The sequence below is a fragment of the Talpa europaea genome (genome assembly GCF_964194135.1).
Source record: "Talpa europaea genome assembly, chromosome: X".
NCBI classification, from domain to species: Eukaryota; Metazoa; Chordata; class Mammalia; order Eulipotyphla; family Talpidae; genus Talpa; species Talpa europaea.
This window is the reverse complement of record NC_140081.1, coordinates 73,744,396-73,816,484: the sequence shown is the minus strand read 5'-3', so window position 1 is coordinate 73,816,484 and position 72,089 is coordinate 73,744,396.

Genomic DNA, 72,089 nt, shown 5'->3' with positions numbered 1-72,089 from the left:
GAATGGTTGTTGGAGACCAAGCTGAAGCTGAGATTTGCTGGGATGGCTGTAAAACTAGGGAGACTGGGATATAGGAATGGTGTAGTGAAAAGGTCTGGTCTCTGAGTTTTGGTTCAAGCACAAAGGTCTTTTGCCTTGATATAATTACAAGAGCGGTGGTTACCAGGAGGAAGTGGAGAGGATGTGCTTTTCTAAAAGGTAGTCTAACTTATTTTAGATCTGTGCTGGTCTCACAAAACATGTGCTAAATTAAGTCCACCTGCTATCATGAGAGGCACTGGCCTAGATTCTAGCGCTGACCTTTCATTATTTGGTAGTACTTTAAAAACTCAAACTGAAAGGAGGACAACTGGGTGTGCGGCCAGACAGCATCTAGAAAGAATCGCTGAAGAGGAACCAAGGACGGGGTAGGTATCCACTTTCACACATCGGGTTTTCCTGCCCTCCTGCCTAGCCCCTAAGGTCTTTCATGACTTTTGTTTAAACCAAATACTTAACCAAGGTAGCCTTAAATCCAAATTACAGCCCCATCTTTCAGAGTGATTGTTCAGGGCCTCCCTGGTGGCGCAGCGGTTGAGCGCTGGGCTGCGAAGCTGCCCGCAGCCTCTGTGGAGCCAGCTCTATCCCCGGCCACTGGGTGAGGGTCCCACATGGCCCGCAGACCTCTCCTGCTGCACCCGCTGCTCCCCTCAGCAGTGCATTTCATCAGTCTGCCTGTTCTGCTCCCCGCTCTGTCTCTGGTGAATCCTCTCAACACCCCCCCCCCCCAATCTCTGGCCAGTACCACAGCTCTTGTATGCATAAATAAATAAATTAAAAAAAAAAAAGAGTGATTGTTCACGTTCTGGTCAATACTTTCCCCTCATCTGCTGACAAGCTGGGACTTGTTAGACTGGATTTGGATTTGTTGACAATCCCTGATTTGACTTCTGAAGAGTTGAAGAGTAACCTTGCATGGGGATGGGCTGTGAGGAGAGGTAAGTCAGCCTTGTGTCCTGGACTTTGAGTTCTTACTCATATCTGTGGAAAAGTTGACTATGGAGCAAGGTCCATTGGTGTAATGGCTACTTATCCACTCCCTTTTAGTCCTTACGTGTTGGTGGTGTTGATTATTTCAGAATATGTATGTGCCCTGAGTCACTTGGCTACAGACATAGTTTTACAGACTCATAGAATGCCAGCTAGCATGAACATTGGGGGAGATCTCATCCTCATTTTACAGATGAGGAAATTGAGGGCTAAAGAGGGGAAGTTACATGGTAATTTAGTGGCAAAACTAATAGAAGAACTTGGGGTTTCTGTTACCTTTTTCAATCTAGAGCTCTTCATCTTTACTATTTCCCAATGTGTAATAGCTGCATAGATCAACTGTGCACATTTCCTCTTTCATCACTCTGGTACTTTCTTTCCTAAGAAGCCAATGCATACTACAAAATTGACATGAATTGATTGCTACTATGGAAAATATTAGTAGTGAAAATTATGCTTCCTGGCTGCAGGCTTATCGCATCCAATAGAGGTTCTCAGACTTCCTAATCAATGAGAGCACTTAAGCTATACATCCATTTTGTAAGCATCACATCTGATCACTTATTAGTGCCATTTTTAGTCGGTTGGATAACTATAATTACAGTATGTTAAAAAAATTCTCAGGCTTAAAAACAATGTCCTTTTTTTTAAATCTTAACAACTGAGTAGGTACTCAGCAAATATGTGTAAAAAAAATAAATACTCCACTGCAGTTTTGGGATTTGTGTTCTGTCTATTATCCTGGGCCTCCCAGGGGAGCATATTCTGTCCACATGCCCTGAGTTTTGGGAAATCTGATTCTGTTTCCTCATGCAGCAGCAAAAACAAAAGGCTCTGACTATGACATGTTTTCTAATGGTATCTGTAGAGTATACAGAGAGGGCTTAGAAAATTCTATCGATCAGCAAAATGTTCTGGGCCAATGTTAAAATTAAAGCATTTCTTTCAGGCCATTTTGATGACATGTTTTTATTTCTTATCTCTTCTGCATTTCCCACAGTATAGAAGGTCACCTGGACAAATGCTTCTCAAATAACTTTGAATTCCTTAATGCTGGTGACAAGTATGTGCAGATCATCTGGCAAGTCAAGGGGAAAGAGGCATTTGAAGTGACTTCACCCTGGTACACAATTACTGCTGAAGCTTGTGTTTTACTTTTATATTCCTGATGAATTTTTATGCTCCTCCATAGAAAACTGATGTAAAAAATATGCAAAATTAAAAAACCAAAAATTAAAAAAAAAGAGTAGCTGAGGCCTAAGGGCACACTGAAAGTATTTGGAAATTCATGAAACCGTTCTTTATCCAGATTTGGTATCTTTCATTCAGTCAAGATCCATTCACTTAACATTTGTTGAGTGACTACTACATGCCAAACACTGTTCTGATACTGTTACAGGGCAAGGAGAGGGGCACCCCAGACCCCGCAGACCTGCCTGCTCTTAATAGTTTCTGCCATCTGCTGCATCAACACAAAGCATATGAGACTTTAATGAAAAGGAACTTTAATACAATTGAACAAGTAACAATACAAGTAAACAATACAGGAAAGGCAAAGAATATAGTTTCTAAATCAAGCACCCAAAGTTACCCGTCCCCTCGTGGGTAAAAGTCCACCCAAACGGGATTGGCCCAGAGCAAAGCCCAAAAGCCTGCCACAAGTCTAAAGCACCTTCTAGTGGGGACCCACGAGTCTCACCCACATCTGTGTCACCCAGTCCACGACCAAAAGGCAAGCGCAGTTTCTTCAGGTGTCTCTCAGCTCCATGTACCTCCTCCAGGTCTCCTACTGGCTCACCATCCGGCTTCCTTCCTTCCTCAGCCTCCTCTGCAGCTGCTTCTCTCCCTGCTCAGCTCCACCCTTCCTTGGGTGGGGCAGGAAACCAGGAACCTCCCCCATTCCTGGGGACCACCCTGTTACAATATTGCTGATAAAGCAGTGAATAAAACAGATAAAATTTTCTGCTATCGTAGAACTATTATGCCAGGGGAATAGTCAACCAACTAACATGATAAATAAGTGAAATGCACAATTTGTTAGCAACGGATAGTCCTAAGAACAGCAAAACAGGGAAAGGAGATGGAGGTTTCAGGATATTTGTTTGGGGATTTTAGTAAGTGTGGTCAGGGGAGGCCTCAATGTGAAAGTAAGTTTTGAGTAAAAACCTGGAGGAAATGATCACCAGATCTACCTATCCCAGTAGATCTGGTGAAAAAGCGCTCCAGGTAGAGGGAAGCACAAGTACAAAATCTTGAAGTGGAAATTTGCGTGGTGGCGTGTTCAAGTACAGCAAGGCTTTCTTGGTGAGTGAAATGAGAAGTCACTGGAAGGTTTTAAGTGGCTTCTGTTAAGTTCAAACAGTATCACCCCGGATGCGGGGTGAGTAATAGACTGAAAATGGGTGAGGATAGTGTAGGTAAATCTGGTGTAGGTAAATCATTCGGGAGGCTACTGCTGTGATCTAGAAGAGAAATGGGACTGAATGGTATAAATGGAATAGTGGACAAGGATCTGGAAATAGGGCCAGTGCAGTTTTCTCTGGACCAGATGTGGGGTATGAAAGAATGAGGAGTCATGAATGACACTGAGGTTTCCCTTCTGAGCAAGTCCAAGAATGGGGCTGCCACGGCCAAGATGGGAAGTCTGAGGGAAAAGCAGGGTTTGTGCCTGGGGGTAGATTGGGTGGGGTGGGAGAAATGAACTCATTTAGACAAACTAAATTTGAGAAGTCTCTCACCCAAGTTAAGATGTTTGGTAGGCAATGAGACGTGTGGATTTTGAATTTGGGGCAAAGTTCATGCTGGAGATTCAGATTTCCCCACATTCCTCTAGGAAGGATGTAGTGCAACAGAAATACATTAGCAAATTGTCTTTCTACAAATGGCACACATCCAGGCTGGACTTCCAATCCAGTCACTTGAGGCCACATTCCTGTTGGCAGATCCTTTGCTCTTGTCCTTAACCAAGTGGGTTTTGATAAGCATGTCCACACTTTCTTTCAAGGACTCCTAGGGATGACTTGTTAACTTCAGAATCACAGATCCATGGAACTAAGTCTTATAATCTAGGATCCAGAATATTGCTTTTTGATTGCAATGACCTCCTTAGTGGGCCACAGAAACTTTGGAATAAAGCAAAGAAAACTTGTTTAGCTACTAAGGCTACATTTGTAGAACCCAGGGCAGATCACAAAGCTGGCATTATCCCATGTTGTGAATGACTTTATCAAGAGGAAATCCTCTTCAAAGGAATGTCAAGGTCAGCCTTGAGGGGAAAAGTAGTTTAAAAATTCAGCAGGCAGCCCTGGGAGGAAGGGGTGCAGATTGACCGCCTCAGTCACAGATAGAATGAATTTTGGGGGGTGGGGCTTGTGGACACAGGAACCTCCTTTTCACTAAGTATCAGAGCACAAAGTCATCTCCCCCTTGCTTGGTAGCTGCACCCTGGAGTAACTGCTTAACCTCAAACTGTGACTAGAAGTATAATTAGATGTAGTGTTATTTTTGCCAATTAGTCTTCATATTAAAGGGGATCATGATGCCAACTGAAGAAAAATTGTTTCATTTTGTGATATTGTAATTTATAAGAAATAGTTTGGTGTTTTTCCATGGTTCCTGACTAACAGCTTTAGAATTTCCTTACAGTAAATCCTCAGTAGATTCTTGGAAACTGTGGCTTTGAGGAAAATAAAGTGTAAGGAAATCAGCTCCTCAAATAACATTTTGCTCAATCCTCAGCTGAGTTATAACAGAACAATCACTTTATTCCGGGATGAGCTGTACACATCTTTTGTTATGTTAATGGAAAGCACGTAGGATGGGGCTGGTTGCCAGGATAGCCAACTTAGGGATTGGAGGGTTGGAACTTTCGATCCCACTTTCACCATCTTGAGTTCAATGACTAATGGGGATCGATTCAGTCAGTCATGTCTACATAGTGAAGCCTCCTTAAAATCCCAAAAAGATGGGGTTCAGAGAGATTCTGGGTTGGTGAACACATGGCAATATGTGGAGAGTGTGTTGCTAGGAGAGAGCATGGAAGCTCCTTGCCCTGTCCCACACTTACCCTATACACCTCTTCTATCTTGCTGTCCCTTAGTTATCTTTTTTTCATAAACTGGTCATCTAGTAAGTAAAATGTTTCTTGGAGTTTTGTGAGCCATTCTAGCAAGAAGTGGCTCCTTGGAATCTCCAATCTATAGCTATTAGAGGAACGAACAGTAGGGAGCAAACTCTGAATGATGACATCCTGAATAAATTCCACCATTTGTCATTTCTATGGACTCCACCCCACCTCCATACTACAGAGATCTCAGTGGCCTAGGACTATAACTCCCAGTATGCATTTAATCTGACTTCTTGAACAGTGGTCCCCAGGGACTAGGGTAGCGTTAAACAGCCATGCTTGATATATAACGGAACACTTGCAGGCTTGGGGTCTCTTGCTTCTTAGGCTTCGACTTGCACCCAGGACTGGAGGACTTGGAAGGAGATGCATAGAGGAGAGACATGTAGAGATGTAACAGGGTATTCCCCAGAGGAAGGGGAGGTTCCAGCTTCCCTGCAACAGTTTAAGGAAGGGTGGAGCTGGTAGGGAGGTGAAACTAGAAAAGACTGGGAGGACTGAGGAGAAGAGGCAGAGAGAAAAGAGGAGAGAGATGGGAGGAGTACAGATTGACAGCTCTACAATGTGTGTTATCACACCACGTTTACCACCAAAGTACGAATAACCCTCATAATCCATCAGGTCCCCTCCTCCAATGTCTCAGCCTTCCCCCTGCTCTCCTTGGTACTTCTGTAATCAGATTTTAAGGGTTCTGGTTTGTTTTTATCTGTTCCTTTGCTTGGTTTCCTTATATTGCACACAAGTGAAATTATCAAGTATTTGTTGGTCTCCTTCTAATTTATTTTGCTTAGTATAATCCCTGTAGTTCCATCCATGTTGTCAAAAGTGGCAAGATTTCGTGTTCTTTTACAGTTGGGTAGTATTTCATTGTGTATCTATCCCGCATCTTTATCTACTCATCTGTCCTTGGACACTTCAGTTGTTTCCATAGCTTTATTATTTTAAATAGTGCTGCAATGAACAGAGGAGAGTGTGTGTATCCCTTCAAATTAGTGTTTTTGTATTCTTTGGGTAGATACTTAGGAATAGAATTGCTGGTTCACATGACAGATGTATTTTTAATGGCTTGAGAAATTTCCATATTGTTTTCTATAGGAGCTGGACAATTCTACATTCCCATCAACAGTGTAAGAGGGTTCCATTTTCTCTTTGATCTTTTCATTTATTCTTTTCCAATTTGAATTCTTTTTGACTTTACTTGCCTACTTGCTCTAGTTAATACTTCCAATACTATGTTGAAAAACAGTGGTGAACCTGGACATCCTTGTCTTGTACCTGATCTTAAAAGAAAATTTCAGTTTCTCATCACTTAATACGATGTTAGCTGTTGGTTTGTCACATATGACCTTTATTATGTTGAAGTATGTTCCTTCTACCCCCAATTTTTTTATAATAAATGAATGTTGAATCTTATCAAATCCTTTCTCTGCATCTATTGATATGATCATATGATTTTTAGCTTTCCTTTTGTTAATATGGTGAATTACATTGATCAATTTGCAGATGTTGAAACATCCTTGCATCCCTGGAATAAATCATCCTTAGTCAAAGTGTATAATTTTATTTTGTTTATTTATTTATATAAAAGAGCTGGGGTATAGGCCAGAGGCCCAGGAGGGTGAGAGGATTCACCAGAAACAGTGAGGAGCAGAACAGGCAGATGACTGAAATGCACTGCTGAGGGGAGCAGCGGGCGCAACAGGAAAGGTCTGCCACGCCATGTTGGAATCTCCCTGGCCGGGTGGGAATTGAACCTGCGCTGCAGAGGCTGATGGACAGCTTCACAGTGCTGCGCTCAACCCCCTGCGCCACTGGGGAGGCCCTTAGTCAAAGTGTATAATCCGCTTAATGTATTGTTGAATTCCATTTGCTCAGATTTTGTTGAGGATTTTTGCATCTATGTTCATCAGGGATATTTGTCTATAGTTTTCTGTTTTTGTGATATCCTTGTCTGTCTTTTTTTGTGATTATCCTCACAAATGTGTTTGGAAGCATTCCCTCTTTCTCAATTTTTTTGGAAGACTTTAAGAAAGGTAGGTATTAGTTTGTCTGTTAAACCTTGTTAAAACTCAAACATGAAGCTATTTGGTCCTGGAATTCTGTTTTTTGGGAGACTTGATACTGTTTCAATGTCTTTGCTTATAATTGCTCTGTTCAAATTTTCTTTCTCCCTGATTCAGTTTTAGGAGGCTATATAATTCTATGAATTTATCCATTTCTTCTAAATTTTCAAATTTGGTGGCATAAAGATGTGTAGTAGTAGGAATTTTTATGCAATTCCAAAATGTGAACTGTAGGTATTGTGCTAAAGTCCCAGTGCTGCTTAAGAAAACTAATTTAATAAATAGAGTTCTGTTATTTGACACATTGTGCTATGCTTAAAATTTGAAATCTGATAAATGGAATTTTAGAACTCAAATGGCTTATAGAATACCTCCAGCTCAACTTTCTTATTTAACAGTTAATATCAAGGGGGCCTCCCTGGTGGCATAAGGGGTTAAGACGCAACCTATGAAGCTCACCTCAGCCACTACAGTACAAGTTTGATCCCTGGCCAGGGAGGTGACCCACGTGGTGCAGCAAACCTCTCCTGACTTGCCTGCTGCTTCCCTCAGCAGTGTATTTCTGTTGATCTGCCTGTTCTGTTCCCCACTCTGTCTCTGGTGAATCCTCTCACCTCCCAGAAAAACTTTGGCCTGTACCCTGGTTCTTGTATGTATAAATAAACAAATCTTTAAAAAAAAAAAAAACAGTTAACATCAAGGCCATACTTGGTAGTAGAGCTCAAAACACAGGTCAGTATGTCTGCCTCCCGTGATATCACCTTTCATCTAATTTCATTCCTTTTTTTAAAGATTTATTTATTTATGCGTATAAGAACTGGGGTGTAAGCCAGAGGTGTGGCTGTGTGTGTGTGTGTATGTCTGTGTGTGTGTGTGTGTGTGTGTGTGTGTGAGTGAGAGAGAGAAAGAGAGAGAGGATTCACTACAGAGAGTGGGGAGCAGAACAGGCAGATTGACTGAATGAAGTACACTGCTGAAGGAAGCAGCGGGCGAGTCAGGAGAGGTCTGCTGTGCCATGTGGGACAGCTCTATGCGTGGGGATTGACCTCGTGCTGCAGTGGCTGGCCACAGCTTGACAGTGCTGTTTTAATTATGCCTAATTTCATTTTTTTGAACTACATCAGTTCTCTAATTCACTGGCATTTGAGGCCAGTGAAAATGAACCTTATCTGTAACAGGATGTATATGTATCAAGCAGTGCTGACCTGAGGTGAGATGCGGAAGCTGCAAACTTTCTTCAACCTTTTACCTTTGTGGAACAGTGACTTCCTTATTTCTCCGTATTTGTATTTGTACAGACAGGATGCAGTTGGAGAGTGTGCATAATACAAGTGACAGCTAAATCTGCAAGGAAATGAGGAATGTGAGTATGTCCAAGTGCTTAAAGTTAAGGAGTGTGTGATGGGCAGGTGGTATTCGCACTTTGAATGTATGGGAAATAATCAGTGAGGCTATTGTCTCTTTTTCCTGCTACCTTTAGTAAGCCCATCCTTATAACAGCCTAGAAGTAGTATCTACTTCAGAGTAGTGAATGGGACTCACAACAAACTTAAGTCAGGAGATGATGTTTTTATGAAAGCAATGACAATGCAATTTTGTCTTGAAAAGAGTACTAATTGCTGTTGAATTTTATTAAGAATGTTGCCAAGTTAGAAGCAATCAAATACTATTCTTGCACAATTAAGGTATTTAGTCTAATCAGTTTCTTTTTCAAACAGTGTGTCTTAGCTTTCCTTTTATCACAATCCTTAATTGTGTAACATTTAGGACTGGTGATACTAGAGTTTAAAGTAGCTTAAAATGTGAGTTGTATTATGTGATCATAATTAAATTTTTTTTTCTGATTTCAGAAACAATGTATCATCATTATAGAGCACTATTAGGAAAGAAGAAAAATGTAAAAAGAACATAACACTCATTTATACCCCTATCCCTTTTTTGTAGTACCTATTTTTAATGATGAAATAACATATAAGAGTAATTACTTAATTTAATTATTTTAAAAGACTTATTTTATTTATGCATACAAGAACTAGGGTCTAGGCCAGAGGTGTGGGGGTTGGGTGGTGAGAGGGTTCACCAGAGATAGAGTGGGGAGCAGAATAGGCAGATCTACTGAAATACACTGCTGAGGGGAGTAGCAGGTGAGACAGGAGAGGTCTGCTGAGCCATGTGGGTTAGTTCCCTGGGCAAACTCAGGCCCCATTGAGCTGGCGATAGCTTGATAGCACTGAGACTTAATCCTTACGCCACCAGGGAGTCCCTAAGAGTAATTACTTTAAAGACAAAAAAATATAGAAACTCACAAAGTACAACTGTGGCCTAACTGTAGTTAAACAATGTTCATTCAGCCTTCAGAAGTTCCCAGGCCACCTGTCCAGGCCCCATACCTGACACCTCAGGCAGTGGAGAGTGTAGCAGAGTGGCATAGTGGCCAGTTGTTGAGTTACCTGTAACCAGGGTGACCTTTAGGACATATGTCATTGTTGAGGTCACTATAGTGTCACAATAAGTAGGTTCTGGAGTGAATCTTATCCATATTGTCCTTGTCCTCACCTCTCAGCTTTATGTTAGTCAATTGAAAACTATATTGAGCAGAACTGAGCAGGCATAGTTAGAGTAGAGGGTAGGGAAGCTGTCAAAATGGACAGATTCCTGGCATAAATTTATGGAGATTAAAGACTAGAGGAATTGATCAGCATTAGAAGATTATGCCAGTGGATTCCTGGCGTACATACATTTCTGTGATTTCCATTCTGAACTCTTCTCTTTTGAGGGGAATTAAAGTACTGAGAGCTACATTTTGCCTACATAATCTCTTATACAGAGAATTTTCTTGTGCACACACTACATTTGTACATTCATATACAAGGCAGTATACATCAACTACCTGTATTATACTTTATGGCAGACTTTAGTGATTGGAAATGCTAATTTTGACTCTGCTATTTTCACCTTACATGCTGACTTTAGAACCTAACCTCTGGGTGAGTTAGAGTTTTACTGTGATAAGGGGTGTGAGGATAGTACACAAGATGCTAGGAGTCACATAATGGAAGGGTTCTAGACTGGGAAAGCAGAGAAGAGTCACTGAATTCATTCTTTGCCAATCCTTGGTAGCTCCTCAGAGACCATGATTGGGTCATTACCAAGATCAGGAATAATTGTCTTAAAGTATTGCCCCCAGGCTACAGTTCAACTTTGCAGAAAGAAAAAAAAGGTAACGATGGAAAATTAAAGAATTATCTGAGGCAGTGGTTCTGACCTATTGATAGTTCAGAAATGTCAATCCTGTTCTTATAGAGCTGGTCTTTGTTCCATGTCTGATTTCTTCTACGGTGAATAATTCCCATTCTTGTTTAGATGCAACAATCTAGCATTCATTGTCATGATAAAAATAGAAAATGACAGGCATTGATTTTTCACAGCAATTAGCCTCACATCTGTATTCTAATTTCTTGACCATATATAGTCAATTCAGGCAGGCAGTAAAATGAAAGTGAGCATCTCATGCATTCACTGGGAGACTGTTGTTTCAGCTGTAGGGAATCGTAAGAGATTCTCCCTGCTCTGCACTTTTAAATTTAACCTTTTCTCATATGTAAGAAACATCTTCTAAGAAGGTCAGATTTTATATAGTTAAAATAACTACAACTTTATCATGTATTCTGTATCTGTTCTGATACTTGCCAATTAAGGAACTACTTCTCAAGCTCATCTTGTTTGATTACACCAAAAGGACCTGATATGACCAATTACATACATAGAACAGCATTTTTTAAACTGCAAAAATGTTTTAGGAAGATATGTATCCTTCATTTATTTCACGAATATTTATTGAGGGTCTACTCTGTGCCAGGCACTGTGCTAAATGCTGGGATCAAATGCAGAGAACAAGGCAGTTCAAGTGCTAATCTGGGACCACATGGCACTTATATTCCAGTGGTGTGACAATCACCAGGCAGAGAACAAGGCAGTTCAAGTGCTAATCTGGGACCACATGGCACTTATATTCCAGTGGTGTGACAATCACCAGGCTTATGGGATAAGTTCTGGAGATCTTACTCCATCATCTAGATAAACTGCCCTTCAAAATGCCTTCCAAGTATCATTCACTTCCTACAGAAAGTGTACTCTGGTTCTCCCAGACACCCCACCTACCATGCTGCGGGCAACTCTCAACACACTTCTCTCTATAACATAGTAGATCTTGATTTATTTATTGATATCTGCCTCATTTATTATACTGAGAGTTCCTCAAGACATGGAACATGTCCAATTATCGGCATGGTATCTATGTCGCCTGCCTTGCACATAGTATGCACTAAATTTATGTGTATAGTGCTGAAGCAATTAATATATGGTGGTAAATCTTATCCCTGAAATCATAGCCAACTGCTAGATTGCTACTGTGGATAATGAACTACACATATATGACACTAAGTACATGTTTGCTCTGAACTGAAGTCAGTGAAGAAACAAGATATGTTTAAGCTTCCTCTACTTTCTTTAGTATTTGCTGTGTTTATGTATTATACTCGGGCCTCCCTGGTGGTGCAAGGGGTTAGGTCTCAGCACTGTGCAGGAATCTGCAGCCACTGTAGCACGAGTTCTATCCCCGGCCAGGGAGCTAAACCACATGGTGCAGCAGACCTCTCCTGTCTTACCTGCTGCTCCCCTCAGCAGTGTATTTCAGTTAATCTGCTTGTTCTGCTCCCCAATCTTTCTCTGGTGAATCCTCTCACCACCCCTCCTCCCCCGCACCTCTGGCCTACACCCCAGCTCTTGTATGTATAAGCAAATAAAATAAATATTTTCAAAAAATATTTATTATACTCTATAGTCTCTGCTATATAGGAGATTGAATATGGGTTGTTGTTGATATAGTTATAACTGATTAGGGAATTTTTCTTCCTTATGAAATTTTTCGGTTATAAATTTGATATTCCATTTTAAATTCATCCTCATAGTATATAAAACATTCTCAAATAGAAGTTTTCCTTAAAAGGCTTGCCTAAATGGGATTATATATCTGAAAATTAAATTTAGTACTTAAGGACTATTTTTTTTTCACGTTGGAAAACAAGTATGCCAAACAATTAAGGAATATCAGCATCATCATATAGTCCATACTATTTGGCCATGTATTGTTATTTAATATTTTAATACTTATTACTTCCAGAAGCATATAATTGTCTTCTCAGAGTTATGTAGCTAACACACCTTTCTTTCATATTTATATTCTTTTTTTTAAAGATTTATTTATTTATGCATACAAGAGCTGGGGCACAGGCCAGAGACACAGGGGATGAGAGGATCCACCAGAGAGAGAGTGGGGAACAGAACAGGCAGACTGAGTGAAATACACTGCTGAGGGGACCAGTGGGCGAGACAGGAGAGGTCTGCGGTGCCATGTGTGTTGCTCCCTGGCCGGCAGGGGATCGAACTCGTTCTACAGAGGCTGTGGATTGCTTCATAGTGTGATGCTTAACCCCTTGTGCCACCAGGAAGGCCCATATATTTATATTCTTAATCTGTTTCCCTGTTTAACTATTTCACACTCATTATTAGTGTGCTTATGCATAAATTTAATAGCTTATTTATGTAGCAATCATTTATTAGTGCAGCATTATACTCTTGTTATAAGGGCATTTTCAGCTTAAGTATCATGCAGAATGCTTACCTGTATTTGAAATAGAATATTTTGATATTCACAATAATTCCAAGTTCAGAAAATTAAGAAAGGTATTGATGTAGGCATTTGTTATTCAGCCTTCTAAACACTGAGGCCAAAATAAAATAACATTTTTTAAAAAGATTGATTTATTTATTTATACAAGCACTGGGTACAGTCAGAAGCGCGGGAGGGTGAGCGAATTCACCAGAGCCAGAGCGGGGAGCAGAGCAGAGCAGGCAGACGGACGAAGTACACTGCTAAGGGGAGCAGCGGGCGGCAGGAGAGATCTGCGCGCCATGTGGGACCCTCACCCGGTGGCCGGGGATCGAACCGGCGCTACAGAGGCTGTGGTCAGCTTCGCAACCTACCACTCAACCATTGCGCCACCAGGGAGGCCCAAAATTACATATTTTGCCCTAATATAGAGGCCCAGCCAATTTCCAGCATTTCTTTCATGGACAGTGGACTCACAGATGTTGTGATTATGCTTCCCAATTTACACATATATGACAGAGATTTGATTCATTGTAGCTAATATTTAATAATTAAAAATAACAATGATCTGAAGCATTTTGAAAAACACATAATCATATAAGGATAATCCAAATTGTAAGCCATGCTTCTTTCTTTATGTCACAGTTTGTTTGTTTTTCTTTTTTCAAGCTGTCCAATCCACCACGACCTCCTGCACTCAGCACTGGAGTGCTCACCATGTTCCTCACATCTGGGACTAGTTGTCCACACAGGTAGTTTCCTACCCAGCAGCATTCACACTCAGGCTGTGCTCTGACCAACACTTGCCTGGTGTTCCTTTGGGCACAACATATAGCCCTGCCAGAAATACGTGTGGGCATATGAATATTACTAGACCCTCTCTTCCTACAAATTATTCTTTTTTTTAAAGATTTATTTATTTATACAAGAACTGGGGTACAGGCCAGAGGCGTGGGAAGGTGAGAGGGTTCACCAGAGACAGAGTAGGGAGCAGAACAGGCAGATGACTGAAAACACTGCTGAGGGGAGCAGCGGGCGAGACAGCAGAAGTCTGTGCCATGTGGGTGTCTCCCTGGCTGCCTGGGAATCGAACACACAGTGCAGAGGCTGTGGAGAGCTTCACAGCGCTGCGCTCAACCTGCTGGGCCACCAGGGAGGCCCCCTGCAGCCTCTGCATGAGTTAGATCCCCAGCCAGTCCGGGCGCTAGTAACCCACATGGTGCAGCAGACCTCTCCTGACTCACCCACTACTCCCCTCAGCAGTATATTTCAGTCAGTCTGCCTGTGCTGTTCCCCATTCTGTCTCTGGTGAACCCTCTCACCCCCCCACACCTCTGACCTGTACCCCAGTTCTTGTATGCACAAATAAATAAATCTTTAAAAAAAGATTTAATGAGTTAAGCATATTAACATTTAATAGCTTAAACACCATTCATATTTACAGTGAATTCCCTGAAGGTAAAGGAAAATTTATGCAGGAATTGGTTGCTTGCTTTTGGAAAAATTATTAATGTCAGCTTCTTAGTATTTATGGACCCAGCGACATAAAAAAGACGGTGAACTGTACAAGGCAACCAAGGACAGGTCACAAAATGACCCTGCCCTTCTTTTTTGCATTGCAGACTCAGAGCAAGAGAAATTCTCTTTCAGTGGGAGATCAATTGATTTTGCAACTAATTAAGTGCCAAGGGGGCCTTTTATGAGAATTTGCTATGGCCTGGGAAATATTTTATTAGGTATTATAAGAACCAGTGGGTGGGGCAATTGTCTGATTACAGAGATGGCAGAGTGCTGACCTGTGACAGTGTGGGCGTCACATTCAAAGGACCCTGTAGTTGTGTCCTGACTCTACCACTTGACCAACTCTGGGAAGTAAGACAAATTGCTTACTATCTCTGAGCTTCCATTTTTTCTTCTATAACATGGAGGCTAGAATGGGATCTACATTATAGTGTTATGTGGATTGAAATATAATGTGGGTAAAGTACATTTAGCATATTGCCTGGCAAAAATGCTGTTTTTTTTTTAAAAAGATTTATTTATGCATCCAAGAGCTGGGATATAGGCCAGAGGTGTAGGGAGGGGGTTGTTGAGAGGATTCACCATAGACAGAGTGGGGGGCAGAACAGGTGGCTCTACTGAAATACACTGCTGAGGGGAGCAGTGGGAGAGACAGGAGAGGTCTGCTGTGCCATATGTGGGTAGCTCCCTGGCTAGTGATTGAACTCAGGCCACAGTGGTGATAGCATAATATTAGTGAGTCTTCACCTCTATGCCAACAGGGAGGCGCCCCAAAATGCTCTTAGTCAACATTATAAATGACATTTTATTATTATCAGACTAAATTATTACCTATTATCTGTAAATGTTATCATTATCTATGGCACTAATATCTGTGTTCTCTAAGTTATTTACATCAAATCTAAAACTGAACTAAGCTCCTTGAGGGATGAAAGCTTGTCTAATTGATACCCTATAAGACCTAGTCAAATTATACAGCATGAAGTCACAGTAGATAAGGCTAAACTGGTAGATCTCAAGCCTTTTTGACCACGGCCAAAAGCAAAGATGTATCTTTTACATCATAAATTAATACATACACATATAATTGAATTTAGAAAGTTTTATAAGATAAACCTTATTATATGCAATGCACTCTGGTTTTTGTTTGGTTCATTTCATTTCATTAAAAATAGTCTCATCTTGACCCACTAAATTCCTTTCAAAACTTGCTAATGGGTGTCCACTTCTGGGCTGATAATCCCTGGACTAGACATAAAGCCCTCTTGAATTTCCTCCACAGGGGCAGGGAAGCTGGCAGAAATGCTGGACAAAGGTCCAATGGCAACTGCTTTGGGGACCATGTCTAAATAGCAGACATGAGGCAAATTAAGAGCATTAGGGATGAGGACGAGAGGGCTTTGACTTGGAAAAGGTGAGTTTTGAAGGTGAAAGTTTCTAGTGCTGAGCTGCCTCATTCTAGCAGTTCTATTCAAAACAAAGAGAAGCAAAAAATATTAGAAACAGGAATGGATTCCCTGGAAATCAAGCTCGCAGGACAGAAGGCCAGGGAGGCATGGGTCTCGCTTCTGCCCAAGGAACTCTCCTTTTTTTCCAGGTTTTTCTTTTTTATCAAAAATCGCTTGAGAGTTATTTTTAAAAACCTAGAAAGTGAAAGATTATAAAGTGTGCATGTGTGTATATGCACTCACCTAAATTTAGAAGTCCGGTTCAGTTGTTTTGTCCCGATTCAATGAATTAAACAACACTTTCTCTTCCCCCTGCTCTTCCCATTAGTCTAACTCCATTTTATTCTCTTTTATTTTCCTTTATAAACACCATTTTGGTCTAAGAGCTTTTGCTTCCACAGCCTCATTACTGCTTCAGTTCCAGACCGTTTTACAATGTCATCTGTAGACTTATGATTTCAACTTTCAATTTCTTTTTGCTTCCATTTGATCCTTCTGCGCAAGCTATCTTCATTCATTTAAGTCTACCAATTTGTTGAGCACTTATGATGTGCCGACCCATGCTTCATGCTGCTGAGTTAGAAGTGAACAAAAATATACAGCTTCCTTAACACCGTGGAACACACAATCAGGTAAGGGAAGCAGAAACTCATCCTAGAATTGTACAAAGAAATACAAACTAGCCACTATGATATATGCAATACAGGAGAGGTATGTGACAATTTGAAAGAGTTCATAAATCTTAGCAAAGCCTTTTTGGGGGAAGTGATGTTTGAGCCAAGAACGGAAGGAGAAAGAACAGTTAAGCAAAAGGAATGGGAGCCTTCTACGTGGCCAGAATAAGACCCTGGGTTGGGAGGAAACAGGTGGAGTGTCAGGAGCTGAGGCCGATGGAATAACAGTAAAGTCAGAAGAAGTACAGTGGGAAGCTCAGTGGTGGCTTCATGCTGAACTTCCTAGTTCTGGTCTATGTTTAGCGAGTTTTAACTTTCTCCTGTTCTATCAAGTTTGGGATCTCTGAAGCACTAACTTTCACAAAGCAGGAAGGTTTCACCTAGGACTCAATCCAAACACATAGAACCTCAATATGAATTTATTGAGGGGGGTCCACATTGTAATATAATAACTATTCAATTCAACTGACAGCAAAAGAAGGAAGTAAGCAATCTCTTGACTAAGTTCTGGAGACTGGCACGCAGAGTAGATGGCTCCAGTCTGGAGAAATCCTTGAAGCCCTCCATCTTGTGCAAGGAGAGCAGTTGCCACTTCTCAGGTGGCCCTCTCCAAACTTTGGAATAGGCTTCAGAACCAGAAGCATCTCAAATTGCTTCAAATTCAGTGCCTATATTTACACCACTTTTCAGAGACATGTATCAGGACCACCTGTTAATTTTTATTTAGGTGGGATATAAAAAGTAGCAGTGTTTTGCCTATCCTTGACTTTCACAGGTCTGGTTATCTTCCTAAACAAGTGGTTCTTTTTTTTTTTAAGATTTATTTGGGCCCCCCTGGTGGTGCAGGGTTAAAGACAGCACTATCAAGCAATTGGCAGTCACTGCAGCATGAGTTCCATCCCCGGCCGGGCCACAGAGCAACTCACATGGCACAACAGGCCTCTCCTGTCTCGCCCGCTGCTCCCCTCAGCAGTGTATTTCAGTCAATCCATCTGTTCTGTTCCCCACTCTCCCCACTCTCTCTGGTGAATCTTCTCACCCCCCACACCAAGAACTGGGGTACAGGCCAGAGGTGTGGAGGGTGAGAGGATTCACCATAGACAGAGTGGGGAACAGAACTGGCAGGCTGACTGAAATACACTGCTGAGAGGAGCAGTGGGCGTGTCAGGAGAGGTCTGCTGTGCCATGTGGGTAGCTTCCTGGCCGAGGATCATACTCGTGCTGCAGTGGCTGTGGGGAGCTTCATAGGTTGTGTCTTAACCCCTTGCGCCACCAGGGAGGCCCAACAAGTGGCTCATTTTTAACCAAAAACTTATCTGAGCTACTCCCACCTTTCCGTAAGACAGGGTCATTTCAATGTCAATACATATAATACCCGTGTCAGTCAGAATCATTACGTTATCGATAGATATGTCATCCTAAGGGCAATGGTACTCCATTTAGAGGTCTGCAGTTACTCATGTGTGCTCAACAAAAGGAGGATATGATCATAGTAATTATAGAAAACATCACATTGGCTACAGTGTGGATAGTGAAAAGATGGAGTGCTAACTATGAATGCAAAAAGAATTTTAAAAGCTCTCAGTTATGTTGCACTTACTGTATGTTAAGACAATAGTTCAGAGTGTTTATACATTTTGTCATTGAATATTCACAACAACTTACAGCTGGAATGTGGTGGAGCTGGGATTCTATCCCAGGGGAAACTCAGAGAACAGAGGTGATGGTGTTTTGGACCAGGGTAGTGGTGGCGGAGAGAAGTGAACAGATCAAAGTGATCATTAGCATGTTATTTGATGGCTATTCAGGTAATTTGAACCTTGGGGTAAAGAGGAAATGTTAAGGAAAATGTCTGAATTTCTCATTTGTACAACTGAGTGGCTGGTAGTACTAATTCACTGAATTAGGAAACGTTGAAAGACAATGAATAAAGCTTGCAAACGACAGCGGAGTGGTTGGAGAATGAGCAGACAGGAGACTATATCATGGAAATCTCAGTGTGGGGTCATGGAGGAGAGGTTTCAACAAGAAGTGATGCTCTTCAGGGCTTTCTGTACCGCTTTGTTACTGTGCTGTCACGTTTGCTGGGGTATGGCCACTCTCACGGGAGTCAACTAATGCATCACATTCTCAAAGGTGTCAAAGCTTCCGCTGTCCCTTGACATGGATATCTGCAGCTGCTTGGCATTTTTCAATGAAATTGCCATCAGGGGTTTCCTATTTCCGAGCTCTGAAGCCTTTCTGTATCCTAAATCAGGGGCTACCTAGCCTCCTACCTGCAGATTCAAGCCGGTTTGTGTGCCTGCATTAATTCTGATTTTATATAGAAGGACTTCAGGGAGTTCCAGCCTAGTCGTCTAGGTTTCAGTATTGGCTAATCATTGTTGCCCGAACCTTCTTTCGCATTGCTGAAAACTGGACTTTTTGGCATTTTCCCATGTATCTGAGTCTTTGTCTCTGCCAGATGAAACCCTGGCTAGGAAAATGCTTTGGAAATGATAGAACTTAATATATGTAGTACATGTAGTGTAGGAGATAAGTACACAATAGATTTTCAGTAAATATTACTATTGCTACCTGAACCATAGCTTTCTTACTATATGCCCACCAACCCAAGTCACAAGAAGTAGAGCTGCATTGCAGTGTCTTTTCAAGGAGTGACATATCTCCTTTTTCCAGAGATCTTTCTTGCCTTGTTCTTGAGAGGCTGCCATTCTCTCAGATTGTCCACTTAGACTACTCTGCATTTCTTTCTGATTTTTGGTTCCTGGGGTGGATGTTGGAATATTCAAAGAGAATATGGTTTCTGGATTCAGATCTGGATTTGAATAATGATAGTGTGAGCTTAGGCAAGCTACTTAAGTTTTTTAGTTTTTTCATCCTTAAAATTGTGAGTACTTTCTATCCCTTTGGGGATTAAATTAAGCAAACTACATAAAGGCGCCTGATAAGTAATGTGTTAGAATTCACTAGATACAGTTTCTTTTCCTTTCTTTCCTTCTCTGTGCCACACCATAGCTGTTCTGAGGCTATTAGACTTCTGAAGCAGTTCTTATTTTATTGCCATAGAAAATTTCCATGCCTTACCAAATGGTGGGCTCTTTCTTTGCTGACCTATTTTATTCCAGTACATTCTAATGTGCCACATTAACCTTCAGACCACCAGGACTGCATGTAACTAATTATTGCTTGACTAGCTCAGTTAATATTAACTGAGAACTCGCTATGTGCAAGGTGCCACAGGAAATATTAATCCACCCCATTCCAGATTCTTTACCTTGGGATGACTTTCGTACCATGTGCTTGATATGCCCTTGTGAACCTATGAGCAGGGAGAGGCTCCCTTCCCCATGGCCCTCACACAGGCACAGGCCCCCCACAAACTTGGGTACTAGATATAGGTTCAAATTAAGTGTTCTGAGTGACACAGCAAGCTCAACCCTGAAGAACAGCCATATAGTAATGGTTGGATTCAGGTCGAGAGTTGCTATTGGTGGGTCAAAGTAGTCTCAGTTCATAGGGGAAAGGGAACATTTGTTCTCTGGTCAAGTAAGTTGAGGTCTAGGGCAGGAATGAGCCTCAAAATGAGGAAGGGAGTACAAAGGCATGTATTTAAGGCAGGAGGCTACTGTTTTTAGACTGAACAAATCCAATGGGAACTAGATGATAACTAAATAGGTGTGAGTATACGCAGGCTTTACCTCAGATTACCAGTTTAAGAAGAGCAAGACTTCTTTCAACCACCAATCCTCCAAGTCTCAATGCCAGAGTTTCTGATTCAATTATTTATTGAATTATTGTATCCATCTGATTGGATTTCCTCAGGAATATGCAGGGCCAAGTTGCAGGTTGAAAACAGCCTTAGTTTGAGAAACCCTATAAGACTTTTATCTATTAAAATCTTATTTATGTACCACTTTCCAGGAATATGCTTATTATTCAAGAAGTCTTTGCTGAAGAGTAATTGTTGTGATAGTTAATTTTATGTGTCAACTTGGATTGGGTACAGTATCTAGATATTTAGACCAACATTATTCTTGATATTACCACGAAGGTATTTTTTAGGTGAGATCAACATTTAAATCAGTTTACTTGGAGTAATGCAGATTGCTCTCCATAATGTCAGTGGGCCTCCTCTAATCATTAGCAGGCTTTCGTAGGACAAAGATTGACTTCCCCAAGAAAGGAGGATGTCTGCCAACTGACTGACTTGAGCTTCAATATCATCTCTTCCTTGGGTCTCCAGTGTGCTGGCTTTCAGAATTGTCTAATTCAATTTCTTAAATCTGAGTTTTTCTTTCTCTGTCTCTTTATCTCCCTCCTGCCCTCACCGTGTGTGTATGTGTCCTATTGGTTGTGTTTCTCTGGAGAACCTCGACTAACCTAGTCATCTAATTGAAGTTACTTGAATTTCATTCCATTGTAGGGAGCATCACTATTCCTGCCATACTTCTTTCTTTTTTTTTTTTTTTTAAACAAGAACTGGGGTACAGTCAGAGGCATGGGTGGGTAAGAGAATTCACCAGAGACAGAGCTGGGAGCAGAACAGGCAGACAGGAGGAAGACACTGCTGAGGGCAGCAGTGGGCGCAACAGGAGAGGTCTGCCGTGCCTTGTGGGAATCTCCCTGGCCGGCTGGGATCGAAACCATGCTGCAGAGGCTGCGGACAGCTTCACAGCGCAGCGCTCAACTGGCTGCGCCACCAGGGAGGCCCCATACTTCTTTCTGAACAATCCCATTAACAGCATCTCTTTTCCCCACCAGATTCTACCATATGGATAATAGAAAGAAGTAGCAAAACTGGCTAAGTTTATATATTAGCTGAATTTTAACAGTTACTTTCAAGACCTGATTGCTTTCAATATCCAAACTTGACCATAACTCTAACGATGTATAGTAACATATTCTCTTGAGAATGAAATGCTGCGTCCTGATGAATAGTAAAACAAACTGGTCGTATTTGTTTGATTTCTTATTTTTTAAGATTTATTTATTTATGAATACAAGAACAGGGGTACAGGCAGTGTGAGAGGATTTGCCAGAGCCAGAGCGGAGAACAGAACAGGCAGACTGACTGAAACACACTGCTGAGGGGAGCAGCGGGCAGCACTGGAGAGGTCTGCTGCACCATGTGTGTTGACTCGTGCTGCAGTGCTGTGGATTGCTTCAGAGTGCGGTGCTTAACCCCTTGCGCCACCAGGGAGGCCCTGAACTGATTTCTGTTGTGAAAGTTCTTTGAAACGACTGGGAGGGATATGTGTGAATGCAAGGGGTGATCTCATGATTAACCCAGCCTGGTTTCTGGCTTTCTCTGCCGCAGGAGCCTGTGTACTCGTGTAGGGTTGTGATTTCTCCAGGGACATAATATTATTTAGTTTGTTAGTTTGTTAGCTCAACACAAGTTAATATTAAAATTCCTGTGTGGTCTTTGTTTTGAAATGTTTCTGTGTCCATCACGTTACCAGTATATTTATAAGCTTAAGAAATGGACGAGTATGAGGTAACTGAAAATAGGAGCAGTTCTACAGTGAATTTAGGTCACATACTCTCTTAGTAACTAAACTACTAAATATTAAGATTCCCGTTTTTCCCCCTCATGGCATTTAAATCTTAGTTTTGGTTGGACACATTCCTGATGGCTGAAAGCTAGAAACTATGGAAGTTCCTAAAGCTGTTTTCTCAAGTATCTTGTATTTTTCTTTGACTTCATGTTTGCTGTTCCCAGCTATTTGTTTTTATTGCTTATTTTCTAAATACTCCATTTCCTTTAACATGCTCAATAGAATATTGGAATTTCTTGATTAGAGAACACTAAATTTATAAAAAATTGTCATTTATTATAAAATTAGAGTCATTCACTAAAATCTAATTTTGTTTCTACCAGAGTACATTCATGATATTCTTTTATGGGATGGATTGATCTCTCTCTCTCCCTCCCTCCCTCTCTCTCTCTCTCTCTCTCTCTCTCTCTCCTCCTCCTCCTCCTCCTCCCTCCTGCCCCCTGTAGCCAACATCTAGAATTTTGCTTGAAAAGAATCAACAAGTCGTTCTTCAATTAACTTAGTAAATAAATTCTAAACAAAAATTAACTAAGGAGAATGGCAAACATATCATGCAGAGCATGTTCTCTTTTTGCAAATACCATTATATCTTTTTGCCTCATTTCCTACTTGGAAATCCATACAAGTATGGTTTTGCTGATTTGCTTTAAACATTTTACTTCTTGAATAAAAGTAATAAACACTGGGAGGTATAGGAAACAGATAGTAATGGTTTGGTGGGATGAGCACTAGATGGATAGAGCAGAAATGGCAAGGCTTTCTAACTGGCTATCATTGTATCACTTTTGGTTTCCATTTTTTGTGAAATTATTAATTCCTCAAAATTTGAGTTAACAAAAATAGGAAATTGTGTGACTGAGATGGATTTTCTAGTCACTTCCCTAGAAATAGCCACTAAACTAAGTTAGGTATATCCCTTTGGAAAAGATGTTTATGTACAGAACTGCATTTGGATATCTGTATTGGGTTGACTAAAGTGAACGAGAGTGGTTTATATCATTGATATTTCATGAATCTATCATTTTAAATTGCTTTGAGCACCTTTGAAACAGAATGACTTTATGAAGTATAACTTATAGTAGTTTCGATATGGTAATGTGCAAATTTTGTATTAACTTTAAGCTTACTAAAATGGAATTTTATTTACAAACTGCCTCAGTTACTCAGTTACTGCTCCACTTGGGCATTGGAGGTTGTTCTCGCTGGCTGCCGATGGAAAGCAGCAACTGTGAGAATAAATTCAGGCTAGCCTGCTGGAATGTGAGTGACACTTGGGCCAGTTCCTTCTATCATCCCTGATGATAACTAACCAGCCACCACCAGACATATATAGAGCCTGAATTTACTCACACAGTTCCACCAGCAGCCAGGGAGAACAACCTCCAATACCTAAACAGTTTTCAAGCCTTTGCTTGCCATATGTTTGCTTATGTCTCATTGACCAAAGCAAATCGCAGAGTCCAGATAGGAGACTGAACTCAGAGTCAATGTGTTAAGGAACTGTAGGAGGAGCATGGACACAGGAAATTGTGATTTAAAGGGGGCCCTTACTGTAATAGTAGTTGCTATGATTTCTAGAAATTTCCATTGATTTATCAAAGCATTGAAATTATTTATTTATTTTTATTTTTATTTTATTTTTTTTCATTTATTTTTATTTTATATATTCTTTACATCATTTTTCATTTTTGCACAATGTATGCATTTTCATCTTGGCTATAGATTCCATACAATTCCCACCCCCTCCCCTTGCATTGATCCCACTCCCTCCTCCCCGCCCTGTAGTGTGTCTCTGGTTTATAGTTGCTTGTTGATTTTTTTTAATTTTAATTTTTTTTATTTTTATATTCCCCAAACAATTGCAACCCCTTTATTTTGACCCCAATCCCTCCCCCCCGCCCCCTCCCCTCATAAAGTGTCTCTGGTTCATAGTTGTTTGTTGATTATGATTTTCACTTTCTTATAGATATTCATTTTCCTGGTCCCTTATTTAAGTTTTCTAGATTCCTGCTATGAGTGAGACCATCCAATATTTTTCTTTTTCTTTTTGGCTTATTTCGCTGAGCATGATCCCTTCCAGCGCCATCCATGTTGCTGCAAATTGCATGCGTTTATCTTTTTTGAATGCTGAGTAATATTCCATGGTGTATATGTACCACATCTTCTTGATCCAGTCATCTATTTTTGGGCATTTGGGTTGATTCCAAAGCTTAGCAAAGCATTGAAATTAAACTCAATTCACGACCAGGCGATTCTATATACAACTGAAAGCGAATGATGAGTGATAGCTGTTGTTTCTGAGCTCAGGTTTTAACACTGCTTAATATTATCATTTTAAATCCTAAGATGATATTACTGTCTTCAAGTTTCAAGCTCATTCCTACCTCAAGACTTCTCACTTCCCGTTTCCTCTTTAGAATGATTTTCCCTCACATCTTTGCTTGGATGGCTTCCTCTCATTTTTAAGAGCTCAGTGCAAATTCTACTTTTTCAGCAGTCTTTCCTGACCCATGCCCTTCAGAGGGAGTGCCTCCTATCTTAGGGGAGGCACTGTCCCATTTCTTGATTTTATTTTCTTCCTAATACTTCACATTACTTGGAATTATTTATTTATCATTTACTTGAGTATTATCTCACTCTCCCTACTTGTATATGAGCTCATAACAATACTTAATAAATATGTACAGAATCAACAAATTGATGAACTAACTAAAGATCTGATAGGCTCACTCTTGACCCAGGAATTTTCACCTGTAGGATGGAAAGGTTGGGTCCTCTCTAAGGTCCTTTCCAACTCAAAATTTTATAAAAAATTGTTAAATGGAGGTAACCTTGGTTTATATTGTTGCTTGTGTTTTGGAAGTACAGGCTCCTCCCTTTCTTGTGCTGTTACCATATTGTTCCCACTGCCAACACCGCTTCAGTCCACCACCAGTCCATAGTGCGCCCTCCCCACTTTGTGCTCCCCTTTTCTTTCCCCTCTGAGTGTCTCAGTTCTATAGTCCCCTTTCAAAGTCTAGTATCAGGGTTTGCTTTGAATCTGACCCTTTGTGTGGTTGCTCTATATTTCACATATAAGTGACACCATCTGCTATTTGTCTTTCTCCCTAATTTTTTTTTAAGATTTATTTATTCATACTGGGGTACAAGCCAGAGGTGTGGGGGGTGAGAGGATTCACCAGAGACAGAGTGGGGAGCAGAACAGGCAGACTGACTGAAATACACTGCTGAGGGGAGCAGCGGGCGAGACAGGAGAGGTCTGCTGCGCCATGTGGGTAGCTCCCTGGCCGGGTATCGAACTCGTGCTGCAGAGGCTGTGGCGAGCTTCATAGGTTGCGTCCCAACCCCTTACACCACCAGGGAGGCCCTGTCTTTCTCTTTCTGTCTTACTTACTTCACTTAGCGTGATTCAATGGCATGAGTTTGTCTTTTTTGATCTCTGTAACTGTTTTTAGATGGAATTTGAACAGGAGGGAAAAGCTGTCAATAACAAAATTGTGAAATAAGTCAATTTTAAAACTCTATATAACTTTTTCCTGAAGGAAAGAGTCTGCCATAGTAATTCTCAAATACATATGAACAGAGGTAGAATTTAGGTGGTGCAACTGAAATTGACAAAAAAGGATAGGTATTCTTTTTGACTGTATCTATACCTAAGTATCTTAAAATCCTCCCCTCCCCCAGCTTTATTGAAGTAGAATTAGCATAATATTATAAAAGATGGAGGTGTGCAAAATTGTGATTTGTTGTATATTCAAGTATCTTTAGTACAAGTACTATAATCTTGAATTCTGTGCCACTGAAAAAGCCAGAAAAGGCAGAGGAAGTTCTTCCCTGGGTGGCACCAGAGTGCCAGCATTTTTATCAAGACTCTGGAGTCACTCTGCCCAGGACTGAAGCCCACCTCTGCCTGTTCATACTGTGAATCCTAACAGTATTATCTAATGTCTGGTGTTTCAGGTCACATCTCTGTGAAATGGGGACACTGATGGCACTTCGCTCATAGGCTTGTGGAATTAAGTGAGACCTCATTCACAAAAGGCTTAGCACAGTACCTGGCATATCATAGCTTTCAAAAAATGTATCATTATTCAGAATAATGATGGAAATAACAGTGGTTGTCAAACTCAAAGTACAGCAAGTAAAGGTTGGTGAGTAAGTTGGGGTGAGGAGTCAGATGGGAGACTTGGAAGAGTTTGGACATTTCTGGGGTGCATGAGGCTACCCTGCTAATTAGCATAGTGTTTGGTGTGTGTGTGTGTGTGTGTGTGTGTGTGTGTGAGAGAGAGAGAGAGAGAGAGAGAGAGAGAGAGAAAGAGAGAGAGAGAGAGAGACTGCTTAAAGTAACAGCCCCCGGGTGTAAATATTTTCTACTGCAATGAAATAGTTCTTAAAAATGTTTTTTTCCAAAAATACCAGGAAAATTCAAATGCAATTGAAATGTAATTTCCTACATCTGGAATGTATGAATGTGGGATTTATATAAAATGTTATGTTTAGGTGGTTAAATTACAACAGGGTGTGAATCAAGAAGAGACACATAGTTAAAAACTGTTTTTTTTTTTTAGGTAGATAAATCACATTTTCAAATATTAATCCCTGTCAAAAAGTGGCTTGTATAATGTTCCAAGGATAACTAGTCAGAATAAAGTATCCCCTCATTAATGTGTACTTCACTGATTGAGAATATTTTAACAAAAACTGAGATTTGGCCCTTTCTATGGAAAAATAAAAGCATTGCCAAAAACATCAGTATTATAAACAAGATTGTATCTGGAGAGTATAAAGTATTTAAAAGATAAAACACTGTTGGTGCACTCCGTTAAGTATAATTAGCATGCTAATTATTATAGGTAGACCATCATATAATATAATTACTTAGTGAATTGAGTTAAAAAATTGGATTGGCAATATTTATTTGTGTGCTCTGAAATGTGCCAGGCTTTCTTTGACATAACTGTGACACAGTAATGAACAAAACAGACCTGGTCTATCCTTTCATGCAGCTTACATTCTAGCAAGAAGACAAATAAGGGTTTACATTAATAGAATGATATGATTTGAGAATTACAGGGTGTTTGGGATGGAATAGAAATAACTATTTACATCTAGGATATGAGAAAATGCTGTCTGGAGAAAAACATTAAGCTGAGATGTGAAGGGCAATAAAAGTTGTCTAGGAGTGGAGGACTGGGGAGCTGTGTGCTTAAGACAGAAGAAGTAGGGCCTCCCTGTTGGCGCAAGGGATTAAGCACAGCAACGTGATGCTATCTGCAGCCTCTGTAGCATGAGTTCCATCTCCTGCCTGCCAGGGAGCTACCCACATGGTGCAGCAGACCTCTCCCGTCTTGTCCACTGCTCCCCTCAGCTGTATTTCAGTCAGTCTGCCTGTTCTGTTCCCCACTCTGTCTCTGGTGAATCCTCTCACCCCCCGAACCTCTGGCCTGTACCCCAGTTCTTGTATGCATAAATCAATAAATCTTTTTCAAAAAGGCAGAGTAAGTAGCATGTGGGAAAACTTGGATGCATCACTTGACAGGTGATCTTTCTGATGAATAGAGCAGGTCAGTCATGGTTTTCTACCGACTTTTTGTCAATCTAATTCAAGTTTCTCTATATACTGAAAAGTAATACAATTGTTTTCCTTAAAAATGTTCTGATTCTAAGTCAGATAAAGCATTGTTGATATCATTAAAATGTCTCTTGTTTTAAACTTGATGTACTTGATAGATAATTCCTGTTGTTTGTTTCTCTTCTGAAATGTAACTCTATGTGCAATCTATATCATTTAAGATGTTCATACTTTCCTATTAATGTTTGATACTGTATCATATCACTTCAAAGTACCATTGTAATTCATTAGTGATGCTTTAGTAAAATCTTTAACTTATAGACAAAAACAATTAACCATGTTTTCTATGTCATTTTCCTGCATTCATTGGGTATCGTGTCAGGGGAGTGCTGGGGGCCATTCTCAGGGTGTGTGTGTGTGTGTATAAAATTTCAGGGTACTTCAGGTCAACACACCAGAACTCTAGACCTACACTGTCCAATACAGACACTAGTTAAATGTAGCTACTGAACTTTTGCAATGTGACTGGTCTGAATTGAAATGTGTTGCAAATTTAAAATATACATCAGAGTTGGGGCAGGGTTGGGAATGGAAGGGGCTTTCTGTAGCAATGCATCAAGAATCAAGGATACTTGGAAGGATTATTAAAAAAACAGTGTACAATCCAATTCCTTGATCACATTGTAGAACTTGGGGGATGGTTGCCCCAACTGACTGCCTTTACCTTCACAGTTCCAGTTTTTAAATCCTGAATTAAGTGCCAAAACAAAAACAAACATAAAAAAAAACAAATAGGGCCACGTCAATCTCATCTCTTATTTTCTGCACAAGTTAGATTTTGTCTAAGGGTGTAATGCTTTGTAGTGGAGCATGGAGGCATGGGACGCATATTCCTGCTTGCTGATCCACACCTGCTGGAATGTGGGCAGGGAGGCCATGTTGGAGATGCCAATGCACGTGGACTACTACTGCTCAAGAGGCTCAATGAACTTGATCTTCAATGTGCTGGGAACCAGGGTGGTGATCTTCTGCATGTGGCCCCACAATGCCAGGGTACATGGTAGTCTCAGCAAACAGCACTGTATTGGCATAGAGGTACTTGTGGATGTCACATCACACTTCATATGGAGCTGCAAGTAGTTTTATGGATGCCATAGGATTCCATGCCCAGGAAGAAGGATTGGAAGAGAGCTTCAGAATGATGCTCTTGCTCTGGACATCATCACCCTCTTAGGAGTCGTTCTGGCCTATGATCATCATCATGCCCATCATCATGCCCTGGTGCCACTACAGAGCTGTCCCAGGGGACAAATGGGGTGACCTGGGAGTGGGTCCTCATCTGTGTGCTTAAGAGCTCAGGAAAAGACCCAAAAGCAGGTATGCAGAGAAATATTTTTAAAAGGTTTATTTACAAGGGGAATGAGAAATTGCAGAACAGAGATGGAAAGAGATTATTTGGTTGTCATGTCTACCAGTAATACTACCTAAGCCGAGACACCAGGTGCAAGTTGAAAGCCAGAAGAAGGAAGGGAGCTAGAGCCCATGTATGTTCAGTTATATGCCAGGCATGCCTACTTCACCCCATCCCTAGTTCCCAGCAACCCCCTCACTCAGGAAGTCAAATTAATGGCATGCTGGGAGTTGTAGTCCTGGGTGCCTGAAATCTTTTCAGTGTGGACATGGGGTGGAGTCCATAAAAACGTCAGGGAGTGGAGTTCACCCAGGATATTATTTAGTAAAGATTGCTCCTTACAGTTCCTTTAACTGTGGAGAGGTGCCCCACAATGGAAGGGAAGACTGTCCTGGAGAGCATGGGTGTCTTGAAGTCTGCCTTGCATGCACCGATATTGTCATTCAAAGCTACTTGGTGGCAGTTAAGTCAGGAAAAGAGTAACAGGAAGAGTGGTGTGGAGAGGGGCCTGTGCTCTTGGGGTGGATGTGGTCTCCCTACTTAGAAATTTAAAGTTGCATATGTGACTAACATTGGTGACTCACACTGTATTTCTATTGGCTGGTGCACTCAAGGCTCCTTTATTTCATGTATATTAGCAATGGCTGACACTAGTCAGAATACATAGCTAACCTGCTATGGTTGTTAGTGATCATGAGGAGTCATGACTGTTAGTTAGCAGTGTTTGACTTTGAAAAGAATCAGCTACTGAAACTCATCCACTGATGTGGATCCAATGAAAAGTTTGTTATGGAGAAACTGGAGAAAGAGCACTGGAGAAAGAGACTTGATCAGATGCTGTTTAGGTCCCACAGAATGATGAGAGGCAGAGTCCTAACAATATCATGTTATGAATTAGGACCATTAGGATCAGATGCTGTTTAGGTCCCACAGAATGATGAGAGGCAGAGTCCTAACAATATCATGTTATGAATTAGGACCATTGTTCCCAGTGAGTTCCTGTTACTTAATTTGCTCCTGAAATCTCTAGACAAGCCCACAAGAAGGAAATGTAATGTGACATTGGAAGAAAGTTAATCTGAAGAAATAAAAACTGAGCCTCCTTATACACAAAGTCCCTCTATTCACATTTACTAACACCAGGCATACTGTATAATTCTGTGGCACTTTAGTGAATCATCACAAAATGTGAAATCATGAATAGTGAGCCTTATTATCCCATTTGTGGGTTAGGAAAGAGTGAAGACAAAAGATTTGTGCAAGTTATACAGTATTTAGAGAACTTAACTTTCAGCATGGGAAAGGTAAAATGGAAAGGCCTTCAAAAGTAGTTTCAAGATGGTTTTAAAAAGAATGTGTAGAGTAGTGCATTTCCTCTTTCTTTTCTTTTCTTTTCTTTTTTTTTTTTAGATTTTATTTCTTTATTTATACAAGCACTGGGTACAGTCAGAAGCGTGGAGGGTGAGAGGATTCACCAGAAACAGAGCGGGGAACAGAACAGTCAGACGGACAAAATACACTGCTGAGGGGAGCAGCGGGCACAGCAGGAAAGGTCTGTGCACCATGTGGGACCCTCGCCAGCGGCCAGAGAGCGAACCAGCGCTGCAGATGCTGCGGGCAGCCTTGCAGCCCAGTGCTCGACTGCTGCGCCACCAGGGAAGGCCCTGCATTTCCACTTTCTACAGAATATAACAACTCTGTGTTTTGTAAGTTGACAGTGATTTCAACGCACCTGGAGGGCCTCATATTTAAAAGAGGAATATATGGACATGAATTTGTTTGATTTATTTGTTTTTGTAACTGCTTTTTGTTGGATCTAGTATATTTAGAGTAAGGATTACTTGTTGGTTACATGCAGTCTATTTATTTATTCTACAAACATACATTGAGCTTGCATTATTGCCAGGCAGTCATCAGACATCATTCCTGGTCTTCAGAAGCCTGTAGTAGAGTAGAGAGAGGTAGACATGTAAGATAAGCCTGGAAAGTGTTTGTGGTCCTGCAATAAGAGGAGTAGGTCCAAGATAATGATATTATCCAAGACTTCTATAACTCTTCTTATGTACCAGGCACTGTTCTAAGTGCTTTTATGTATAACAGCTTATTTAATTTTCAGGAGATGGTATAGCTAAGGCATTATTAGTGTTACCATTTGACAAAATACTACAAGTGGGTCAAAAAGAGATTAAGTAATTTGCTCAAGGTCACAGTGAGTGGCTGAGCTTGCACTGAGATTCAGGCAAACTTTGCTCTTCGCAACTGCCCGGAGGTGTGTGCACTTCCGGCTGGGTGAACAGAAGATGTTCCTTAGGGGAAGTGACACTTGATGTGATTCTGGTAAAAGGAGAAACTGTTTGCTAGGATGGTAAGAAGGGGGTGTACTTATGATCATCTGATAAAGACCTGCCCAAATGAAGCAGTTGACTCAAAAGACACAGATTCAAGAGAAAGGCGGGGGGGAAGGCGGGAGAGAGGAGAAATGGAGTAGGTCACCAGAGCAATGGGGAAGAAGGGTGGAAAAGGAGGAAATGGAAACTTTTGAGAGGCTGAGTTTGGCAGGATATTTTTTAAAGATTTATTTAATTATATATACATGAACTGGGGTGCAGGCCAGAGGTGTGGGTGGGGGGGCGTGAAAGTATTCACCAGAGACAGAGTGGGGAACAGAACAGGCAGACTGACGAAATACACTGCTGAGGGGAGCAGTGGGCAAGACAGGAGAGGTCTGCTGCACCATGTGGGTAGTTCCCTGGCCAGGGATCGAACTCGTGCTGCAGAGGCTGTGGATAGCTTCATAGGTTGCGTCGTACTCCCTTGCACCACCAGGGAGGCCCTGGCAGAGTATTTAAAGATGCATTTGCCAAGGCTGCTGCATCTCCCTTTTGCTGAGAAACTCTAACTGCCTTTATGTCATCGGTTGTATGACCCTGGGCACATCAGTGTAATTTTTCAGGTCTCAGTTTTATCAAGAAGAACCAAGACAAAATAATCTTTGAGTGCCTTTTCAGAACTGCTCTCATGATTTCTGAGTTCTTTTGTGCAAAGATGCCAATTTTAAACTGATGACTGATGTATTTAAATTTGCATTTCAGGAAGATGACACTATTTTATCAGTAATATCATGGTACATTTTAAAAAAAGACATCTTCAGCTGCAAAACTCCAGCACTTGCTCTGCTACTTTTACTTGGAGAGGGTTACATTGCTTTCCACATAGTGAAGTGCTGCTCACTTTTCTATGGTCAATACAACTGCCTCTCCACTGGTTCTGATATTTTCCTGTCTCTTACTTGCAGATCAACTCTTTTCTTTCCCATTGTTCCTTTGGTATCTCCTCTGGCAACTAAATCTTAGAAGAATCTGAGTTCGCCTGAATTTTCTTTTTTCTTTTTGAGGTTTCTGTTGAGTTTTTTTATTTTATATATTTTTTAGATCATTTTTCATTTTTGTGCAATGTATGCATTTTCCTCTTGGTTATAGTCCCCATACAATTCCCACCACCTTTGTTTTGATCCTACTCCCTTCTCCCCTCACCCCGCCCCAGTACTGTGTCTCTGGTTTATAGTTGCTTGTTGATTTTGATTTTTACTTTATTATAGTTCGTCTTTCTCCTGGTCCCTTATTTAGGTTTTATAGATTCCTGCTATGAGTGAGACCAACTGGTATTTTTCTTTTTCTTTTTGGTTTATTTTGCTGAGCATGATCCCTTCCAGCGCCATCCATGTTGCTGCAAATGGCACCAGTTTATCTTTTTTGATTGCTGAGTAATATTCCATGGTGTATATGTACCACATCTTCTTGATCCAGTCATCTGTTTTTGGGCATTTGGGTTGTTTCCATAGCTTAGCTATTGTAAATAGTGCTGCTATAAACAGAGGGGTACAGGTGCCCTTTTGAATGACTGTTTCTGTGTCTTTTGGGTAAATACCTAGGAGTGGAATTGTTGGATCGTATGGAAGCTCCATCTTTAGCAGGTTGAGGAATCTCCACACAGCTTTCCATAGTGGTTGGACCATTTTGCACTCCCACCAGCAGTGCAGGAGAGTTCCTTTTTCTCCACATCCTTGCCAACATTTGTGGTTGCTATTCTCACTTGTGCCATTCTCACTGGTGTAAGATGGTATCTCATGGTAGTTTTGATTTGCATTTCCCTGATTACAAGTGATGTTGAACATTTTTTCATATGCCTCTTGGCCATTTGCATTTCCTCTTTGGAGAAGTTTCTTTTTAGCTCTTCTGCCCATTTTTTGACCGGGTTGTTTACTTTGTTTTTGTTTAGTCTCACCAGCTCTGTAGATTTTTGTCATCAGTCCTTTATCATTAGGGTTGTGTGCAAAAATTTTCTCCCAATAGGTGGGATGACTCTTTGTTTTGATTAATGTCTCCTTTGATACAGAAGCTCTTTAATTTGATGTAGTCCCAGCTGTTTATCTTTACCTTCGCTATCACTGCTTTGGGTGATGTATCTTTAAAGATGTTACTGAGGTGTATGTCATGTAGTGTTTTACTTATATTTCCTTCTATATGTTTTATGATATCAGGTCTTACGTCTAGTTCTTTAATCCATTTTGAGTTTGTTTTTGTGCATGTTGTGAGGTAGTAGTCAAGCTTCATTCTTTTGCATGCTGTGACCCAGTTTTCCCAGCACCATTTATGGAACAAACTTTCTTTGCTCCATTGCATATTCTTTGCTCCTTTGTCAAGTACTGGTTCACCTTAAATCTGTGGATTTATTTCTGGCTTTTCTATTCCATTCCGTTGGTCTGTGTGTCTATTCTTTTTCCAATGCCATGCAGTTTTGATTATTATGGCTTTGTAGTATAGCTTGAAGTCTGGGAGTATGATACCTTCATTCCCTTCTCTTTTTTTTTTTTTCAGGAGAGCTTTCCCCTGAGTTTTCTTAACTGGTTCCATTGTTTTAACCACCATCTCTCTACAAATATTTTCAAATTAAGAGTTCTAGTTCTGTATCTTTAGTGGCTATAGACCCATCTAAAAATGACATGGCTTGGTTGTGAAGCAACAAGAACACTCCTGTGTTGCTGGTGGGGGTTTTAATTGGCCCCACTCCTTGAGATGCGGTGACACTGGAGGTGATCTTCCTTATTTTCTAGCAACTCACTGCTGCCTACATTGCCTGAAACCACCTTTCCAGAAGTGTATTGTGAAGTAAGTAGATGTATCAGGATCTCTATGACTGTTTATGACAGTGAAGATTTGGAAACAGCCCAACTGTTCATTAATGGAGGATTAATAAGTAAGTTGTAGAGTAGTTGTAAATGAAAATAACATTTTGCCACATATATTAAATAACAAAACAAACACATGCTGAATGTGGAGTGGAGCTTCATTTGTCAACATGGATAAAAATCAAAGAAATAATATTGAAGGGAAAATTGGCGACCTGCTCATATAAAGCGAAAAACAAGCAAAATCATAGTATGCATGCTATGGATTTACACAGGTGAAGGGAAGGAACAAAACCTGCAAGGTAATGAAATACTGACCTGAGCGTTGTCTTTACTGTGGGGAGGGAGAGGAGATAATGCACCAGGAGCTTACACTGGGTCTTTCCCATATTTTCCTTTTTTTTTTGAAAACATTTTAACATTTTTAAATTAGAAAAATCAAACAAATAAGGGAAAGCAGTAAATTTGATAAGGCTGGATGTTCTTGGGTGCTTTATGTTGTATCTATACTCTTTGAATACTCATAGTATTTCTAATTTAAAATTAAACAAATACCATTCAGCAATCAAAAAATGATGAACTCATGCCATTTGCTGCAACATAGATGGAGCTGGAAAGGATAACGCTAAGTGAAATAAGTACCGAATGGCAGCACTTATATATGGAGTATAGAGAAACCAAACAAGGGGTCAGACAAAGACAAGCTGTAAAGCCAACCTTTGGGATCATAGGTCTGCAGCTTTCAGAATGAGTCGGGGAGGAGACCGTCGACTATGTCAGAGGATCGTGGTAACTTGGTAGTGGGAGTGCTATGGTGACCACACTTGAGGGAGAAATTCCTACACTGTCAAAACTCTGAGAAGCATGTAAAACAATGATACTTCGATAAAAATAAAATTATTTGAAAAAAAATAAATAAAAATGACATGGCTAACAGATGATTGCATCAAAATTTATCTAAGCCTTTTCTCTTTATTAGAAAAAAAATCACATTATTTTCTGCTTTGATTCTCAGTTCAGAAAAACCAGAGAAGAAAAAATATTATACCCATATTCTTAGACACCAAATGATAATGAGTGGTATGATCATATTATATAGTTTTTAATAATATATATAAAATATATAAATATATATAAAACATATATGTAGTATGGGAGTATATTGTGGGGGAATATCCTACATACATATGATTTTGTAACCTATTGTGAACATTTTTCCATTTTAATATATAAAAGAATGTGTTGTTTTGAAAGACTGTGAATATTCAATCATATACAAATATATTTGACAAATTCCTGTTTTGGGGAATTCATTTCCAACTTAGTGCTATGACAAACAATGTTTACATGAATCCCCAATGTTTGTAACACACATATAGCAGTTAGCATATGCAGCTGGTATAGTGGTTACTTGAGTTTTGTTATATTTTCTCAAAATGATGTTATAATTTTGGAGACTGGACCTTCTGTATCTTGATGTTTCAAGAATTTAACATTGGCCTTGCATATGGGTAGACAGTCAATAAATATTTGTTGAATGAATGGAAAGATGAGATTTCAAAGGTACCTTTTAGGAAAGTGCTATATTTATTGATTAAAAAGAAATTTTAGTTTGGGGAACAGAGAAGGTGTTAAATCTGACTTTAAGCATGTTAGTTTGAAGTGATGGGTATTTTCAGTTTTTAAACAGTATTTTGAAAATAATTCCTAGAAAACTTTACTCAATTTCCTATCAATTTCATTTTAGTAGCCTCTGGCTAATGCTTGATTTGAGAGACCTTTTGTGTTAGGTGAAATCTCGGATTCACTACAACAGCTTGGTTACTCGCAGTGAGAGTGATTTTTTGCTCAATTTGATTAAAAGCCATTGTCTGGAGCTCTAACCTTTCCCATTTGTCTCTATTTAATAGTCTTAACCTCAGGTTATGTTGGAAAACTATGTGATGTGTAAGGGTTGTGGATAGCACCTTCTCTTCTCTAATTTCTAGGCGCCCCTGTTATGTAGTGATTGGGCCTTGCAATGCAAACCATGGATACATTTGTATAGCAGGAGGATGCATCAGATTGTTGTTTGGTGGGACTATAGAAATTGGTTACTTACTATCTCCAGCTTTTTGCTGGTATACCTCCCATTATAAATGCCTGATATAGTTAGAATGTTTGATTGGAAGTAACAAAAGCTTATCAATGCTAAGTGAAGTTTCAATAATGATCTAAAGTTATGACTATTTTTTTCAAACTCTTAATTAATCCAACAGGGTACTAAAGGGCCAATCAGAGATCTCCTAGTGGAATATGGAATTGAGTTTTAGAGATCCCAGCTTTAGTGTGGCTGGTGTCTTGAGTAAAGGTGATATAACCTAAGAATTTGCAGCCATCAATTCCTACCATGCGGCTGTCAACAAATGCCAGTCTGTATTGAGATAATAACGAAGCAGATTCCCCTAAAATGTGTATAATAAGAGACGGAAAAAGCAATGTTGACTTTCTAGTCTGATTCCAATCCATTCCTGAGTCTTGACTGTGCCTTGTTTTTGTATTTTTATAAGTAGAAAGGGAGTAAAATAGAGACATTGTAGTTTGTTAAGTACATAATAGATTTTGTGATAACTTTGTTGAGATATAACTTACCATGAATTGTGCATATTTAAAATGTATAATTTGTTAAATATTGACATCCTGTGTATACTTGTAAAACCATTACTGCAACAGCAATAATGAATGTAGCCATCACCCCTAAAAGTTCCCTGTACCCCTTTGTCATTCCTCCTTCTGTTCTCTCCCTAGTCTCATTCCTAGTCACTGGTCTGCTTTCTATCACTATAGATTTATTTTCATTTTTTGGATTTTTTTTGTTGCATAGAAGAACTGGGGTGCATGCCAAATGTGTGGGGATGGGGGTGAGAGGATATTCACCGGAGACAGAGTGGGGAGCAGAACAGGTGGATTTACTGAAACACACCACCAAGGGGAGCAGCAGGTGAGACAGGAGAGGTCTGCTGCGCTATGTGGGTTAGCTCCCTGACTGGGGATCCAACTCAGGCTGTAGTGGTGATAGTGCTGAGACTTAACCCTTAGGCCACCAGGGAGGGCCACTTTTTAGAATTTTATACAAATGCTTTTATATAGTATGTACCTCTTTTTTGTATGGCATCTTTCAGTTAGGATAATTATTTTGTCATTCGTCCAGATTGTTTTGTGTATCGTGTTGAGGTATATTGGGAAGGTGGGGACACATGTTACAATGCATTGGAGAATCTATCCTGAGCTTCTGATCTGTACATCTGTCTGCTTGACTTCTCCCCTTGAAAGTCTCACAGACAAATGTAAGATGTTTAAAATTCCACTCCTTATGCAATCTCCTTACCCCCTCCAAAAAAAAAAAAAAAAACCCGAAAACTTGTTCTAGAACCTGGTTATTCCAGTCTCTCCCAACTTAATAAATGACATTATTATACATCTAGTTGCTGAGTCATCCTCAATATATCTCCAACCTTTCTTTTCAGTCTATATTGCCAATCCTCTATCCTAAACTGCCTCATCATTTGTCTGTCTACTGAAGCTTTCTTACCAGTCTTTCTACTTTGCCTTTGTCTTCCTCCAACTCAGAGAAGCCTTGGTAATCCTAAAACCTACATTATCTCTTATCACTCTCACGGCAAGGACCCATCAAAAATATCCTTTGCACTTGAAGTAAATTCCAGGCATTTTACCATGACTTGCAGGCCCTGAAGGATCTAGCTTTTGCCAGCATCTCCAGTTTCATCTCATTCTCCCTTTCTCCTTCAGTTCATCCTGGCCTCCTCTCCTTCCTAAAATGCACTAAGCTCTTTACAACTCCAGGGCCTTCAATCATGCTGATCTTTTTGTCTGAATGAAAGGATGAGAGAGGGTAAAGAAGGGGCAAGTTCAAAGGGAAACTACTGAAGAGAAAGAAGTCTGTTGAGACAGAAATTGAGGACCCTTTGGGTATTGGAGGCTTCTGTGGGGGCTTAGTTCTCTGTGGAGCCAGGACATAGCCAAAGCCTGTAGGTGGAGAAGGTAGCTCATCCTATAGCTGTAGTTTTAGAAGTATGTGCTTCCGGAGTACCCAGGAAAATTCTAATTCTTAGCCCTCCAAATTTGAACACCTGTAAATTACAAGTGCATAAACTGTGCTGATAAGTCAGCTCTGAAGTTTTTAAAGGAGAGAGCAGGATTGACATCTCCTCAAAGACCCCCAAACAAAATAGAGTTAGTGTAGTTTACAACCAGGGTCATCCTTGATGTTAGAGAATCTGTGCTGATCCTTTGTTTCCTTTCTGTTCTCTGACTTTCCAGTTTCGATCCCCACCTCTCCATGATGGTACCAGCTCACTTACCTCATGACTTCTTATGTGACTAAAGGAATGGGAACATGCTGGTTTCTCTTCACTTGGCAAGTATGTATTTCTGTATTTAAACAACATACATCTGTCTATCGGTCTATCGGTCTATCTATCATCTACCTCGATCTATCCAACATCTATGCATCTAACATCTGTCTAACATCTACCTATCCAGTTAACATCTGTCTGTCTGTTTATCTATCTATCTATCTATCTATCTATCTATCTATCTATCTATCTATCTATCTATCTATCTATCTATCTGCCTGTCTGTCATCACCATCATCTCCTAGCTACTTGTTTTGTCTAGACTGATTTATGAATCACTAGAGAATAGAAACCTTTCTTCTTCTGCTCCTTATTCCTCTCTGTGGACTGAGTAAAGGGCTAAGGAGACAGCACGTGGGCTCTCCGTGAATACTGATTCTATTCAATAATGGACCAGATGAGTGTTGCAAAGAAAAGCAAATTGAGCATAGAGGCAAAAAAAAGGTATCCTAATACTTTTTAATTGGTTCTTTAGTCAGAGTTAACACAATCAAAATCCTTTGGTTTCACATCTATTAGGCACAGAGCAGGCTCACAAACGCTTCTTGATAGACTAGGCATCAGCCACCTGCCCGGTGCTCTTTGGTGTGTGTGTAGGTACGCGTGTGCGTGTGTGACCACATCTGCCATTCTTGGTGAGTTTTGATAGTTATGCAATTGAATTTGTGCTGTCAAACCTTTGTGGGGGGCAGGGAGGGGACATGGTAGGCAGAGTACTAAGATGATCTCCAAGATTCTTGCTCTCTGGTGCACATGCCCTGTATCTTCCCCTCCCCTGAAGTGTGGTTGAGAGCTATGAATTCTCAGGGACTTTAATGATTATGTCATATTATATGACAAAGGTGAAGCTATTTTGAAGATGTAATTAAAGTCCCTTCCAGAGGAGAGAGACACACTCCCCTGCTGACCTTGACAAAGCACAGGCACATAAACTGTTTGTGGGGAGGGGCAGTCTCTAGAGCTGTACATGCTGAAGCCCTCGACTTCAGAGCCATGAGGAACCGCATCCAGACCACAACCTGAAGGAGCCTGAAGAGGACTCTTAAGTTCCACAGACGAGCAAAGCCAGTCAACATCCTGATTACCGTCTGTGAGACCCCTGAGTACCACATTCAGCTCAACCAGGCCTGGATTCCTCACCCATGGAAACCGACACCATAAATGCATGCTGCTTAGCCTGGCCCCCATGTCTGTGGCACTTTATTAGTTAGCAGCTAGTAATCATTAATGCAGAGGCTGCTCTAGCTGACATTTGAACTGTTTGCCATTGTATTAGTTAGAAGTTCCATAACAAAGTCCATACACTGGGTGGCTCACAGAATGATAAACTCTAAACAGAGAGGAATTTTCTTGTAGTTCTAGAGGCTCAGTGTCCAAGGGGTCAGTTAGCTTTGTTGCCTTTTTTTTTTTTTTTAGAGATTTATTTATTTATTTATACAAGCACGGTACAGTCAGAAGCACGGGAGGGTGAGAGAATTCACCAGAGCCAGAGCGGGGAACAGAACAGGCAGAAGGACCAAGGTACACTGCTGAGGGGAGCAGCGGGCATGTTAGGAGAGGTCTGTCGCGCCATGTGGGACCCCTGCCGGCGGCCAGGGATCGAACCTGCGCTGCAGAGGCTGCTCAACCGCTGCACCACCAAGGGAGGCCCAGTTTGGTTGCTTTGAGGCCTCTTTCTTTGGCTTGCAGATAGCCCCCTTCTTGCGGGGTCTTCACAAGGCTTTTCCTCAGTCTGTGTCCTGACCATTTTTTATATGGACTACAGTAATGCTGGGTGAGAGGGCCCACTTTGGAGACTTCATTTTAATTTAATTAGCTTTCTATCACAAATTTATCTCCAAATACAGTTACATTCTGAGGCACTGGGGGTTAAGATTTCAACATATAAATTGCGGAGGGGGGGGAGTGCAGGCACAATTCTGCCCATAACACCCATCACCCTTTTCTGTCTTCTTTTCACCATGAATATTTTGTTTCCCTCTATTACAGCTCTCCATTTATCAGATTTGTACTGTACCATTGTATTCCACCTGTTTTTTCTAAGTCTTAACATTTTTTGGCTTCAGGTTAATATGAAAAATCCTTCATAATTACATCTTTAGCTTCTAGTGTCAGTCTGATATTAACAATAACATTGTTGGAGGGAGAGGAAGCCCTGTCTACAAATCCCACAATGTCATCACCACCGAAGGGAGGATTGCTGGAAACTGAGGGTGGAGTTAAGCAGTACGGCTTAGTATATAACCAGAGACATGAGGGCCTGGGGGGTGGTTGGTTTTTCGCTGGCCTTCAACCTGCTATTGGGGACCCAGCTCAGCATAACTGGTAGGACACATTCACCAATTTCTCTCTCTGTCTCTCTGTCCTTCTCTCTCCCCCCCTGCCCTGGGTTATTCCTTTCTTCACTTCCTCTTTTTTGTAAATAAACCTCTTATCAACTTTTTTTTTGTGTGTGTGCCTGCAGTTGAGTCTCACTGTAAGTCCCTTTTAAATGCATGAGACCCACACTCAGGCCAACCCATTTCACATTGGGGTTGCCCTGTAACAACATCACCTTACATGTGTGTGTGTGTGCTTGTGTGCAAGGTTTATTTTATTTGTAACCCAAAATGATGCTGTGAGGCAGCTCAGGCCAATATCATTATTATGCCCATTCTGAGTTCAGGAAAACGCATGCTGAGATGAGAAAGGGCTAAGTTAACGTGACACAATACGTGCCCTCCCATTCCAAGACTAGGGCTCTGTCCACTAATTACCATTCAAAACATCCTAACCAAACAGCAATTAATTCCTACTAACTATGTTTGTAGTATGAAATGCAGATTCTCCAATGGCCCTCATCCTCACTAGGTACCTTCAGGGATTTCCTTCTTGTGTGGAAAAGGCTGCTGGGGACACAGTAGTTTCTAAGTTTCCTGTCATGTATGAACGTGGAAAACCATCCTTCTTGAACCTTTTTAAGGCAGGGAGGAGGCAGTGACTTGGATGTAAATGAATTCAGTTTGTATTTACTTTTGTATTTTTAACCTACTTCCCAACATTTTCATACATGCTAAGATTGATTGCTTTAAATGTATCTACTCAATGAGGCTGTAATCTTGTGTCACAGGAACGGTTACTCTGAAATGTAGGTATGCAATGATTATGGAAGAGTGGACAAGCCAATGAATGCATTCTTGTGAACAAATATGAAGTAGATTGAAGACTGAGAGATGAAACATAATGCAAATTCCATCTGCATGTGCAGTTCTTTCTTACCTTCACCAGTTTGATAAAACCTAACATTGTGCTATGTTTAGTTCCAGAAAGTATGTGAGAAGCTGATCATTTAGAAACTTACCTAAGTCCTCCCGCCCCCGGCAGCATTTCCTATATATATGGAATTTGAAATACCAAATCAGCAATGTTGCAATCGCAGGCCCCGGGGTTTAGTGGTAGGCACAGGGATGAATATTAGGAAATAGAGGCACAGTCCCTAGCTCACCCCATCACTTCCTTTAGAAAAGCAAAACAAAAACAAAAACAAAACCCAAACAATGATTAACTGGTTGCTAACAGCAAGCTCCCTTTATTTTTCCAAGGAATCTGGAATTAGACATAGGAACTGCAAAGCCGGAGGTGTCAGAAGGTGGCCCCAGGCTGTAACCTCACGAAGGCAGGGAAAGAAGAACTGCCAGGGGAAAAACTGGCTTGACAGGCGTTTTTGTTGGGGGTCGACTGACAGAACTCTGAGAAGAGAGCAACATTCTGGCATAAGACTGCAGGTCCCCCAGAGTGCAGAGGCGCAGTGTAGCAGTGTGGTCAAGAGCTTGGGCGCCAGTATCACGCTGCTTGCGACTAATTGTGTAACCTTGGACCACTTGTTTGACCTTCACGCACCAGTTCTGTTACTTGTAAAGGACGCCAGAATGTGCACCTCGAGGTGTAGCTGTGAGAGTTGTTCTTAGTTCAGCGCTGGGTTTCTAGTAGACACTCAGTAAAATGTTCAGCCGCAGTTGTGCGTTCTTCTTCCTCTTTCCTAATAATCTGCCCTCCCTTGGGGAGGGCGGAAAGAGAGGAGGCGTCCGTCGCACTAGAGGAGTGATGAGCCGGGGTGCGAGAGCCTGGGTCCGGCCCATGCTGAGGGCTCCGGCCCGCAGTGGCCAGGAGTGCCCGAGGCCGGGGCAGGCAGGCGGCGCGGGCGGGCCTCCTCTCGGAGCGGCCACACCGCTGTCCCCGGATACTTGACAGTTTTCACCTCTCCCGCCCCCCAGGCTCCGGAGTTCGCGTGTGCTCAAACCTGCGCGTCGGGGCTCCCCCCGCACCCCGCGAGCGCGAGGGCCACCCGCCACGCGTGGCGGCGGCAGCCGCGGACTTGCGCTCGGACCCTCCGCACTGTCCTAGCCCCAGCTCCCCCCGCCTCCCGCGCAGGCGCCGCCGGGGCCGCCCCCGCCGCCATGTTTCCCCCGCCCGCGCGCTCCCTCCCCCTCCCCCTCCCCCTCCCCTCCTCCACTGGGCTCCCGCCCCCCTGCTCGCCCCCCCACCCCCTGGTGAGGTCAGGCGGAGGCTCTGCCGCTGCGGCCGCCGCAGCTCAGCTCCGAGTCCGGGGAAGCCGGGAACCGACACTTTTGAAAGCCGCCGGGGCCGCTCGGGTTAGGGTCTGTGCTCTCCGCCTGCGCGGGGACAGCGCCTGGGGCGGGGGCCAGCAGTGGGTGCGGAGGTGCGGGGGCTGGTGTCTCTCAGCCGAGCGGTGCGCGAGCCACTCGCTCCGTGGCCCCCGAGCGCGGCAGCCAGCGGACGGGCAGCGGGACGCCGGGACGCGGCGAACAAGGTGAGGCGCGGTCCAGAAGTCGCCCGGGCTCCAGCGGCCGCCTCCCCGCTCCGGGCACCCCACGCGTTGCCATCCGCACCGGGGAGAGGGACTGGGAACCAGCTTCGCTCTTTGCCCCCCCCCCCCCACTTTTTTTTTTTTCTCTCGCGGGCCGGTGCGCTCCCTCATCCCTGCACCTTCTCATTCCTACCTCCGGAACTCGGGGCTCCGACAGACTCCTGGCTTCTTTTAGGACCCCAGCACCCAGTTTTCCTGGGCTTCTTTGTTAGCCCTCCGCAGTCTTCTCGTCCGGGCTGGGTTGTCGCTGCCCTGACGCTCTGGGGTCCCTCTGCCTGCCTGGGCTCCGGGCTTTGTGCTTTCCAGCCCATCGCTCGCTCACAATCTTCCTAACTCGGGAGGCTCCGCCGCTGGCTCCCAAGTCCGCAGCACGCTCCTGCCCCGAAGCTTTGCACCCACTCTGAACGGCTGCTTCTCGGACTGTCTTGACTTCTTTGGCTTAATCATAGTTGACGGAATGACTTTCTTAGAAGCTCGCAGTCTAGCCTCGGGTTTACTGAAAGCGATGGGAATGCTCCTCTGCTAAATACCAGCTTAGGGACATAAAAAGTTTCTCTCTAGGTTTCAACGACTTAGTCCAAGAATCACAGCTACCTAACATGTGTGCATGTGTGTTTGCATGTAATTCTAGCACATGACCCTAAATCCGATTCTTCCTTCTGGCTGAGCAGGCCTGAGAGAGAGAGAGAGAGAGAGAGAGAGAGAGAGAGAGAGAGAGAGAGAGACTTTTGATGCTTGTCTCCTTTTCTCCATCTGCAAACTGGGATGGTCTTCGTTTTAATGTTCTCAGAGGACTCCAGTGGTTTGGGATAAACCCACGCAAGTTAGCATCGGTTGGTTACTAAGCTCATGTAATGAGAATTGAGAGATTCCGGGCTTTAAAACTGCCTCTGCTGGGAAGGCACCTGCCTTTTTTTTTTTTTTTTTTTTTTTTTTTGGTGTGGTAAAAGAAGCCACAGTTTCTTCCCATTGATCTCATGTTTTTATAAGCCCTTAGGGAGCAGCATTTAAAATCCATGCAGTTAAAAAAGAGACTGCTTTTCTGTGGATTGGAGATTGGTTTATTTAAGTTGATTTCACGGGGCGCAGCAGGTATTCCCTCCTCTGTATCTCTTCCGCATGCATATACCCTGTTAGCTCCCATACGGAGATTCCTGTACTGCTTAGCAGTAATTAATATGTGAAGAAATTGAATGGAGAAGCGGAAAGTGGAGGCAGATACAGTGAACTCTTGCAACTGTGGTTTTGGAAACAGTGCTCAAATTTGAAAACAAAAATGAAGCAATCAATTAATCAGTTATAACATCATTTCACATTTAAAGCTATTAGCAAGTTCCTCAACTGCCAGTTCTGGTTAATATCCTTGTACTTAACAGTGATTAGAATGGTTTGCTTGATATGTGACTCGGTGTTGCTGTTGACATAAAGAGCTCTATAGGACCAACTTGTGAATGAAGAGCTTGGCGAAATTTCACTGTATTGGTAGCACTTCTTTTGGCAGTGAGACAATGAATGTAGTTTCTCTTGCAACCTAAGTGATGTGTTTTAAAAATAGATAAATGAAAGTCTCAGTTTCCCAAGGTTTTTAATGTGCCAGTTTCATAAGTGCATTGTAAAAAGTGTGGTGTCACCATCTAGAGCGTAAGTTGATGAAAGTGATTTTCACAAGAACAGTAAAGGCTGTTAGTGCAGTTAGATGGCTTGTCCGTGACTTGTAGTTTCCCCCATTCATTTGGTAAATTCTTGATTTACTTTAGTTTTATTTTAAAAAGGAGTATAATAGGGAATGGGGATTTATATAAATGGGTCCACCTTTTTCAATCTGTGGTTTTCTTAGCATCCTAGTCTGGAAAGACAAATGTGCAAATTTTCACAGAAAAGAATTTATAGTATTGTTTTTAGTATTATTGTATTATTTATAGTATTAGTTTTTCCCTTTTGTGATTATCATTGATGCTAAGTCTAAGCTAGGATTGCCACTAATGTGAACTGTTTGTTTGCCAGAAAAATAATCAAAAGGTAGATGTGAATTCATCATAAGCATTTTTGCTCACAGTCGTCAACATGATTCAATATATGTTTTGATAGCCCACCTAGAGGTTATCAGACTGGATATTTCTGATGTTATTAAACAAAACTGCAGTTTCCTATGGAATTCTTTTCTTTTTTTCATTTGCTTTACAGTTTGAATTCCTTTTCAGGCAATTTGATTTGTACTTGTGGAATGAGACTAACCAGTGTTCAAATTGTTTGATTTTACTGGTATTTTAGAGGTGACTACAACCTCCTCAGAGCACTTTTTCTTTAACCTGTTGGTTGAAACCTAGCTGTTTTTACTGCTGTGAAAACACACAAGAACTTGTTAGGCATCATCACATTTATGAAAATGTAGAAAAAAGTGTATGGGAAAAGGAACAGCTCTAGAGAAAACATCTCAAAGTTAGGGGAAGGAAGACTTTCTCAAGCTACTGACATTCACTACAGTCAGCTTTTGAATATATTCATTCATTCGGTAATTTACAAAATCTCTTCAGCACCTTCCATAGGCCAAGGTCAACTCTGTCAGGCACTGACCCTGCATTAGGTGCAATGCCCGGTATTAGGCTCAAGGCCCTTTTTTATTACAAGGTGTGATCCTTGCTCTTGTGGACTCAGTCTCCCAGAAGTTATATTCCACCAGAGGATATAGACAATAGGTGAGTAAGTAAATAAAGCAGATCTTTTAGATTGTAAGAACAATGAAGGAAATGAGTAGCTAAGTGTGATGTGGAGAACTGGGAAGGGCCTGTTTTGCAAGGGTGGTCAGGAGAGGGCCTCTTAATGAAGGTGACCTTTGAACAGAGACCTGTAGGAGAAGAGAGAAGAGTAAGCCAAGGCCTTGAAGAAAATAAAAGACTTGGGGTGTTCCTATAGAAAGCCAGCCAGCCAGTGTGCTTGGCCTAGTGAGCTGGGGCTGGGTAGGGGAATAGTTAAAGGTGTTTGAGAGCCTAGAGGGAGTCAGATAATGAGGACCTGGAGAATTCTGAGAAGAATCATGGATTTGATTCTAGGAATAATGGGAAGCCATTGAACAGTCTTTGTTAACTCATTTTCAGTGGAAGTTCACTCCCCTTTAAATGGATTTTCTCCAGTTTGGAGCTTGTATACTTAGCATTATTCTTGGCATGGAGTAGGTGCACTATAACTGCTTGTTGAATGGATGCCATGCTCTCATCCACTTGAAAAGTCCTTCGCTTTCTTTTCTATCATTTTAAAGCCAGTCAAGGAACAGTTCAGATCCCATGTCCTATTTTACACCATCTCCACTGACCTGATTTCCTTCTGTGAAGGTGAACAGCAGTCACACACTTGCCATGTGTATCATAATTAAGTTTATTTGATGTCTGGACATTTTCTGACTGATCGCTGACTCCATGAAGGCAAACTGGCCCTTGTCTGGTTTGCTCGTACTGTATCCTGAGCACCTGGCACATGGTATGCCCGCTATAAATAGTTGTTGAATGATCAATAAATGCTGCCTTGTTCTGTTTTGGATACTTAATCATTTAGTACTGTATGATGTTTCACATGTTTGGTGTTCTTGAGTAGTTTCTGAAAGAGCTCATCTAGTGTAGTGGTCAAGAGCCCAAGCTCTCGGGCTAGACTGCCTGGGTTCCTGGCCTAGCTAGTTGTGGGGCTCTGGGCCTGTTAGTTAACCTCTCTGTATCTCATACTGTTCATCTCTAAAATAGGATAATAGAACTTACTGCTTAGGGTGCTCGTAAGGATTAAATAAGTTAACTAGCTTTACAATTTGTTGCTTGCAATTCTAAAATTTCAAACACTTTGAAAAGTGATAGAAATTGTAATTGATAAGGTAGGTGCTAAAACTCAGGTGGTAGCAAAATCTGACTTGAAGTGATATGAGGGTATTTATAGTCTTTGTTCTACTTCATGTTACTCTTTATTTAATTTTGCTGTGGGGCAGTAATAGCGTTTATGGTAGTGCCTCAGACCCTACTGCTGGGGTATGACATAATGTATAGTATTGCAGGTTAATTGCCTGTGCCAAAGTCTGAACATTTCCGAATTTGGGAACATGTCTGGCACCACGGTTTTCAGGTAGGAGATCATCAAATACCTTATAGTAAAGTAATCAGGACCTTGCACTTAGTAAGTCGTTGCTGTTGGCGGTGATTAGGAAGGTAAAGAGACTGTTTTATTCTCAATATCCTGCTCATCTGGTTGCCATGTAAATGCATGCTGATTTATTCATGCAACAACTCAGAATAGAGGGCTGGCTTTATGATCCTCATTTTATCATTGGAAAACAGATATAGCCTGGTTATTTGATTGAAACAAGTGGAGGCATAGGTCTGTCAGTACTTTCTTATCCAGGATCATTAAGAATATATTTTTGTATTTTTTGTTTTTCTTTTGTGATGTCAACCAACATGTTTTTCTTTAGGATGAAGGTTTTTTTTTTTTTATTTTTATTTTTTGCGGTGAGGGGGGAGAGGAGATGTGGGCTTGGGGCAAGGAGGAACCCAGTTAAGAATTTATTTGATTGTAGATACTTTTTCTTTGCAGTTACTAAGCATTTATTGAATTCCTCATGTGTATAGAAATCTGTACTGAAAGCAGGGGAAAGGTATAAAACAAATGAGGCATGGTTCCTGGCCTTTAGGAGTTCCACTGCCATGCATGGTTACAGAGGGAAATGGATGGCCATTATGATTCTTTATTTTCTCTGTAAGCATGAAGTGATTAATATTAAAAACATACAAAGAAAAACAAGAGACAACTGAAAACTTGTCTTGGTGTCCACTATATAGAATTGGTTTTTGATCACCCTAATCACCCACTACCCCCTGTAATATTGCCCAGTATGACATCTGCCAGCATTTCCTTTCCAACTAAACTTAGGGAAAGAAATATTTTTATCATTCTCCCTTATTAATAGTTTAAATCATAATTGGTATATTTTCTTTGTCCTTTTGCATGTTTGGGTTTGGGAATGATGTGTTGCAAAAGACTTTTCTGGAACATTGCAGTTGAAAACTAGTCCTTGAAATTATTCTACCAAATTATTTAACAAATATTTATTAAGAACCTAGTATATTCCAGGCATTGTACTGGTTTAAACAAATACATCTCTTTCTAATACTCTTTCCCTCAAACTGGAGCACACTCGGTATATATCCTGGGTGAGCAGGCTGGCGAGATGATTGCCCTAGGAGCTATAAAATAAAGCAGCTTGTGTTTTCTTGAAGCGTCTATTTTACACAGAGATTTAGGGGAACATTCACTGGTTGCAAATTTGAAATATGTAATAGTATTTAAGCAAAATCAGATATACTGTGCTTTCGAATGCAATGTTCATTCGTTGTGGTAAAATACTTAAGAGAAGGTCCCTTTGCTCAAGGCAGCTGTGGTAACCCTGGGGTGACCCTTTGAAAGCATGGAGGCTACACTGCTGTCTGAGTCAGTTCCGTTAGTCTAATACTCATACATTTTCATAGCCTTAAATTGCCATGGTGATCTGTGGAAGAGGTAATAGGTATTAATTTTTTCCCCCTAAGTTGCTAGATTTTTTTTTTTTTTTAGTTCAAGGGAACGCAGTGGTTGTTTGATAATGTCCTAAATTTTTAAATATGTTGAGTCCTAACAGAGTTCCTCATCATGCTTGGTAATAACTAAGATTGATAGTGAAAGAAGTGATTTCTTCAGAGGAGAGGTTGTTAAAGCATGTTGACCATGAACTTAATGCAGCATAATGATGGGGTCAGAGCTCTGCCCTATTCTGTGCACACTTGCCCACTTCAGTGACTGAAGTTAATTTTTACTAACTTTAAAGCTGCTTTCATTTATAACATTTAGTATACAAATTGCTTTGTTAATTGCTGGCCACTGAAATATTTAATAGTCAAGGGAAGTCCTCACAATTCATGTGCTTTGAGGTTGAAAGGTTTCTAGAGTTTGAGAGGTTTTGAAAGGGGGTAGTATCTCACAGATGGAATGCTGGTTTCAAAGCAATGGTTTACTTTGCTCTGGATGCAAAAGATGAAGAAGAGGTGGGCAAGTGAAGGGAGGGTGTGAAAGCAAACGGAGTAAGTCAAACATGAAATCTTTCCACTGATTTTTATCATTGTTGTCCTACTTTCATGCCTGCTGTCCCATTCCAGATACAGTTCAGAGGGCCTGGCATCATTGTGTTGTTATATGACTGCCTCAAACTCTTAGGGACATGCTGTTGAGGGTGATTCAAGGACTGCTCTTTCTGTATGTGTGAAGAGCTATTGCATGCAGTCTGTTTAGTAGGAAAAGGTTTAAGAGTTGTAGAGTTTTGCTGTTTAATTCTACTGTATAAAAACGGCTATGTCATTCTAAAGAACACTTTCATTTCAACTAAATTTTCTGTTCTACTCTTGAATATTTTCAGTGGTAAGGCAGTGGAGTTTAAAGGCTAAGATCTTGGCTCCTGGAGTCACAGACTGGGGTTCAAATCCTGACTCTGCCTCTTACTGGCAGTGTGATTTGGAGCCATTCCCTTCACCTCTCTGACTCTTGTTCGCCTCTTCTGTAAATAATCTTATTCTTTTGAGGATTTAAATAAAATAATGCATGCAAAAGTGCACAGTTTAAGCCACATAGTAGAGCTAGCAGTTTTGATTATTTGTGATTATTGCCCCTTTTAACTTAACTAAAGCTTAGGACTTACTGTAGAAGTCTTGCCATTTATATGTGAATCAGAAATTTTAGGGAAAATTGTGTCTTTTGTTTATATTGCCTTAGTCTCAGCTAGATTCTTTTTTGGGGGGCAGCTGTGTATCTCTTTTTTATTTATTTATTTTTTTTTGCATAGAAGAACTGTGGTGTAGGCTAGAGGGGCGGGGGTGGTGGTGGTGAGAGGATACAGTGGAGGCAGAGTGGGGAGCCGAACAGGCAGATTTTTTGAAATACTGAAATACACTGCAAAGGAGCAGTGGGTGAGACAGGAGAGGTCTGCTGTGCAATATGTGGGTTAGCTCCCTAGCTGGAGACTGAATGGAAGCTGGAGATTGAACTGAGGCTGCAGCGGTAATAGAGCTGAGACTTAACCCCTGGGTCACCAGGGAGGCCCCAACTGTGTATCTCTTAATGGTAAGTAGATCCTTTAGAAAGTTGTACTAGCTTCCTGGAAGCAAGAAAGTTTATGGTAAATACTTGACTTATTATTCTATAGCATCACATTGAATGCAAGGAAATATCATTTCTTTAATAAGATTGATCAATATATATATTTAAGTGTGATAATGTTTGGCTTAGTAGGATTTAAAATTTTAATCTCTTATGAAGGGAAAGGGAAATGTAGGAATGTTGTCTTTTAAACCTAAGAATCTTCAGTGTTCTGTTAACCAAAGAGAATCAATGCTTTCCTGATTTATTTCTATTCCAGATATCAAGTCCCCAAAGAAGAAAATATTAACACATTTGTAATAGTTAAGCCACTGGGAAGAGGGATAATTCTGTTCGAATGGTCTAATATGGATTTTGAGTTATTATGGTTATCTTGAGCTTTTATTATAGCTGACTCTGGCAACAAGTCAAATAATGCCTTAGAGATGATAAAAGTTCAATAGTTGTTTTGATAAATGGATGGATATGTCTAAATAGGTTACTGAGAATAGCATCAGGTGTTGGAGGGCTAATCTAACCTTTTGAGTTGGAAGTACATGAAGTAGCATTCCTATATTTCGGTGTTCTCCAGTGCAAGAGAAATGAGGAGATGGATGGTCCTTGGGTAGCTGACTTACCTGGTTGTGAAATGCAGCTGTTGCACAGAGGGAACAGACCAGGAAACACATTGCTCAGATGCTGTATATTAACAGGGTGTTGTATGATTATTAATATAATGTACATTCGAGTGCTTGAAAAGCCTAGCTCCCCACATTGAGATATATTATTTATTAGCAATGTTACCTGCATGTATAGTCATTATCAGCATCATATTTGAACATGTAAAGACAATATTCAAAGGTATTTTTAGAAAATTTAGAGTTAGTCTGCCCTCAGGTAATGAGCTCAAATGTTAAAGATAATGCCTTTATTTAAATAGAACAACTTTCCTGTGTGGAGATTTCTGGACCTACTAAACATAGAGCTTCCATAGGATCCAGCAATTCCACTCCTAGGTATTTACCCAAAGGACACAGAAACATCAATTCCAAAGAACACCTGCACCCCTATGTTTATAGCAGCACTGTTTACAATAGCTAAGCTTTGGAAACAACCCAAATGCCCAAAAATAGATGACTGGATCAAGAAGATGTAGTACATATACACCATGGAATATTACTCAGCATTCAAAAAAGATAAACACATGCAATTTGCAGCAACATGGATGGCGCTGGAAGGGATCATGCTCAGCGAAATAAGCCAAAAAGAAAAAGAAAAATACCGGATGGTCTCACTCATAGCAGGAATCTAGAAAACTTAAATAAGGGACCAGGAAAATGAATAACTATAAGAAAGTGAAAATCAAAATCAACAAAAAACTATGAACCAGAGACACTTTTAGGGGGGCGGGGGTGGGAGGGGAGGGATTGGGGTCAGAATGGGGGGGCTGCAATTGTATGGGGAATATAACAATAAAATTTATTATAAAAAAATAAATAGAACAACTTTCTTTTGAAGATTGGCCGATTATCCTTATTTTATTTACTTCAGTGGAGTATGTACTATGAGGGTAAGTAACTTGCAGAATGTCACATCTGAGATAAAGCTGGGAATAGCAGTGGAAATGCCAACCATCATGCTATAAGTATACACCTTACAAAATTTGATATTTGTCAAAATGAGTTTTGGCTTTATTAAGGAATTTTCTAAGTGCTTTTGGTATCTCATAGATTGTGGTATCATATAACATTCATTAGCAAGCATTTGTTGAGTAATTGTGTGAAAAGCAGTCTACTAGTAGAGAGAAGATATATTCAGTGACCTGAAATATACTACAGTTTAGCAAGGGCAGCAGAGAGCATGAAGCAACTTGATACATCCACTATGAATACCAATGCCAGCCAGAAATGAATAAATTATTATAGCCCCCATGAGTCTGGCACTTTTTTAAGTGCTTTATATGCATTAACACATCTAAATTCCTTGACAATGCTATGAGGTATGGACTGTTCTCCCCATTTTACAGAAGAGAAAACTGAGGCACAGAGAAGCTAGATAAATTCCTGAGGTCACACCATTAATAAATAGAAAAGCTAGCATATAATTCCATTGATTTTAGTTCTAGAGTCTGCACATTTTAACCACAACACTTTATTTTATCTCTGACACCATGATAACTAAACAAGGGCTAGTAGAAAACGTTTTGGAGAAATATACAGGAATGATCAATGAAACTTAGCTAGATGTTCTGAATAAGGCACTTTGCAAGGTGTTGTATTGAACAGCCAGGAAGTATTGTGACTATTTTAATGCCTAAATCTGTGCACATGGGTGTCATAGGTGTGCTGTATGTGTACCGTTCAAGGGTAAATAAAATTCAGAACCCTTTATTTTGACAGTCAGAACTCTGCATTTGTGTACACATTTGACTCACAAATGTGTTTAAAAATATGTAAGTTTTTTTTAAAGATTTCTTTATTTATTTATACAAACACTGGGTACAGTCAGAAGTGCAGGAAGGTGAGAGAATTCACCAGAGCCAGAGCGGGGAACAGAACAGGCAGAGTGACGAAAATACACTGCTGAGGGGAGCAGCGGGCGGCAGGAGAGGTCTGCACACCATGTGGGACCCTCGCTGGTGGCCAGGGATGGAACCGGTGCTTCAGAGGCTGCAGGCAACTTCCCAGCCCAGAGCTCAACCGCTGTGCCACCAGGGGAGGCCCTGTAACAGTTTTTGAGATATAATTTATATATCATACAGATCGCCTATTTAAATCATACAATTCAGTGGTTTTTAGTATATTCAGAGATGTGCAACCATCACCCTGATTAATTTTATAACACTTTCATCACTGCTAAAAGAAAAATAGTTATTTTGAAACAAATGTGGCCTTGAAGGGGATGAAACTGGCATGCCTGTTGGTGTTGCTGTTTCCCTACCAAAATATTCATGGGCACTTTCTCATTGTCACTCAGATCTTATGCTACCTTTTGCAGTCTAGCTCCAAATTGCTGTAGAAGTTTTTTAAATTTTATTTTGATCAGTGACATAACTTTAAAGGATTATGCACTTACCTGATTTTGAATTTTTAATCCAAATTGATTATATACATTTGCTTACTATGTATTTACCACAAAAATATTGATATTAGCATAACTAAGTCAAACTTGTATTTAAAAACAAAACTCTTGAACACACTAGTGTGAATTGCTGTCTCCTTGTCCTTATGTGCTTCTGTAGTGGGCCAGATCCAGAGGGGACTGAGTTTTATGTGTTCATCCTTGCATTTTCCAGCACGTCTAATGTTTGTATCTATAGGTTGTTGGTGAAATAGGTGGTTGAGATAAAAACAATACTTTGTTTTTTTTTTCCCAACTGGGATATAAGGGTGATGTGTAATGGAAAATATATAAAGTACATTACAGTAGTATGTTATAGCCAGTGCTATAGTTTAGGCTAAATAATGACTTTATTAAAATAATGTTTGGACATAATTGGATGTCTCAAATACCAGTTGTCTTTTAAAATGAGTTCATCATGGATTGGTTTGTTGCTACATCTAATTTTACCTACTTTTCCTTTCAGACTCATTTTGAAATTTTTTTTTAAAAAATGTGTTTTCAGTATTATATACTTGAGTTTCTACTCAGAGGGCCAAGTAGTTTCATTTGAAGTTAAAGCAACTTGATTCACTGAGTGATTTGCTGTGAATGTTAAGTGTATCTTTTATTAGCTTAGATGGATTTCCTGCTCTTCTGTGGCAATGATCTTGTAGCTCTCGGGTAGGATACTTGACAAGAGGCGGTGCTGTTACTGGAAGACTAAGTGCACCTTTATATTAATTGGTGGATGCACATCTTTATTATGGAGATTTATAGTTCACATAACCTAGAGCCAGGGAATCAGGTGTTGTGGAATTTTTAAAAAAGAAAAAGGATTCTTAATTTAGGAATTTTGGTGTCTATGTTATCACACTGCTTTTTTTCATTGGTAGTTTGGTTTATTAAGCCACTGTGATCCTGGGCTATGCAATGAGGGGTTAGACATCTGCTCATTTAAGGCAAGCAGAATTGGTCTCTGGATCCAGAGGGTAATTCATAATGAGAAAAAGGATCCTCTTTAGTAAAAGGATTCAGAATAATATGTGTATTGAGTTTTCTATGACTTGAGATGTCATTCATTCATCTTAAAAAATTAATTCTTTATGATATACCCATGAACTATATAGTTATAAAGTCTGATTTTCTGCTTAGGTTAGTGCCCAGAATGGTTTAGACTCAAAATGGTTTTGAATGAATCTCAGCAACTCTACATGTGGGTTAGGTTCATCTACCTGTTTTAAAAATGAATTGGCTTTTTCTGCACATAAAGGAGTCTCACTAGGTTTAATTAGCTTTACTCTGTAGGACAGCACTTGATTTCTCTGATGAGAGGAAATGTATTTCATATCGATTCATTCAAGAAAAATTAACGAGCACTTTTTGACCCAGGTTCTGGGGATACAAGGGTGAACAAGACAAAGTACTACCTTCATTCTCAGAGGCATTCACAGTATTCTGTTCACTCATTTTGTTCTTCTGAAAAGCCGTGGAAAGGCTTTGTAAGGTCTAGTGTGTCTCTTGGTACTCTGGCTGGAGTCAATTATAACTATAAGGAGGAAGAGGAAAATTGGTCTCTAGCTCCATCAAGCTGAAATGCTGCCCTTATAAAGCCTCTTTTCTTTGTATGCCCAAAGTACCTTTTGGGTTGTCACCTGTATCCCTTTCTAGTGACTTTAATGGAGATTATAGGATTACAAGTGTGACTGTTGTCATTTAACATTGAATTGGAGAATGATTAAGTTGCTTGGGGACTTGTGTAGCATCATAACTTTCATGACATGATTTGAAGGGTTACTTAGTGGTCCTGACTATTTTAAAGGTTACTTCCAAAGGTACATAGTCTTACAATTCATATGACATTTCTGATATTTGGTTCGACCTGTGACTCTAAAGTATTTTTTAAAATCTATTCGTTTTGGCTTTGAGTGAACGGAACCACTTCAAAAAAAAAAAAAAAACAACAAAAAACAAAACCTTGGCAGTCTCCTCTAAATTTTCATTTCGTGGCATAGTTTACTTGATACGTAATGATCATTTTGAAAGATACCAAGAATCTCACCACGAAGGGAAATTTCAGTACGGTATGGAAGGGGAGAGATGGCTATCTACTGTTGGAAGGTTCTTGGGCTACTGACTGTCCAGGGAAGCCTTGCGGGCTTATTCCCAAAGGACTCCTTGGGCTCCTGTGTATAACTTGCTATGTCAGGAATGATACGCCCAGGGCAGCCTGAGATTCCAGGCAATTTGTACATAGTCCTTTTCTTTAACTGGTTTCAGAACCTTAGAAATCAAGTCCCCTAGTTTGGAGGGCACAGACACTGCTAAATCTCGGTGGGGATGCTGTTCTTTTTTTTTTTTTTTCCTGTGATGTCTTTGTGAATTCAGACTTTTGTATCAGTTTAAAAAAAGATTCTGAATACTGGAATAGTAATTTTAGCATCATGAGCCGAATATGAGCCCATTTATACACTATCCTGACTCCATTATTTAGATGGTTAATGTTGATAACTTAGTTTTTGGTCTGCTTTAAATAGTTTCAACAGAACCACCTTCTGATAACCGATATACTCTCATTTAAACTTGAGAAATATGAATCATATAACTCTTTTTTAAAATTCAGGTAACCTTGATTTACAACACTGTGTGTGGTTCAGAGGCATAAACACCCCTTCAGATGTATATTACTACACTACCCCATATTTATTTATTTATTTATTTATTTTTAAAGATTGATTTATTTATTTATACAAGCACTGGGTACGGTCAGAAGTGCGGGAGGGTGAGAGAATTCACCAGATCCAGAGCGGGAAACAGAACAGGCAGACTGACAAAACACACTGCTGAGGTGAGCAGCAGACACAGCAGGAGAGGTCTGCGCGCCATGTGGGACCCTCACCGGTGGCCGGGGATGGAACCAGCGCTGCAGAGGCTGCGGGCAGCTTCACAGCCTAGCGCTGAACCGCTGTGCCACCAGGGGAGGCCCCACTACCCCATATTTAGGTGATAAAGGTTAAGCTGCTGTGTCAGGGACCCCCAAATACAGTACCTTTAACAAAGTCTTTTTTTCTTTCTTTTGTACAAGAGCTGGGGCACAGGCCTGTGGGGAAAAAAAAGAAAAAAAAAGAAAAAGAAAGAAAAAAAGACTTTGTTAAAGGTACTGTATTTGGGGGTCCTTGACACAGCAGCTTAACCTTTATCACCTAAATATGGGGTAGTGGGGCCTCCCCTGGTGGCGCAGCGGTTCAGCGCTGGGCTGTGAAGCTGCCCGCAGCCTCTGCAGTGCTGGTTCGATCCCCAGCCACCGGTGAGGGTCCCACATGGCGGGAGGGTGAGAGGACTCACCAGAGACAGAGCGGGGAACAGAATAGGCAGACTGATGAAATACACTGCTGAGGGGAGCGGCAGGTGAGACAGGAGAGGTCTGCTCGCCATGTGGGTTGCTCTGAGGCTGGTAGGGATTGAACTGGCACTGCAGAGGCTGCACACAGCTTCACAGCTCTGTGCTCAACCGCCTGTGCCACCAGGGAGGCCCTTTTCTTATAATACAGTTCCAGTAGGTGGTTCAGGGTTGGATGTTGACCAGTCAATTATTGGGTACTTGGTTTCCTTCTGTCTTGTTGTTCTACCATCCTCAGTAAGCAGCTTCCATCTTGTGATGTTCTAGCCCACTATTACACTCTCGTTCCTGCCAAAGGAATGGGAAGGAGACAGGGGAAAACCACTATGTCTATTTAAAGACATTAATTTAGCAGTTGCACACATCACTTCCATTCATATCCCATTGGCCAGACCTTAGTCAGGCCATGCAGTGACACCTCGCTACCAGTGGGCTGGAAATGTGGTCCTTAGCTGTGTGACTATGTGACCAGCTGAAATTACATTACTGTATAAGAAGGGAACAACTTCACAGTTTCTGCTCTACACTGTCTCCATGTGAAACTAGGATTATTGGTCAGTTTTATGACTTACCTAAAGGTATTTTTTCCATAACATTGACCATCCATTTACTTCAGCATAGAAACCCCAACTTGGACATATAAGCTCATCATGATTTTGACTTTTCCCTGTCTCTCTAGTTCCTCTCTCACCCCTCCTAAAGTTACATTCTAAATTGCCCTTCTGTAAACTGCTGTGCTTGCTCACTCTCACACTTGTGTACTTGCTACTCTTCCTGAAATGCTGACTCCTTCTTGTCCTTCAGGGTTCACTTTAATTGTCACCTGACCTGGAAAGATTTCCTTGAGCCACCTCTTCTTCGGAGCTATTGTCTGGTGTTTCTTCCTTATGTTTCTCAACTGTTGTGTGTGGCTCTCTTTAAAAATCTTTATTCTGGGCCTCCCCTGGTGGTGCAGTGGTTGAGCGCTGGGCTGTGAGACTGCCCGCAGCCTCTGCAGTGCCGGTTCGTTCCCCGGCCGACGGCGAGGGTCCCACAAAAAAAAGAAAAAAATCTTTATTCTAAATAGTGCTTTTACTTTTCTGTCCCTTCCTCTGGGTTGTGAGTTCTTTGAGGGTGGGGGTCAGGCCAGTCATCTCTATGTGCTGTGGCATGCTACCTGGCCCAAATGTGTAATTAATGTTTATTGGATGAGAAAATGAATGAGTGAATATTTAGCTTACTAATTATGGCTGCTTGATATGAAGCTGGCAGCTCTTTTTATTTGCCATCTGGAAATTGTAATATGTAGAATGTTTTCCAGTAGCCAGTAGTAACATTTTAGTAGGTAAAGCAGTAATGTTTTAGTAGGTAAAGCTTGCTAGGCAGTTTGAAGAATTTATCAGAAGATTGCAATATGCAAGTTACAGAGGTGGAGGAAGAAATAGACGTAAGGCCTCCCTAGTGGTGCAGGGGTTAAGTCTCAGTGCTATCAGGCTATCGCCAGCCACTGCCAGCCACTGTGGCAAGAGTTCCATCCCTGGCCAGAGAGCTAACCCACATGGTGCAGCAGACCTCTCCTGATTCTCCCGCTGCTCCCTTCAGCAGTATATTTCAGTGGATCTGCCTATTCTGCTCCTCACCCTGTCTCTGGTGAATTCTCTTACCCACTGCACCTCTGGCCTACACCCCAGTTCTTGTATGCATAAATAAATACACTTAAATCTTTAGAGTAAAAAGAGATGTATAAAATGCTAGAGCCAGGAGGAACCCTAGGGATCATTTAAGCCAACCCTTCCAATTTTAAAAGGATACATAATCTAATGGAGGAGAAGTTAAGTCACTTATTCAAGGGTTTCTGTTTACAAGGAGCTTGCAATATCATTGTACAGATATGACCAGAATTGAAAAAGTTGATTGAGAAAAAAATGCCAAAGGATTAGAAACGACTGAACTATTCAAAGTAAGTTCAATTAAGAAATCTTAGACTGAGGTATGCCTTGATGCTAGGTGGGATTTTGATATGAAAGGACATTCTGGGTATAGGGAATATGTAAATAAAAGTGCAAAGGATATACAGATGACTTTTGGGATCTGTTCAGTTAAGTGGCATTTTGTAGTAGGAAAGAAAGCAGAGAGCCGGAAAGTGGAGGGACTTGAATTACCAGATTGCCAGGGGGAAGGGGTGTGTGGTAGCATTTCACTAGGTAGTGGATGTAATGAAAATAAATGATCTTTGCATGTCTTATCTGACTGATAGGTGGACTGGGTTGAAGGCCAAATGGGTCATAAAACTGGCACATTGTCTAAAATGCCAATTAAAAAATATGAACTTAGGGGGTTCTAAAGTTTTTGCTCAAAGGTGAAAACATGCACCACATATTCCCCCAATTAATATAACAATGTCAGCATTTTTCTTAATGGAAAAAGTACGCCTAAGCTGCAACCTTGAAATATTAATAATGTGCATGTATTAGTCATGACATACTGTAGATAATTGTGTAAACTCTTACGTTACGCTAATAAACTGTAAAAATTCCTGAAGTAACTGAGAACATGGTAGCAGCTGCAGCATCAGGCCTTGCTATTTTGCCAGTTGTCTGGCAAATAGAAAATAGCATGAGCTCTCCCAATGCATTTGGAAGCCATGTTGTTCAAAAATGAATTTTTAGAAAGCTGAAGTGGAATATTGTATTTTGGTATAAAACATGGGCAAAGAGTGAAATTGGCAGAGATATGTACTACATTAAACCTTATATAAAAATTAAAAGCACAAGGGGAGAGCCTTTACCTCATGTGCCTCTGAGAAAATTCTGACCTTGTATAGACAAATAAAATTATACACAGAGAGCAATATTTGTTATATAAGTAATATAGCTCATTTGTATAGTCATGATGAGTATGGCTCTTTAAGGGAAATGAATGCATGGGTATGGAAGGGATCCAGGCATGGTTTTAACTAAGGCTTCTGAAAGTCTCTGAGTTTACAGCTTCCAAAACAAGTATTGGTACTTGTTTTTTTTTTTAGCACCTATTTGAGAACAGTTTGTACTCTTATCATTTATCTTCTAAAAATTCGAGGGAGAATTCTAGCTAAATGAAGGTTCATTCAAGTTGTTGTCATTTGACCTGGCAAATGGACTGTTTTTAGCTGCCTATCCCAAAAGATTTTGTTTCAGAGGCTATACAATTAAATACATATTCTGTAATATGTGCTTCAACATAACAGTAATTTAAATTTAATCTTATTTTTAAAGATTAACTTTATAGCTGTTGACAGTTAAGCGCATTTTAATAATTAGAAATATAATTTTTCTGTGATTCTTTTTTCCCTGCTATTAAGTATTGAATTTTTTGTATTTTTTTTTTTTTTACATTTTGCAAGTCTCCATATTTTTCTTAGTTTATTACTTTTTCTAAATTTGGGAGTTACATTTTTATTTCTCCGTATGTGCACATAATCCACTCACCCTCCACCAAACTACCTGTGTTCATATACTTATTAGGCCTGTATAAGATACCAGAAAATCTGTTGATACCCAGCTTTTGCAATCTTGTACTATTATAAGACTTATTGTTGTAATATTGTAAGGACGTCAGGCTAGTGATTGTGCCCTTAAGACATAAAATCAGTTCTCTTGATTTCTAAGCTATAATCTATTGAAAAACGTTTATTTGTTCTAGTGCCCAATCTGATTGAAACTCTAAATTGAAATATATAAAATTATTTACACTGTTGAATTTAATAGGAATTATTCAATATATAGCAACAATGTCCTGTCTATTATATAAAACAGTACATAAGCTTTGTGGATTTAGGATGATGGTATAGTTTGGATGAGACTGAGGACTCTAAACCTGACTTAAAATTCAGCTCTGCTAGTCGCTGCTTTTGTGTTAATTAGCATGTTACTTTATTTCATTGAATCATGATTTCCTCATCTCAGATGGAGAAAATGAGATTTTATAGCAACTAAATAAAACATTGTATGTGAGTGTTTAGCATGATATCTAAAATGTTGTTGATTCCATGAATGTCAGCAATTACTATTTGAGACAAATATAGTATCATTTGATTCTCAAAGGAACTTTGTTGGATAGTTTGAAATTTTTTTTGTAGCTGTTTAAAGCAAACATCTAAAGAAGAAGATATAGCCAAAAAATGAGGTAAATGATACCATTAGCAATTTAATGGTTATCAAACAATATTTTCTATCAGGTAAATTATAGTTTTTCTTGTCAATTATTTGGACCATTAATTATAAAAATGATAAAGAAACAGCTACTACACTATGAATAACTTTGTGTTTAACTCTTTGACTTTAACTCTTACTGGTAGGATTTATTTATTTATTTAAACATTGTGTATGTTTTAAGACTACAGGGTCTCACCTTTTCAAATGTATATAGCACACATCATGCCCCCCACCTACCAAGTTTTATCACCATCCAACTGACGCCCTCTCCTGATAGGATTTGTTTTAAATTGCCTCAGTATTTGCTTTAGGGAACAGCCTGGTTTTAGTTAGACTTTAAAAACCCTTAATTTTGAAATAACTACAGATTCACAGGAACATGCAATGATACTACAGAAGTCTCATGTGCCCTTTAACGAGTTTTCCCCAAAGTAACTGAAGTACATTATCATAACCCAGAGATTGACATAGGTGTAATGTGTGTGTATATAGTCCTACACCGTTATCATAGATTCATGTAACTGCCTCACAATCAAGACACAGAACTATCCTATAACCACAGACAATTTAGAGAACTCAAGGAAAGAAAGGAAATCCAGTATATTCATCCATTATTTTTCTTACCTTGTTCTTTATTTTTTCCTGATATACCAAGATTCCTTTTATAATTCCCTTTCAGTTTAGAGAACGTCTCCTAGTCATCCTTTTAGAGGGAGTCTGCTCTAGTAGGTGACACATTTTCAGTATTCCTTCATCTTGGGAATGTCTTGATTTCTTCTTCATTGCGGAAGTATCTTTTGGCACAGTAGGAGCTGGGTTCCTTTCTTTCAGCACCTAAAAAAAAATCTCATGTGTCCCTTCCTTATGGCCTCCATGGTTTCTGATGAAAAACCTGCTGTCAGGTCAATTGTTTTCCTCTCCAGGTAAGCTGCCATTTCTTTCTTGCTAATTTCAATATTTTCTTCTTTGTCAGAAAGTGTTGACTGTGATGAATCTTTCAATGGCTTTTTTTTTTTTTCAAATTTATCCTACGTGGGGTTTGCAGTTGTTTGATCTATAGGTTTATTTGTTTTTCCAAATTTGGCAAATTTTCAGTCATTATTTTTTTAAAGGTTTATTTATTTATGCATACAAGAGCTGGGGTACAGGCCAGAGGTGTGGGGAGTGAGAGGACTCACCAGAGACAGAGCGAGGAACAGAACAGGCAGACTGACTGAAATACATTGCTGAGAGGAGCAGCGGGCCAGACAGGAGAGGTCTGCTGCACCCTGTGGGAATCTCCCTGGCTGGCTGGGAATTGAACTGGCGCTGCAGAGGCTGTGGACTGCTTCATAGGTTGTGTCCCAACCCCCTATACCACCAGGGAGGCCCCTCAGTCATTATTTTTTAAAAAGATTTATTTATTCATTTATACATGCACTGGGTACAGTCAGAAGTGTGGGAGGGTGAGAGAATTCACCAGAGCCAGAGCAGAGAGTAGAACAGGCAGAGTGATGAAGTACACTGCTCAGGGGAGCAGCAGGCGGCAGGAGAGGTCTGCGCGCCATGTGGGACCCTCCTCAGGTGGCCGGGGAGCAGCTGGGGATCGAACTGGCGCTGCAGAGACTGCAGGCAGCTTCGCAACCCAGCGCTCAACCGTTGCACCACTGGGGAGGCCAGTCATTATTTTTTTGAGCCCTATTCCTTTTTGCAGCCCTAGCCCCTTTTTCCCTCTTTCTGCAACACTAATAGCCTGAATGTTAGGCCTTTTTATTATACTCCCTCAAGTCCCACATATTCTATTCTTTTTAAAAAAAAAAACAATTTCTTTTCTGTAGTTCATGTTGGGTAATTAATACTGTTCTGCCTTTTAGTTTACTTTTCCTTCCATTCTACTGTTGATCCTGTTGAGTATTTTATTTTGGTTATTGCTTAAGTTTGAAAAGTTCCATTTGGATCTTCTTTATATTTTCCCTTTCTTGGCTGAGTTTTTGGGTTTCAAACATGTTTATAATTGCTTGTTGAATCCCTTTAAGAGGGATGCTTTAAAATCTTTATCAGATAATTTTAACAACTCTTGTCTTGGTGTTGATATCTGTTGATTCTTTTGTCATTCAGCTTAAGTTCTTTTTGATTGTTGGTATTGTTAGTGAGCAACCAAAGGGCACCCAGGGACCCCAAACTTAGGGGGGGTATGTATGTTCTAAAACAGGATACTGCTATCTGTCGCATAAAGACAAAGGAAGTAGACTCTTGATGTCATAGATCTTTAATAGTGGGCTAGAGAGGGAAGAGAAGATATTAGTGTTCCAACAAAATACCCATGTTACCTATCCTCTGTGGGCAAATGTCCATCCAAACAGGATTGGCCTGAAGTGGGGCTACTAAGACCCAAAAGTTTCCCACACATCTAAGGCACCTTCTGGTGGCGAACCACAGAAAGGAGATAAAAGGAACCAAGCAAGTCTGGGACAAAAGGAGCAAAATGAAAATACAAATCATGATAATGTCTGCCATTGTATCTACCAAGGATAGCCTCCCCATGTGTCTCATCCGGATGTCACCTTCCAAGCAGTAACACGGTGCATGTTGGGCTACAAAAGTAAGAGAATATTTTAACCCGCCTGCCTTCTATGTTATATAGCTTTATCTGGCCACTCAGCTCAGCCCCTTGTTCCTAGTAGCTTGTCCAAACTGTCTACATGTAAGTGATAGGGGGAAACATGGTACCTGTCACTGCACTGTGATGCTCTGCCACCTTTTATGGAGATGCCTTTGTCACAATGTGGCAAGTGATTTTTTTTTTTAATGGAGACTTTGACATTTTGGGCATTTTATCTTGAGATTCTGAATCTTACTGAAATGTTCCCTTTTAGTTTACTTCTCACGCCACTGTCAGGGGCACACTACTGCCAGGTGGGCCTGAATGCCCAGGTTTTACAGTTGACCTCTGTTGATGCTAGAATTGAGGATTCCTCATTACTGGTGAATGGGGATGGGAGTACTGGCACTCCACTAGGCCTTCAGATACCTCCCTGATTGAGGTATAGGAATGCCTTAATATTACTCCCTGCATGGCCTCCTTTGACAACATGAGAGGTTGGGCTGGCCACAGTTTACCTGTTGGCAATGGTGAAAATCTTGTTTTTCTACTAGGCTTCCTCTGATACTACCGCAGTGCAGAAGGGGAGCCAGGTCTCAGAGCCCTGTGAGAGTTGGAGTTTAGGCTCCCCACTACACCTTTGTTGTCATGGGTTTCTGACTGGAGTAGAAGGGTTATTGTCTGAAAGTGTTCTGTCCTGCTAAATTTCTTGTCCTGGTCCTTTGGCTAGAGAGAGCAGATACACACACACACACACACACACACACACACACACACACCCTCAGTGCTCACTGTTATTTCTAGGTTGCCAGCTTCACCTTTGGAATGTGTGAGGTAGAAAGAAAACCCAAAGCACCTAGATAGTCGTCTCTTCATCTTTCAGTATTTTTTTTTCTTTATAACTTTCTTACATTTGTTCATGGTTTTTAGTTGTTCTTTGCAGGACAAATGGGGTAAAGCACATCTACTCACCTCTTTGGAAGCAGAAGTTTGACTTATTTGTTTTTTTTTTTAAATTCTTGCTCATTATTAGAGATTAATTACATCTTAAAATTTTAAACTGGAGGCATCCTTATCCTAACTAATTAGACATTTTGGAGCTACTCTATATGCTATCTTTCCTCTTCAGAAGTGATTTTATTTAAAGGTATCTTTACATAGTCAACATTTGTTCAGTTTGTAAGAAAGGACTAAAAGTTTAAGAAACATGTACTATACATACAGGAGCCTGTTATACCTTTAAGAATTTACTGATATTCAAGATGTGGTATGAATACACAATGGAATATTACTCAGCAATCAAAAAGATAAACTCATGCTGTTCACAGCAAAATGGATAGAGCTGGAAGAGATTATGCTTAGTGAAATAAGCCAGAAAGAAAAAAAAAATATTGGATGGTTTCACTTATAGGAGGAATGTAGAAAATCCAAATAAGGAATCTGGGGGAAAAAAGGTATTATAATAAAGTAAAAGTCAAAATCAACAAGCAACTATATAAACCAGAGACATTCTTCCCGGGGGGGGGGGGTGGAAAGCAACTATATAAACCAGACACATTCTGCCCAGGGGTGGGAAGAGCACAAGGGACTATGGTGATGGTACATGGGTGAATTGGTGGTGGGAATCTCATGGGGTTTATAACCATGATGAGAAAGCATACATTGTAAAAAAAATGAGGAATGATGTAAAAAAATATAAAATTTAAAGAAAGAATAAAAAAGAAAATAAAGGTAGCTTGAAGCCACTAAAAAATTAGATATTAAAAAAAAACCTATTTGAGATAAGGGCAAAAAAAAGTGAGGGATAAATAGATGACACAGATTTCACAGAGAGTAAAATCTTGGTATCAGGGCAGGGGATTGCTGTCATACTGAATTTAGTAATGTAATTACAATGCTTAAGTAATGACTACACTCACGAGTTATTGTGGCATTAGTTAACTCGCAAGCACATAACTCTCCTTAAAATCCTTTAGAGACATTGTTGTGTTTTATGCTTTGAAACAGTAAATATAGATTGGATGGATTGAAAGACTTTCTTTTTTAACAATAAATTTTAATACTTCAGTATCTCACTGTGATTGTACTTTGTCTTTTCTGTTGTTTTACTCTAAAGGGAGTTAGAGAGCATGGCTTCAAAATAGCAGCCATGCCAAACCTTCCCCCTGTTAAGTTAAAGTCGACTGATAAAGGAGTAAAGGGCTATTGGTGACGGGATCAATACAATTTTATTTAGAATAATAAGGTATTTGGAGCTGAATATGACTGTATATCTCAACCCCTTCAGTTTAGAGATGAAGAATCTTAAGTCCAGAGATATTGAGAGGAAAGGTAACAAGCTACAGGTGTCAAAAAGTAACAAGCTACTTTTCGAAAGCTTGTGTCATATGCTTTGCTTTTACCAACATTAGTACCTGCTTTTGCTAACCAAAAGAAATCTGAAGATTTTCACTTTTATAGCAAAAGTTGGAAGGTGAAGATAGCGTCCAGTGTATGCATTGAGCCGGATTTCATGGAGGCAGCGTTCACTCTAGCAGCAACAGTTGGGGCAGACTCCTCCTCCAGGAGCTACTTTACAGTGGCTGTATAGTTCCCACATCATTGCTGCTTTTGCTTATATGTTAGTGTAATTTTAGATTTTCTGTTATTTGGTATGATTGGGTAGGTCGTTGATTGGTTCTGGGAATGCTCACAAAGGTTTCCATATAAGTTAATGGTAGTTGCTTTTTTTGTTTTATGTCATTTCAGGTTATGGAGGGGTACACAGGATCACTCTACTTTTGGATAGTGGTGGGAGGGGGTTAAGAAGGGAGAAACCTGTACTTAGAAATAACTGTGACTTGAGTTCAGAATCTCTGATCTTGGGGCCATAGTGTTTCCATTAGTTTATACAGTGAGAGAACATGGAAGGGAAACGTATGGGGTTGAAACTGACCTCTCCGATAAAAGAGATTCAGATAAAGTTTTGTGAAATATATTTCAATTCTCTATTATAAATACATAAGGAAAAGGAAATAAGTAAAAAAAATATATATATATATAAATCAGAAATCTGAAGAATTATATTCCTAGAATAAAAATTATACCTGGCTTAGAATTTTCCGTAATTTTTTTATTTTTAATTTTTTATATCATTGTTCATTTTTAAACAATATTTGCTTCCCCCAACTCCCTCAGGTGTAGTCCCCATAGAATTTCCCTCACCAGTGCATCTGTGCACCATCACCTCAGTCCCCTGTGCTCCTCCCTCCCTCCATATGATCCCTCTCCCTCCTCCTCCCCTGCAGGATGTCTCTGGTTTATAATTGTCTGTGTTTGCTTTGTTGTGTTTTGTACTGTTATTATTTTTTTTTGCACTGAAGTCTTATTTGGTTCCCCTATATTCCTGCTATAAGTGAACTCATCCAGTATTTTTTTTTCTTTTTCCTTCTGGCTTGTTTCACTGAGCATAATTCCTTCTAGCTCCATCTACGTTGCTGTGAATGGCATGAGTTTACCTTTTTTGATTGCTGAATAATAGTCCATCATGTATATATATCACATCTTCTTGATCCAGTCATCTAGTTTTACAATTTTCCATAATTTAACCCAAGATCTGTTTTTAAAGTATATAGGTATGACTTTACATATACATAGGTTATATATGTGTACTTTTAAGATAGATTCAGTAGATAGAAGCTTCAAATAACTCAGTCACCTCAGAATAAGGGAGATTTTGTAATAAAGCTGTTGAGAGATGCAGTGGGCCATAGCAGGGCACAAGGGGCTGTTGTCTCTGGAGGTGATCAAGGGAGGATAAAGGACCTCATGGCAGGACTGACAGTTTAGGGGGAATTAAACATTGTGTCGTTGGTAGGACCCAGATCTGTTCAGTTCCCTTTAAACTTTAAGATTTTATGTTCAACATCCCTTATAATCAGGGAAAGCCAATCAAAACCATGATGAGATACCACCTTACACCAGTAAGAATGGCACATATCAAAAAAACTAGCAATTACAAATGTTGGCAAGGATGTGGTGAAAAAGGAACTTTCCTACACTGCTGGTGGGAATACAAACTGGTCCAACCACTATGGAAAGTTGTCTGGAGGTTCCTCAGTCTACTAAAAATGGAGCTATCATATGACCCAGCAATTCCTCTTCCAGGGATCTACCCAAAGGAAACAAAAACATTGATTCAAAAGAATACCTGTACCTCTATGTTTATTGCAACACTATTTATAATAGGTAAAACCTGGAAACAGCCCAAATGCCCAAAAATAGATCACTGAATCAAGAAGGTGTGGTATATATACACAATGGAATACTATTGAGATATCAAAAAATAAACTAATGCCATTTGCAGCAATTAAGTCAGAAGGAGAAAAAAAATATCGGATGATTTCACTTATAGGCAGAATATAGGGGAACCAAATAAGACAGCAGGGAAAAAAATAATAACAATAAGAAACACAGTACAAGAAAACAAAAACAAACAGACAACTATAAACCAGAGACATCCTGTATGGGAGGGAGAGGGATCAGAGAGTGGGAGGGAGCAGCACAGGGATCTGTGGTGATGGTGCACGGGTGAATTGGTGGAAGTAATTTTATGGGGGCTACACCTGAGAAAAGAAAGCAAACATTGTTTAAAAATGAACAATGATGTAAAATATATATATAAATAAAAGAGAGACTCACTGAGCAAAAAATAAATAAACTTTAAGATTTTATTATTTAAATTATTTCAGTTCCTCTCTAACCTTTGGAAACACTAGCATAGTTTACATACTGAATATTTTCCGCAGGAGAAGTCTTTTATTTCCTGTTCCAAAATCCTAAAGTGTCAATCCTAACAGTAAATAAAATGAGTTGCTTATTGTGTAGTAATATTCTCATTATGTCAGGATTTCACCAAAGCTATATTTCATCACGCATTTTGCACAGTGCTGGATTAACATTTTAGTACATACCTCATGGACTGGAAAAATTTAAGTGGAAGGTCAGATTTAGCTCGTGTGCTGAAAATGTCCCACTATAACAGGCTATAGCTGCATTGCTGTCACTTTCTAGTGGTAGCCGATAGCACTATTATTCAATGTTTATTCTCAATATAGATATTGAGAGTGCTTCCAAGTTTTTATTGTAAGAATAATGCAGACACATGGCAAAACACTTCAAGAACAACAACAACAAAAAAAACAGTCCATGAAAAATAAGTCTTCTCTCCCCAAGTGGCAGTCATTGTCAGGTTTTGGTTTTTTCCTTTGATCTGTGTTCTCTCAGATGTTTTCTATGCAAATATAAGCAAATATCTTCTTTTAAATCCAAATGTGAACATGGTAAAACTGTGCTTAACTCACTTGTTTTTTTAACTTAATATATATCAACCCAATCCACTTTTGGGCTGCTGTGAATAAAGCTGCTATGTACGTACATATACAAGCTTTTATATGGAATGTCACCTTATTTTTAATAATTCCACAGAAATCTATAATGTGGATGTTCTGTAGTCTACTATCTAGAGGCATTTAGGGTAGGTTAGGTCTAGACTTTGTAATTGCTGGTGCAAACTTCCTCACATAAACATTTCTGTGAGATGTTATTCTTAGAGGTGAAATGGCTACATCAGAGTTATGAGTAATTTTCACTTTGTTATGTATTGTGTCACTGCCACCCCTTCATCATTTTATGCTAAGTATCTTTGTTCACAACCTTACCTGTTATCTTTTTAATTTCAGCAGCACCTTTTATGTTCCCTTTTATTCCTAATATATTCATGCTATCTCTTTCTTTTTACCAGGAGTTTGTATTTATTATTAGGTTAAAGAAAATACTCCAAGAACCCAACTTTATATTTCCTTAATCTTCTGTTTGTTTTATATTTCATTTATTTTCATTTTATTATTTCTATACTTATACTTTCCTTGATTTTGTTATATTGTGGTTTTTTCCCCAGCTTATTAAACTGGGTATCCAGTACATTTCTCTTTTAATGTAAGCATTTCTGGCTAGACATTTTACTCTAAGATTTACTTTAGCTGCATCTTGTAAGTTTTGCTATGTAGTGTTTGCTACTCAGTTTTAACCATTTTCTAATTTGCATTATGATTTCTTCTTTGACCCTATTTAGAAGTGTTTTTTAATATCCATGCACAGGTATTTTAGTTATCCCTTATTTTTTAGCATAATTTTGTGGTGACCAGAGAATACCAGAGAATTTCAACTTTTGATATTGAGATTTGCTTAATGACCCAATACGTGGTCCATTTTTTCTAAGTGTTCTATTTGTGCTTGTGTAAGCAAGGTGTTCTCGTTTGCTAAAATAATACTCTGTATATCTAACAGATTAAATGACAATTATATTCAAATTATAACAACCTTACTAGATTGTTTTTGTACGCTTGTTCTTCACCTACTGAGTGAAGAACTTCCCATTCTAATTGGTGGATTTTTCAGTTTCTTATTATTATTCAGTCTGTTTTGCTTTATCTATTTTGATTCTGTTTTAAGTGCATAAAAGTTTAAAATTGTTTTACTGGTGAGTTGAAGCTTCTGTGACCAGAAGAAAGAAATCACTATTCCTTCTGCTTCTTCTATTTTCTCTCTTAATAACCTCCTCTCTAGACCTAGCTATCTGTGGAAATTATAGATTAAATACAAGTTCAGCCCCATCTGTTGGAGTTTGTAACTGCATTATTTTGCAATTCACCAGATATGGCATAAAACAATTAGAAAGGCATGGAAGAAAGAAAGAAGAGAGTTAAGGGAAGAGATATTTAGGAAACAATGATTAAGGCTTTTTGACTAAGAATACAAAGTTGACTCCACACACTACATATTGAGCTAGGTAATTTTTACTCACTACTGCCAGCCGTCAGTGCCTATTTCTTTTGCTTGCTGATAGTTTTCATATTGGCCTATTTCAGTTCTACCCTGTGTGTGTGTATCTGTCAGAGAGATTACTCTAGACCAAATCTTAATAGTTTCAAAGCTGGGAGGGACCTAAAGAAATTTTTTATTTGACTTTCCCATCCCAAGTACACTTGATAGAGGAAACTGAGTTCCTTATATCTGAATTAATCTGTTCAGAGTTACACCATTTAGCAGAGAGGAGATTAGAAACAAGCCCCCCTTCCGATTCGCATATCCTATGTTTCCTGCCTTTTTTCCCTTTTGAGGTTTTCATTATTGTCAGAGCCCTAGCTGTCTGCTGAGTTTCTAGAATATCCTACCTACATAAACTGCTAAAAAATATTTCTTTGGTGCAAAGGGATACTATGACCTAAGCTGAAATGTGGGTTCCACCTAAGAGTTTGTGAAATAAAGCCTCAACCATAAATCTGTCAGCTCTTTTCAGTTTAGCCACTCTTGTAGGTTGAGAAAAAACTGGTTCTCAAAGGGTCAGAACATTTACAAATGCATATTTATTAGTCTAATCTAGCATTCAGTGTTCATAGGTATTTCACCTAGTGCTATAAATTTATTGGTTTCATCCTGATATAGCAGTTCTACTGTTTTTTAAATTGAGGTAACATTGGTTTACAGCGTTGTATGAGAGGTGTAGGGTCTCCTTCTTCAGGTATTGTTTCTACACCATACCCATCACCAAAGCACCCTCTAATGTATTGTTCTTAATGAATTGCTTTTTCTTATGCAAACTGTCAGGATATTTTCATGAATATTACCACTCCTTTGGATTATGCTACTGCTTGGTGTATGAACTGAAGTAGATGGACTGTAATGGTAAGTACCATGTGTCTTCCCTCGAGCACACCATTCTTAGCACACAACCAGGAGGCACCCTGGGACCCCTAAACTTGCACACTCTAAAGGGGCCTGCCCATCCATGCACACAAAGACATAGGAGGCTTTTAGTGTAAAAAAAAAAAAACTTTACTAGAATGAGTGTGTATATGGAGAGGAGAGAGGACAATAGTTTCCCAACGAAACACCCAAAGTTACCCATGCCCTTATGGGTAAATGCCCATCCAAACAGGGCCAGCCTGAAATGGGGTAAAAGAAGCCAGGCAAGTATAGACCAAAGGAGCAAAATAAAAGTATAAATTGAGGTAACAGCTGCTTTTTTCAGCCTCTCCATGGGTCTCACCCACATGTCTCTTCTCTACATGTTTCCTCCAAGTTCCCAAAGTCCTGGTAAATCTAAAGCTGAGA